The sequence below is a fragment of the Hermetia illucens genome, chromosome 5, assembly GCF_905115235.1.
Source record: "Hermetia illucens chromosome 5, iHerIll2.2.curated.20191125, whole genome shotgun sequence".
Classification (NCBI taxonomy): domain Eukaryota; kingdom Metazoa; phylum Arthropoda; class Insecta; order Diptera; family Stratiomyidae; genus Hermetia; species Hermetia illucens.
The window spans coordinates 105,356,196-105,428,284 of record NC_051853.1 but is presented as its reverse complement, the minus strand read 5'-3'; the positions used below and the strand labels follow the sequence as shown (position 1 = coordinate 105,428,284).

General features: G+C 42.9%; 1 protein-coding gene and 2 long non-coding RNA genes across 3 annotated transcripts; 1 reads left to right on the top strand and 2 right to left on the bottom strand.

Annotated features, from left to right (window-relative positions):
• Positions 1-32,115: 32,115 nt before the first annotated feature.
• Positions 32,116-33,255, top strand: LOC119657711. The gene is made up of 4 exons (XR_005250160.1): positions 32,116-32,252; positions 32,317-32,375; positions 32,451-32,911; positions 32,971-33,255. It is a non-coding gene; the product is annotated as an uncharacterized LOC119657711 (long non-coding RNA).
• An 8,911-nt stretch (positions 33,256-42,166) lies between these two features.
• LOC119658500 lies at positions 42,167-45,848 on the bottom strand. The gene is made up of 2 exons (XR_005250237.1): positions 45,541-45,848; positions 42,167-45,456 (listed from the first exon to the last, which is right to left on the bottom strand). It is a non-coding gene; the product is annotated as an uncharacterized LOC119658500 (long non-coding RNA).
• A 6,579-nt stretch (positions 45,849-52,427) lies between these two features.
• On the bottom strand, positions 52,428-68,496 carry LOC119657423 (chitinase-3-like protein 2). Its single transcript, XM_038064325.1, has 5 exons — positions 68,252-68,496; positions 68,050-68,174; positions 58,259-59,041; positions 54,365-54,512; positions 52,428-54,306 (listed from the first exon to the last, which is right to left on the bottom strand). Exons 1-5 carry the CDS (start codon positions 68,302-68,304, stop codon positions 53,916-53,918), a joined length of 1,500 nt encoding a protein of 499 aa, XP_037920253.1. The 5' UTR covers positions 68,305-68,496; the 3' UTR covers positions 52,428-53,915.
• Positions 68,497-72,089: the final 3,593 nt, after the last annotated feature.

The following is a 72,089-nucleotide window of genomic DNA, read 5'->3' as shown; positions in this document are numbered from 1 at the left end:
AATGGCATGTCAAATGAAACGGAAAATTAACGAAGTTAGGGAGCAGAGAAGACAGGTGATTTGAAAGCCCGTCGTAAAATTCGCGAGAATTAAAGCCACGGAGAAATGGCTAGACGGAAAATCTCGCAGAACATCGAGTTTAAAAAGAGAGAACAAACCAACGAAAGAGAATAAATCGTTGCAAAATTGCCCGGCAAAATATTAGAAAGGCTGTTGTAGTTAGAGCAATGGGAATGGTTATAAATCCTATATTGGTGTGAGGGCTGTGAAAAAGGCCAGGGATGCTCTTAGCAGACAGAATGCTCAAAGGGATGTTGGAGTTCGGGCAGCTGAAAGAAATCGTGATTCAGCTGGACGCCAGAATGTTAGGAAGGATCCGAAAGTGAAGAATGAAGAAAGGTAGGATAATACAGTTGCCCGTGGGAATGTTTGCAAACATACGGAATAATCTGCAGTCGAGAGAAAAAGAAAAACTTCGTGATAGTTGAGCACGCTGAAATGCACGGGAGGCTGTTAAAATCAGAGTATTGGAGAAAGAACATAATTCTATAGCACGGCGTAAAATACTAAACATAGGAACAAAGAAAGGCATCTTGATAGATATGTACGACGGAAAATTTAGTGGAAGATACAAGCGGGAGGCGAAATTAGGAGACGGAAAAGCATGAAAACACATTCGAAGGATACGGATATACAAAGCACATTCCGGACACAAGTAGGTCAACAAGCCCACAAACATTCGTTATTTAGGGATAAAGAACGATGAAGAGGCCGCGGAAAGCTGTACCACGGAAATTGGTCGGGAACGAGATTTGAAAGCGCGGCGGTGTGCCCGATTCAGGCATCAATATTTACAAAAAGAAATTTCTGCAGAAACAGTCCGCAAGCAACTGCATGCTACAGACTGGGGAATAGTAAGCCATGTGCTCGCGAAGAATGTAAGAGATGGGTTATGACCCAGCAAATCGGTTAGACGAATTTCAAAAGCATCAATAATTGCTAAAAGAGGAGGTAATTATACTCCATCGCCGAATACATAGGGAACATTTTCTCTCTACACTCTGAAGAGGATAGTGAAATAGTTTGTCGTATATGCACCAAATCATACTAACGAATGAAATATTAACATTGCCCACATTGAATGGACTAGCTTTCCCTCCTATTCCCAATATCATGGGAGAATTAATTCCACTTGAGGAGAGACTTGCTTACTAATTTCTTTTTAGATTTGGGGATAACATTGAACGAAACATGGAGCCCTGATGTTCCAATTGAAGATGTTTCTGAGGAAAATGAGGAATACACTTGCAGTGTGTCATAAATGATCGACAGGACGAAAACCTAGTCAATGTTGATGGATAACATCAACGGCGCAACAACCGGTATCCGGTCTAGGCCTGCCTTAATAAGGAATGATATCCCTAAAAGGTGTCTGGCGCCCTGACATACACCATCGCTCCATCCCAGGCAGGGTATGCCTCGTCTTCTTTTTCTACCATAGATATTGCCCTTATAGACTTTCCGGACTGGATCATCCTCATCCATACGGATTAAGTGACCCGCCCACCCTAACCTATTGAGCCGGATTTTGTCCACAACCTGACGGTCATGGTATCGCTCATAGATTTCGTCGTTATGTAGGCTACGAAATCGTCCATCCTTATGTAGAGGGCCAAAAATTCTTCGAAGGATTCTTCTCTTCAACGCAGCCAAAAGTTCGCAATTCTTTTTGCTAAAAACCCAAGTCTCCCAGGAATACATGAGGACTAGCAAAATCATTGTCTTGTACAGTAAGAGCTTTGATCCCCTTGTCGTAGACCGTTGTTGATGTCGAATGGTCTTGAGAGCTACTGCTTTTATCTAGCCTCGCACATTGATCAGCGGCAACCTAGACAGTCTTATTAATTTCGTCGGGATACCGAATTCTCTCATTGCCGTGTACAGTTTTACCCTGGCTATGCTATCATAATAATAATAATAATCGTTGGCGCAACAATCCATATTGGATCAGGGCCTTGAAGTGTGTTAGAGCACTTCATTCAAGACCGTAACGGTACACTAGGAGGCAATGTGGTCAGCATTGCGCTCGCCCGAGATTATTACCCTGATTTGACTCAGGTACTCATTCACAGCTGAGTCGACTGGTATCCGACGTCAAATCACGATGCAAATTCCACTGCCACCAATGAGATTTGAACCGCGACCTTCCGTACGACAGCCTAGTGCTCTAACCACTGAGCTATCCGGACACTGCTATCATAGGCGGCTTTAAAGTTGATGAATAGATGGTGCAATTGATGTCCATATTCCAACAGTTTTTCCAACCGCTTGCCGCACAGAGGAAATCTGATCTGCTGCTGATTTGCCTGTAATTCCATCGGCTCTTGGCGACTTATGATTCCTATACTAGGTGGTGGCAGTATTTGTCCATTGTCTTCAGTTGGCGGGACCTCTAACTCGCCGATGTTCTGGTTGTTCAGTAGTGCATCAAAGTACTCAATCGATCACTCCAATATGCCCATTCTGTCGGAAATCAGATTTCGCTCTTTGTCTCGGCAGGATGAGCATCGAGGTGTATAAGGCTTCATCCTGCTGACTTGCTGCGCGGTTGCTCCCTGTACTTTTCTAGTTCACAAGACTTGTTGGTTCCCCTAGGCATCCTTTTTCCGTCTGTGAAGGGCATTCCGACTTTTCTTACCGCTGGGGCCAAGTATCTTTGTGGCTGTATCAATGATAACGTTCTCCAGGTGGTTGTGAAGATCATTTGTTGATGTTTCATCTCCAGGACCCCTGTTGACAGCGGTTATTACGGCATCCATTTCCGTCTTATAGGTATCGGGGAGGGTTGTGTTGTGGATGGCTTCAATGTTAACTCTCACCTGATTGTCAGAGGGGATTGTAGGTGGTGTCGTAATTCGAGCTCGGAACACCATGCCAACGAGATAGTGGTCCGAGTCTATATTGGCCCTCCTATATGTTCTGACAGGTGGCGGTGTTCAATCAGCACGTGGTCAATTTGGTCGGAAGTGGTCCCGTCTGGAGAGGCCCACGTATGTTTGTGAATCGCTTTCCACGCAAACCAGCTACTTCCAATAAACATTTCGTGCAATACGGCTAACTGAATAATCCACAGTCTGTTATCATTGGTATCCCTATGTAAACTATGGGAGCCGATGTATCGCCTGAATACGGGCTCATTCCTTATTTCACTATTGAAATCTCCAAGTATGATTTTGATATCAAACTTAGGACTGCCTCTTAGAAGGTATCCTTCTCCGACTCTGCAGTCTCCTCTGTAGGGGCGTGTACGTTTATGAGGTTTATATTTCTAAACTTGCCTCGCAAACGCAAAGTGCATAGCTTTTCGCTTATATTTTCAAGGCCGATAACAGCAGGTTTTATTTTTTGGTTGACTAAGAAACCTACTCCGAGCACATGGTTTACTGGATGGTCGCTATAATATATGGTGTAGTGGCTCTTCCCCGGGAAACCGGTCCCTGTCCATCGCATCTCTTGCAACGCTGTTACATCAGCCTTATATTGGGACAGAGTATTGGCTAGCTGCTCAGCAGCAGTCGGTCTGTACAGGGAGCGCACATTCAATGAGACAATGCGCAAATCGTTAATCATTGTCATTCCCGGGTTTTTCGTTTTGAAATTCATCCTGTCCGAGGCTCTTTTCGCGGCTTCCTAACATCGGTTTTCCGTGTAGGGTTGTCAGCCCTACTCAACCCCCATCGGCGCGGGAGACTCACCTTCATCCTTCTCCGCCTTCAGTTTTCCATAAAGAAACAACTCCCAGCGATCACCACGTGGAGGTGGAGATAGGGTTTGGTAGTAGAGCTGTTGGTGTTGGCTCAGCAGGCATTTCCTAGGTTTATGCTCCGTCGTGGGTACCAATCCACGTTTCGCCCTGGGACCTACTCTTTGACCTTTATTCTTGATTCGTGATGAAAACATGGAGGAATTGGGTTTTATCAAAATACACTGCAGACAAAAGCGAATTTTTAAGGGGAAATTGTCTCACCTTGATATTAAAAAATCGAAATCATCGAGGGAAGACCGTTGCGCCGTGATGGCAGATTATTTGTTTACGGCGTTAAAAACAACAATCAATAAGTATAAAATATAAATATCCATTTGCTTGCGAGTAATGTATTAGATACTGGATTTGTAAGTTATCTTAAATACAATAAGGCCATTGGGAAGCGGAAAAGAAAAAGATTCTGACTATGATCCGACAATTTGGGGTACCTCCTTTATTCATCACTCTTTCCGCCGCTGAAACAAGATGGTCAGAATTACAAAAGATACTAAAATTTACGGATAAGAAAAATATTACAATAGAAGAAGCTGCTTAATTGAAGAAAGCACGACTCATTCAATCAGATCCGTTCATTTGTGCAACATATTTTGAAATTAGATTGCAAGAGCTGTGTAAAACTTGGGCTAGGTCTGCTTGTCCATTTGGTTCATGTAAAATAAATTATTACTACTATCGAATTGAATTTCAGCACAGAGGAGCCAAACATGCCCATAGTACTATTCAAGATAGAAGCTTCTGATTCTGAGATGAAAAGTTTCAAACAATTGGTTAACATTTGAAGAGAAAAATTGGAAAATATCCCAAGTGATGCGAATACCATTTTAGCATTTCCTGGAGTCCCCGCGAACAATATATACCAGCGATCAGAAGTGCATTAAAAAACCGAAAATATTATTCAAACGGTCGCCGAGGAATCTGTATACATATAAATCCTTACTCAAGGAAAATAATCCAATTGCATAAAGCCAATATGGATACACAATTCATTTTGGGTCTTTTTGTCTGTTATTTGTATATAGTTAATTACATAAATAAAGGCGATCGTTCCATATCTCGATTGTTGGCAGCAGCTGCTGAAGAGGCTAAAGAAAGCAATACAATTGTCCAACAATCTCTCCGCAACATTTCTAATATGTTTTTCAACGCATCTGAAATATCTGCACAAGAACCAGTAAATTCGAGCACCTCAAAACACACATTGCTAGTGACACCACTGACGCAGGAGCGTTTCAAAAAGGAAATAAACTATAATATATTGAAGACACAGCGGTGACAAATGGATATAGTAGGGAGGAAATCGATAGAATACTAGGCAAAAAAAACATATTAAAATGAATAGGGATCAACTCACAACACTGTACAAACAGCAAAAAGGGATAATCCACCTATCAGAGCGAGCATAATATTCTCATCGTTAACAAACAAAATAAGAAATACATTTTCAAAACAAAACATCGAAGTAGTAAGTACAACCGCAAACAGACAACTGAGTACTAAACTAGGTTCTACCAAAGACAAATTAAAACAAATCGGAAAACCCGATAGATACTTCAGGCATGAAAGGTTTTGTGTATTTCTTTTATAAAGCCATTTGAGTGTGCATATGTCCCATTAAAACCCAGCACGTTATATATGCATATATTATGTGAGAATATACACTTTCGCGTGATAATGACATTCAAACTCCGGACCGAACCACTTGGGGAACAACTTACTCCCTCTTTTGTAGTTCCCGGGGACGAAACCGTCAGTCAACTGTTTGTCTTTTTTTGTAAACTTGGGTTTAACTCAAAAAAAGAAGAATCCGGGAACTACAAAAGACGGAGTAAGTTGCTCCCCAAGTGGTTCGGTTCGTCACTAAGTCGGTGCGAACTAGGGCTCCCAGGATCCTCAACAAAATTATTATTTATTTACATCGTCGTGGTTTAGGTCTAGATTGATGACGGATTTCACTTAAATATAATTCGTACCTATTTCGTGTTTGCGATTATATTTAAGTGGAGCATTTTCCATTTATCGTTACTTTCGGTCACGCTGCTCCCAGGGCAGAGGTGAGACAGCGTCTGATGGGTTGCCTCTGCCCTGGATGAAACCGTCAGTCAACTTTTTGTCTTTTTTACTATTAAGAACTTTATTTGAACAGATATCAGTGTGGAGCCTTCCGATTTTTTCAGATTTTTCCATTGGGTAGTTTCTGAGAATGGGTCCGTTGACGAAATTATCACTTTCGACCTCCCGCACTACCCACGTTTCCAACTAATGTCAAAACTAGGCGCTTCGGCAAGTACTAACCAGGACCTTTCATTCGATACCCCACATGACTATATTTGATGGAAAAAGAATTATACCCTCCTTTTGCATGTGTGGGAACCCAGAATATGCTTGACTGATATGCAGAATGCTTGACAAGCTTCTCCGTAGCCAGAACCCAACGTTTCGTTTGAAGTCGCAATCGAGGCCGTTCATGGTTACCTTCGAGCCCTCTCAAGAGCTCAATGAAGCATTTAAGTATATATTCCAAAAAAATATTTCGCTTGAGAAAGTCAAGCCCATCCGGGAATTGCGGTGCTACAACTACAAAATTTCGGGCATATCGCCTCAATTGCCCCATTGCCCATAGGTACATAAAGTGTACAAAAACCCATGTGCGAGGGGAATGCCCAAGACCCGCGGTAGACAAACCAACTTGCTGCAATTGCGGCCAGACCGGACATCCCGCCAACTACCGTGGATGCCCGGCATACAACGACATGATTGCCAGAAGGGAAGCTGGCACAAGAAAAAAGAATTCTGATGCTATAAGAGCTAAACAGGCGGTGACTCAAATGCCACAAAGCTTGGGCCAACCAGGCGTATCTCACGCTCAAGCAATCAAGAATACTGTTCCTAGAGCGGCAGCTTGAGATGATCTTGCCCTATACAACCACAAGGCCTGAAAATCAATACTTGACTATTTTCTAATGTCCTCAGAAGCTACACTCACATTACAGGTGTTAACGTGCAAAAACTTACCAGGCATGTCCAATCACTTTGCAATTGACCTCAAAGGAGTACCCAACAAAATTAGATCCTTCCCTCACACTAACTGGAATAAGTTCAGGTCAGAATTAGCAACAAAGCTCAACCCGAAAAAACTCACAGTCACGCAAAATCTAACGGACGAAGAAATCGATGAGGGCCATCACTTTGGCTATTGATGCCACCAACTCTGCTACACGCAGAAACACAAATCTCCTCAAAGTCGATGAGATTCACTTTAATAAATTGTAACACGAAATAATGAAACATTTGAAAGTCAGATATATTTGGCGCAGAAATCTCAAGCACAGCTTCCATAAAAATGACAACAGAATTAACACCGAATATAAGGTCTTAATTTCTCGAATTAACTGCCTAAGCACACTAATTCGTCAAATGGTTGAACAACTTCATATCAAGGAACTCAGTCGCAAGCTGGTAGATGTAAAGCCCGGACCTAATATGTTTGGACAGTCGCTCGACGGTAGAATGTCGAAGCGACCGATTCACGAGAATACTCGTGAGGGGACACCGTCCCCGCAACCGATGGGTCTTTCTGACCCAAAACGATCGCACTCCGACGGAGTAGACAGCAACGAGATTGGCATATTAATACCCGAAATCTCTTTAATCCACAGCCGCATGGACAGCCCTGAACCACCGTCATCCGACGAAGAGAATATGATAGCAGCTCTGACAAACCAGCTTACCGAATCGAGGAAGGAAGTAGCATGGCTGAAACAGCGAACACGAAAACTGGAGGCCCTCTTTGAGATAGCCCCGGACGGGAAGATACCCTCCCCGGCTACCCACAACGCAACAATTAGCGAAGCAATCGCAACGCTTAAGAAAGACAACACCCCCCCCCCCCCCACGTTACAATGACTACGACATCGAAGAAGAATAGCGCACATCCTGACGCCCCAACGCCAGCGGAGGCATACATGCGAAGAACGCCAGCTCCAGCAACACAGCCAACCATACCGGCACCCAGAAATGCATCACCAACCACCTCACCGTCAACGCAGACGCCACACCAGTCCACGACATCTAGTCCCGCCATGAAGCCGGACAACCCTCCTGCCACGCCGCCACAGCACCACGCCACCACATCAACAAGACGCCAGCAAGTCGCGACACCTCCGGCGCGACAATCATTAAACACGGAACAGACGACAAAAGTGAGTAAACTACCTCCCCTTATAATTAGAGCCGACCCTACCAGTTCACGTAAGATTACCGGCGAGCTCATAGCCGCCAATCCAGGTAGCATCACAATAAAAAAAAAACAAGTGTCCACTCGACACATGTATTAACAACGTCTCAAGCGGATTACGACGCCGCCAAATCCCTACTTAAGGAGAAAAACCAACCGTTTTTCACCTTTACCCCGGCTCATCAGAAGCCGATTAATCTAGTCCTTCGTGGGCTAGACTTTACCTACACGCCGGAGGAGATTCTTAATGAACTCCACAGGGTCGGCGTCAAGGATGCGGTCGCTGTTCGTCCATATGAGACAGCCGTCTCGCGACGAAACAGCCAGGACCTGCACCTGTTTCTCGTAACCTTCAGTCCTAGCTTCCAGCAGGCATCCCTAACGAAAGCTCGTGCCCTTTTTCACTGCTTCAAATACACACCCGGCCATTTATAGAAACTGTCCCACGTTTGTTCAGGCCCGCGCCAGGTTGAACGAACCCCAGCCGCATGCGCCCAAGATAAATCCCCCACCAAAGTTCCCAACCTTATCCAAATCCACAACCCCCACGCACAATTCACTTCCCCATACACAAACCTACGCCGCCATCGCCAGGAACTCCACGCGAGCACAACTCACCTCGCCTATTGATAGGGAAATTTTATCCCTGTTTAACACCTCCACCGCTTCTCTGGCGAACAAAATCAGTAAGTTCTTCCCGAACTACCATGCACTTTCCTCCCCGATGGAAAAGAGACTAGCTCTCATTTCATTCCTATGCGACATCTCCCCTGTCCATGGGCAGTAGAGTAGTGCTTCTCAACGCTAACTCACTAATTAGCAGAGCTCTCCATCTTCCTATCCACACACAAACCCGACATCCTACTCCTCACCGAGACAAAGCTAAACGCTCGCAGCAAACTAGTCGTCCGGAATTATGAATCATTCCGCACCGACCGCCCCAACTCACGAGGTGATGGAACAGCCATCCTCGTCGCACATCCTTCAGCTGCAAGGCAAATTTTCCTACCTCATGACATCGCCCCATCCCTCGAAGTGACAGCAGTACAGCTTACTACCAACGCCTCAAACATTTCCTACCGAGATTTTAGAAGAACTGAAGGCGCAAGGAGCCTCCAGCCCGATGAGTGTCAAGCCTTTCGTCACAACTTGGGCGAAAACCATGAATGTACAGCTAGATCTGTAGCTGGTCACATTCGACTCCTCGTTCTCGGAGCAACAAATCTCTAGCATCAGGGCGATCCAACATACCCTGGTGCGCTTCGAGCAGATCAACAACAAGCAGGTCGTGCAATGCAAGAACTGCCAACGAGTGGGTCACGCAGCAACAAACTGCCATCTCACGTACCGCTGCGTGAAGTGTGACATAATTCATGGTCCGGCGAGTGCTCAAAAACACCTGAGCAGGCGCCAAAGTGTGTGAACTGCGGGGGCAATGATCACCCCGCAAACTACAGAAACTGCCCAATGTTCGTCCGAGTTGTGGCGAGAAGGAATGCTCAAAAACGAGCACCACCCACCCGTCCTATTCCTACTCCTAGCAAAATTGAAAACCCACTTCAGCCCTGCCCTCCCTTCATTTAATAAAGGGTACTACCATTCCTACCTTGACCACTTCCTAATCAGCAGCAACCTCACCATCAAACCCAATCCCAACACTTATCCCTTCCTAGAAACAGCCCCCGGTATCAGTGACCATGATGCCGTGGTCTTAGAGGTTTCACTCCCCGACAGAGCCACCAGGCCCTCACCCACTTTAGTCCCTGACTTCCAGAAGGCGAACTGGAAACTCATCAACTGCACCCTTAAATCCAGACTTGAACCTTTCCTCCTCCCTACCAACGAAACAGTTTCCAACGACACTATAGATTGGACAGTTCGTCAGTACACTGAAGCGATTCAGCAAGTATGTGACGAATTGATACCTTCTCGGTCCCTTAACTACCGCAACCTTATTTCTCTCCCAGACGATATAATAATAATAATCGTTGGCGCAAAAATCCATGTTAGATCAGGGCATTGAAGTGTGTTAGAGCACTTCACTCAAGACCGTAACGGTACACTAGGAGGCAATGTGGTCGGCATTGCGCTCGCCCGAGATTATTACCCTGATTTGACTCAGGTACTCATTCACAGCTGAGTCGACTGGTGTCCGACGTCAAATCACGATACAAATTCCACTCCCACCAGTGAGATTTGAACCGCGACCTTCCGTACGAGAGCCTTGCGCTCTAACCCAGACGATATCCTCATGGATATCAAATACAAGCGTACCCTAAGGCAGAGGCTACTTAGGAATAGATACTCTCCGCAATCCTCTCCTCTTCGTAACGAAATCCTTTCCCCTGACAGTTCAATCTGCAATAGGATTTTAACACTCTATACCAACCACCTCCACAAACGCCTCTCCAACATCGAGCTGAACCCTGATACCTCCAGGGAACTCAGAAAAACTTGTCCCCGTCTAGGCAAGTCCTTCCAGCAAACCACCATCCTCCCACAGAATATTTCAACTCCCGAAAAGGTGAACATCCTAGCCGACCACTTCCTTCAAGCGCACCATTGCACCCTCCACAATCGCGATCAATACTTCGAAAATGTTGTGAGCGAATCCATAGAAAAACTTCAATCCACACCAACTTTTTATCAACCCAGTCCCAACCTAAACCTATTCAGTCAACCCCTTATCCATCCCGATGAACATGATAATGTTTCTCCCATCCACTTTGTCAGCCCAAGTTCAGTGGAAGTTGCAATTGCAGCCTCCAAGAACAAAAAATCAGTGGGTCTCGACAAAATCCCTTCTATAGTTTTAAAAAAGTGTGCCCCCAACATTTCCACCACACTCTCCTTGATCATCAACCACTGTATCCTCAACGCTCACTTCCCCACCGAATGGAAAAATGCCCGCATAGTTCCCGTCCCAAAAAAGAACCTTAATCCACTCAATCCCAATAGCTACAGGCCTATCTCTATCCTTTTTTCCTCCACCAAAATCTTCGAGCGGATTATCAAATCCCTCATAGACGAGCATTGCACTTCCAACAACACACTACCAGAATTCCAAATCGCCAACCGAACTAAACACTCGGTTGAGCACGCGCTACTTGTCCTCAAGACTGATATCCTCCTGGGTATCGATCGGAGGACACCCACCATAGCCTGTCTCCTTGACCTAAGGAAAACTTTCGACTCCGTATGGCAATACGGACTCACGTACAAGCTTTCCGAAATCCTCAATTTCCATCCGCACCTCTGTAAGCTAATACTTAGCTTTCTAGATGGGCGAAAATCCTTAGTGAACATCCAGCAGCACCTTTCCTCGTCCTATACTTGCCCAGCCGGCATTCCCCAGGGTTCAGTCCTGTCTTCAACCCTTTTCTCGCTGTTCACCGCAGACATCCCCAAACCACCTCCACATCCGTGTCCCATCCAGATCCTCCAATACGCGGATGACCTAATCACCTATACGGCCACCAAAGACATCTCCCGTGGTGAAGCGTGTCTGAATGCTTATTTGGACGAACTTTACCACTATTTCAGCCGTTGGAAACTTTCCCTAAATCCCGGCAAGTATGAGACCATCGTCTTCCATGGAGACATGAGAATGACACCGAAGATGTGGAGTGACACCAGATCATTATCACTCACAATCTACGACCAGCCCATTCCCACTGTTAAAGAAGTCACCTACCTCGGGGTGACAATGAACTCCCGCCTCTCCCACGTACCTCACATAACGAAGGCACTAGGCCGTGCAACTGGTGCCTTCCGGTCCCTATATCGTATCCTTAAATACAACATCCCGACTCCAAAAAAGGTTAAGCTGTTTTGCTATAAACAGCTTATCCCCTTATTTCTGGTCAGATTGCTCCCCATCCCAAATGGAGCGACTCCGCCTCAGAGAGCGCAGGATCTTGGGCCACTGCGCCAATATCTTTAAGAACGAGGACCGCTCCAAGTACATTTCCAACCAGATCCTCTATGAATCCTGCCAAACCCCACGCATCGACGCCTTCCTTGCTCGTCTTGCCCTCAACTTCCTGGCCAAGCGCCAAACCCATCCCAATGCTCTTGTCGCTAATGCCGTGCAGATCGAGATCTTGAAGATAACCTTCTCCGTACTCATCTGTTCCGCCAGATCCTTTTATCCCTCCAGTCCCAGAACCGTCTGTTCGATCCCCTAGGTAGAGGCAATTTCTCCCACTCCCAATTTTTTAAACCTTCCCATCATTAGCACCCCTCCCAGCTTTTAATTCCCATCCCTCTCCCGCACGCCTCCCATCCTACCCCAGTCCTTTTTCCCTCCTAGTCCCATCCCGTTTTTATATATGCTCAACGAGTGGAGGTTTTTTTCGACTTTTCCTCCCAAATGAAATGTTAATATCTTTTTGTTTTCACATAACCTTTTTAGTAATAAGTTAGTTTAAGCTTCATGTTATACCTTAGATTAAGTTTAACTGTTAAGGTAGTCCCTAAGTTAGCTATAAGTTTATATTCAATATTTCTAGATAATAAAAAATTGTTGTTTTTGGCAATGACATGCGGGTCAGTTTTCATATTTACATATTTCAGTTCACGTCTTGCAACCGTGAGATGCAGACGTGTTTCAGAAGTGTCTTGAATATTTTCAAAGCCAGTACGGAGTGCCGAGAAGCCAAAGAGCTAAGTGTTTTTAAAGTGTTAAAAATTTGAAAAAATCGTGTGTTTTCCTTCTAATTGTATCGTTTCAGTGTAGTGACCACAATGGGCGAGCCGTCCAGCGGCTCCAAGCGCCGCAAAACCATCGAGGAAGTACTCGAGTCGAGGGACGCATCAGAGGATGAACTTCCGATGTCATCCGACATCGACTGCAATTCAGACGAAGCCGACGAAGTGTCGCCCCGAGACATCGCACCCAAGCATCCGGAGGAGGACGATGTAGAGAGGTTGAGGAGCGAGAATAGAATGCTCCTCACCCTCATAGCTCAACAAAAAGAGCAAATCTCTACCCTGAACTGGACGGTGAACGATCTGCGCGACACAGTCAAGTCACTTCAATTCACTATCAAAGCCGCCTTTCCGGACAAAGTGTGGGAGGACAAACAAAAGCAACAATCTACGGCAGCATCCGACTTCCCGGCATTGGGAAGCAAGAAGCGCGCGACCAACGCTCCGCCAGTGCCCACATCAAGCCAGCATCAACCGGTCAACCGACCTGCAGTTCCAGCAGTCGGCCCAGCAACGCGGAGAGCCCAGAGTTCTTCCGTGCAACGAAAACCCGGATTGCGAAAGCAATCCCGAATAACTCCTTAGTCAAAAGGACGAGAAGCAACACCCATCACATTTCAGTGACCTCCACGGAAGACTATAATAAGGCGAAAAGCTTCTTAGTAGAACACAAAAACAAGTTCTACAGTTTTACGCTACCCGCGGACAAAACGACCTCCCTAATACTTCGTGGCCTTGACCACACATATTCCCCGGAGGAAATCAAAATTGACCTCTGTGCCCAAGGGGTCAAAAACATCAAAACAATCAAGCCCTTCATAACGACAAGGGCTAAAACAGAAAGCAGCCAGAGCAGCCTCTGACTAATAACCTTCGACGCAACTTTTGATGAGAGTCAGCTCACAAAAGTGAAAGCCGTCCATCATACAATTGTTCGCTTCGAACATATTAAATCAAAACAGATTCTGCAGTGTAAAAATTGCCAACGTGTCGGCCACGCGGCACCCAACTGCCATTTAGGATATCGCTGCGTCAAGTGCGATAAGACCCATAATCCTGGCGAATGCAGTAAAACGGCGAAAGAAAAGCCACACTGCGTCAACTGCGGTAGCCCCGACCATCCGGCCAACTAGCACAACTGTCCTGCATTTACCCGTGTCATCTCCAAACTGAACGCATAGAAACAACCTCCCTCAACTCCGAGGAAAATCACTAATCCCAGCTTCACGAAACCAGCAATCTCTTTCGCTGACGCCGTCCGGACTAACACGCAGCAAACCCCGAGAAAACAACCAAGCATGCCAGTAAACGCAAAAGAATTTGTTGAGAAGTCTCAACAATTCTTGTCCCCGCGCTACCCAGTTACATTGGCCGCCACTGACAATCACACATCGACCACTTCCTGTTGACAAACGGTCTAACCACAATTCCACACCCTAATACATGTCCCTTCCTCAATACTTTTCCAGGCATCAGCGATCATGATGCGGTTGTGCTAGAAATCAACCTTTCTGATCGCACTTCTCGCCCCAGCCACCATACTGTCCCCGATTATTCAAAGGCAAACTGGAGACATATCAATCAGTCCCTGAAATCCTCCCTTTCAAATATCCCAATCAACAGCACCACATCCATCTCCAATGAGGAAATTGGCGAAGCAATCACCCAATATACGGGCATTGTCAAAGAAGTGTGCGAGAAGCAAATGCCGCAACGCTAATCTCTCTGCCTGAAGATCTCCTAAGGGATATGAAACTAAAAAGATCCCTTAGAAGAAGACTCTTTCGAAATAGATACGGCCCTCACTGTCGCGCCCTCAAAACCGAGATCCACGATCTCGATAATTCGATTCGTCTGAGAATCCAGACACTATACACAGAACACCTCCACGATCGCCTATCCAATATTGAGCTAAACCCTCACACCTATCGTGAACTGAGGCAAACTTGCCCCAGACTTGGCAAGGGTAATGTCCCAAGTACGATACTGCCCCAAAACATTTCGCCACCCGAAAAAAGCGAACTGCTGGCTAACCACTTTTTAAAGGCTCATCAGAGCACACCACACCTTGGCAGCGAAGAAGCAGAAGAGGAAGTCACCTCCTCTATCGCCTCTCTTCTTAACTCACCACTATTTCGCCCTCGTGCCACCAACCCCACTTAGCGGCTACCTAATAACCCCACCTCCCTCCAACAACATCCCGAGCATCAAGTTCATGAAGTCTAATCAAGTTGCAAAACTTATTAAGCTCTCCAAGAACATAAAATCCACCGGTCTCGACGATATCTCGAATATTGTCCTAAAGAGATGCTCCACCTCTCTCAGTCCCTTTCTCTCCTTAATTTTTAACCACTGCATTCTCAATGCACATTTCCCCACCGTCTGGAAGAGTTAAGTCCTTGAGGGTTTCACGTGAGCACCTGTCTGGACGACTTAATCCCACGGTCTTCTTAAGACACGAATTGATTTTGTGACCACAATCAGAGCCCCGCTGAGACAAGCAACAACTGTACCAGTCTATACCAAGTGCATGGCTTAGCATTCATACTGGTGGATGCAAGAATTACCTAAATCTCTACCGAACTAAGGAGTACGGCACCCGCGTTGAAACACCACGCCGAGGCTCGAAGGTCTCTTCTCGCTTGAACATAACCACAACCCCCATGAAACTCCCAGTAGGGGGCCAACCGCAAACAACGGAGCTGTTCTCACATACAACGGGAGTTCACCCGAAGTAGGAGAATCCAGGAGCTTTCCCGTTTCCCATGGTACCAGTATACCCCTGGTAAGGTTTTGTGACCAATTTGCTACTTCAGATGAGTCCCCGTGCAGACTCGGGTCTGATCGCCCTAATTAGGCCTTTGGAGCATTCGCCTACTGCATCACGGCCGGCAAGCCAAAGTGAGTACAGCGTCTCCCGGTGCCACCACTATGGAGGTTCTCCTCAGCCACTTGGTTTTAGTTTGGTCGACAAGGTTGCCGCCCCGTCTTCCTCACCACCACCTCTGAGCACCCGTCTGGAAGAGTGCCAAAATAGTGCCGATCCCAAAGAAAAACCAAAACCCTTTGTTACCAGATAGGTACAGGCCAATCTCAATCTTATCGTCAACCGCCAAAGTCTTCGAGCGGGCCATCAAGACCATGATTGACGAACACTACGAGGCCAGAGATATCAGTCCGAACTTTCAGTTTGGGAACCAACCACAACACTCAGTCGAGCATGCACTGCTTGTACTCAAAACCGACATCATACACGGATTCAACGGCAAAACGCCGACCATTGCATGCCTTCTCGACCTGAAAAAAATAATTTGACTCTGTCTGGCAACACGGACTCATTGCTAAACTTTCCAGATCATTCCATTTCCGCCCACAACTTTGTAAACTCCTCCTCAGCTATCTCCGTGAGAGAAAAGTCCGGGTTGCCGTCCAAAACCATCTCTCCAAAACTTACACTTGTCCCGCAAGTATTCCACATGGATCGGTCCTCTCAGCCACACTCTTCTCATTATGCATTACATACATCCCACCGCCTCCCGACGACCCCAACCCGAGCAAAGTCCTGCAGTATGCTGATGATCTGATACTTTATGTATCAGGATAGATAGGAGAAGTATCAGGAAGATAGGAGAAGCTCGTTTGAATTGATACTTAGACGACTTCATCATCAACGCCGCAACAACCGATATCCGGTCTAGGCCTGCCTTAATATGGAACTCCAGACATCCCGGTTCTGCACCGAGGTCCACCAATTCGATATCCCTAAAAGCTGCCTGGCGTCCTGGCCTACGTCATCGCTCCATATTAGGCAGGGTCTGCCTCGTCTTCTTTTTCTACCAGAGATATTGCCCTTATAGACTTTCCGGGTGGGATCATCCTCATCCATACGGATTAAGTAACCAGCCCACCGCAACCTATTGGGCCGGATTTTATCCACAATCGGACGGTCATGGTATCGCTCATAGATTTCATCATTGTGTAGGCTACGGAATCGTCCATCCTAATGTAGGGGGCCAAAAATTCTTCGGAGGATTCTTCTCTCGAACGCGGCCAAGAGTTAAGTGCTAAGAACCGAAGTTTCCGAGGAATACATGAGGACTGGCAAGATCATAGTTTTGTATAGTAAGAGCTTTGACCCTATGATGAGACGTTTTGAGCGGAACAGTTTTTGTAAGCTGAAATGGGCTCTGTTGGCTGACAACAACCGTGCGCAGATTTCATCATCTTCTATCTAGGGTCGAAAATCACAACCGATAACTTAGACGACTTACACCACTACTTTTCTAGGTGGAAATTGTCCCTCAATCCGCCGACACAATAGCAAAGGAGTAGTCTCAATACCAAAAGTAGAGCAAGTGACATACCTTGGGGTCACTATGAACACTTCGCTCTCAAATACTCCCCACATAGACCTCGCACTGAAACGTGCAAACAATGCTTCTGGTCACTTCTACCAATCATCCGGTACAACAAACCTGTTGCACAGAAAGTTAAACTTTTCTGCTACAAGCAACTGATACGGCCCCTTATCACCTTCGGGTTCATCTTCTGGGCAGACTGCTCACCATTCCAAATCGAGAAACTGCGTCTCTGCGAGAGAAAAATACTGCGTCATTGCGCTAATACAATGTATATTCAAAAATGAAGACCGTACGAAATACATTTCGAACCATGTCCTCTATCACACCTGCAAAGTCGCTAGGATTGATTTCGTCCTAATCAATAAAGCGCTTCACTTTCTCAACAAGTGTGAAGCACATCCTAATCCGCTGATTAGAGAGCAAATGAATATTGAATGCATTATCGCAAATTATCTCCGCAGAAACCAGTTCCCTCAAGCCCTCCGGCACCCGTCCATCCGAGGCAATATCTTTGACGAGGGTGGAAAGGTAACCCTTTACTCAGGTTCCTTCTCCAACGACCAGTTCGTACTACCACCCAAGGCCAGTCACCCTTGATTCATCAAGCTTTTTCTATCCCACTTCCCACCCTGCCCCGTTCCTTTATCCTTCCTCCTCCTCCCAAATAGCGGAATCCTCAAAGTGTTGGAGGTTTTTTGGAATTTCCTCCATTAATAACTTTTCATTTTCAGGCTATCACTAAGTTTAGTGTTATAAATATATTTCATTATGTTAAATCTTAGATTAAGTCTTAGGCTGTTAAGGTTCACTCTTTCCTAGGTTAAGTAACTCTACTTTAATTCTTTTTCATTCAATAAAAATGTGTTCCTCTGTACAAAAAAAAGAAAAAAAAATGACATGCGGATTCTCGAGAGAGAGCAGCCGAGCAAAGCAGACGTCTTTGGACAGCAGCGCAGCAAACTGGTAAACGTTTTTCGAGATTTTTAAATAACTAATTTATTTCTTTTACAGCAGCGAACAACTTTTAGCGATGAGCCTGATTAGTGATAAGTTCTTTGAAAATAAAAATGTTTCTGAAGAAATTTTCAACCGGGAAAAGAATTCGAAATGGAGAAAAGGGCCCAGAAAGCCCCAGTTCTGATTACTATCGGACCAAACCAGAGAAAGCAATTTGATCGCCAGCTTACACCGAAGTCTGGACGAAATCCCGAAGCAGCTAGTTGCTGCTAAAAAAGAAATTGAGGAACAGAGGAAGCAAACCGAGGGTCTGACATCAGAAGTTTGCAGGAGTCGCTCGACCTGCAAAACCGTGAAAAGAAAGAAAACGGCAAGAGAACTCGGATCGAGAGCCCACACGTGTCGGGCACAGACAGTAACTCTTCATCGGAAGAGGAGATGTCCACCGACAATACGGACAACACCGATAACGCCACCGAAAAGGAGGAAGTTGTGGGCTTTCCACCTCTGCCGCCACCGAAACCAGTGCCGACTCTGCCGCCCATAATCAGGAAAGCAGAAAAACCTAAGTCACCGGTAAAACAACCGAAGCCAACAGGACAGGAAAATCCTAAGGCAAAAGAGCAGGAAAAAGGTACAGTGCCCGTAATTCTACGGCAGCCGCCAAAATGGCGATAGAGAAGGAGCTAAGAAAGAGGAAGATCAATGTCCTTCAGGCTAGGAGGATACACCTTGGTGTAAGGATAACTCCAGAACAGCCGAGCGACCACCGGAACCTAACGAAGTTCTTTAGAGAACATGGAATTCAATTCCACATTTATCTTGTCCCAGAAGAGGAGAATATTAATATTTTATAATAATCCGGAGGCTCGAGGGAATAGTGCCCGAGGATGTAAAAGAAGACCTCGAGGACCAGGGCTTCCACCCAATCAAGTGCTTTTTCATTAAAATGAAAAACGGACCTTCCAGTCTACTTAAAGTTCTAATGCCGAAAAATAAAACCGGCATCTACAACGTGAAATCGATTTGCCACCTGATTATGCAAATCGAGTCACAAAAACCCAGAACATCTCAATCCCAGTGCCATAATTGCCAGCAGGTTGGGTACTCTGCGAACAACTCCTACGCCGAAATACGTTGTGTAAAATGCGAGGGATCGCATCATTACACAAAATGCCAAAGAAAACAGGAGCAGAAGGCAATCTGCACCAACTGCAAGAGGGAATATCCAGCAAGCTACGGCGGATGTCCAGAAAATCCCAAGAACATTAAAAAAACCTTCGCCCAGAAGGCAAAATCTATCCCTTCCCCACAGGTATCTCAACCAACCAGCAAGGTGACAGGAAAAACGCAACAGCACCAAAAACTCCCTCTTCCACAGCGAACCCGGAGCCCGTACAAATGGATTGAGTGCTGAGCAACATGCAAGCACAAATCCAAAATATGATGGAGTCAATGATGACAAATAATAATAATAATAATCGTTGGCGCAACAATCCATATTGGATCAGGGCCTTGAAGTGTGTTAGAGCACTTCATTCAAGACCGTAACGGTACACTAGGAGGCAATGTGGTCAGGTCAGCATTGCGCTCGCCCGAGATTATTACCCTGATTTGACTCAGGTACTCATTCACAGCTGAGTCGACTGGTATCCGACGTCAAATCACGATGCAAATTCCACTGCCACCAGTGAGATTTGAACCGCGACCTTCCGTATGACAGCCTAGTGCTCTAACCACTGAGCTATCCGGACACACACAATGATGACAAAAATAATCCAAAATCTGTTTAACTCGCAGATCCCTCTAGGCAACCCAACCAAGAATCACCATGGAAAGCATTAAGCTTAACATCCTCTCGTCGAATGCAAATTCCGTACGAGGCAGAAGTAGACATACTACTCATCCAAGAAACGTTCCTCAAACCAACAGACCCACTACAAACACCCAACTTCGATATATATAGAAACGGCCGACTTACTGGCCGTGGAGGAGGACCCGCAGTCATCATTAAGAGAAACATCGAGCATCACCGCCTGGAAAAACAATCCATCACAGGAATGGAAGCTACAGTCATCGAGGCAAGGACAGAACCAGCAGATGTAAAAATTATATCACCCTACCAACCACCATAAGCAGATAGTTTTCCAAAGGACCTTCAACTGCTACTCAACAAGGACAAACCGACTTTTCTCTCCGGGGATCTCAAGGCACGTCATCGCGAATGGGGAGCAACACGAAACACCTAATCGGGGAGAAAACTACTCACTTTCCTAAACGGAAACGGAGCAACTCTTCATGCACCAGAGGAACCAACACATTGTGGACGCAGCGCAACCGGTACCATAATCGATGTGGTTCTAACTTCAATAACCACATCACAATCAACGCGTTGGATGGCCTCTCATCGGACCACAAACCGGTGCTATTTTCAATATACAACCTATATATTGAAAATCCGCCAAAAACGATCAAAAACACAAACTGGGACACCTACCGCCACATTCTAACACAATACACCACAGCTACAAAACTGCAAACCTCGGAACAGGTAGAGACAGAAATCCAAAACCTAACCGCCCACATAGCTTTAGCCAAACTGGAGAGCACAACGGAGACAGAAATAAATGACGAACAATATTACCGGCTCCCAAAAAGTATTAAAGAGAAACTAAGAGAGAGAAAAACGGCATCAGAAAAAGAGGAAGAAACACAGGAGATCCCAATCTGAAAAGAGAAGCGAATCGGCCCACCATCGTCATCAGAGAAGAAATTGACAGATTCAGGAACGAACAATAGGAATACTTCCTCCAAATCCTAGAACTAGGAAACAACAACTTCTGGCGACTCACCCAATACTTCAAAAGAAGCTCGGAAAGACGAATGCCTACAATTCATGGCCCCAATGGCCTAGAATTCTACAGGAGGGAAAGGCCGAAGCTTTCGCGGACTGACTCGAACTCCAGTTCAGGGAAAACGCCACATCGGACGACGAATCAGAAGGCTAATACGAGTCAGAAACAGAGACACACCAACAACAGACCAACAGGAGGTCCAAACCATCATCCAAGGACTAAGCAACAAAAAATCCCCAGGCTGGGATATGATTACAAACGAGTGCATCAAGAACGCACCGAATAACACCGCAGAATTAATCACCGCAGTAATAAATGCAATACTTCGACCTAGAACATATCCAAAAGCATGGAAAAAGTCCATCATCATCCTACCAAAACCGGGGATGAATCCAAACTTCCCACAGAACTGGAGACCCATCAGCCTACTTCTAACAATAGGAAAAATAGCAGAAAGGATAATACGTAGTAGACTGCAGGACCAACTCACCGCGCTCCACGTCATCCCAGAGGAGCTACAACTGGCCAGAGTAGTCCAGCTCATTCGCAGCGGATTAAATAAGCGGAAATTGACCGGACTAATCATGTTCGACATATCGAAAGCTTTCGATAAAGTCTGGCACGCAGGCCTCATAGCCAAACTGGAGAAATTCAAAATATCACATTCACTGATAAAACTAATCGAATCTTTCATTACAGAACGGAGTTTTAGGGTGGCAGTGGAGCAGCACCAATCAACCGAAATAAGGATAGAAGCAGGAGTACCCCAAGGATCACCACTGTTATACATTCAATTCAATAGATAACAATATCTGTAGTCCTTCCTGGAATAATATCACATTGGGTAAATAAATCCCCGACCTTCCTGGAACATTATCACCATGGGTAATAAAAGTCTTAACCCATATATTATAGTAATAAAGATCGCAGGTCATAGGGAAACATGTTTTGTATAGTTTCCCTGTGTTAAAGATAAGATATACGATAAGAACCATGGGTCATAAGGAAATATGTGTTGTATATTTCCCTATCGATTCATTAGTAAATAAGACGTAGTATTTAAGGAGGTGTAGAAACGGAGATCAAGAGTTGACTTTTCAGTTCCAGTTCGGTCGTAGCAGCGGCCGCGTGCAAACGTGGCTCTCCGAATCTGAAGGTTGAATTATCACGGACTGAGCATCGAGGAACCAGAGCCGACTCCGGTCGGCAGGAAGCCGCAAGCAACATTTGGACTTCTACGGAGTCCATCATTATCAGCCGACGTTAGTCGGACAGGTAACTATTCGGTAATTATTTTTTATTTTTTTTCCCCAGGATGTCGACCTGGGTGAAGGTGAAGCGGAAGAAGCGCGCTACCACGCCGCTCGAAGACGACGCCACGGAGGACATCGACACCGTGGAGAACGAAGAACAAACAACAGCAACCTCTACGGACCGGAATGACCCAGCAGTGAGGATACAGTTCCTGATGGCGCACATTCAGCGCCTGAATATGACGATCCTAAAACTTCGGAAAAAGGTGAACGAGGAGGAGTGTGCACGGACTACTCCATCCACTTCCCAGCCCGTCTCCAACGAACCGTGAACATCGAAGGCTATGTCAGCCAGCACCGCCACGTCAAAGCCAGCAGCAGCCAGCAACAGGAAAGTGCGAATTCCGCCAATCATCCTATGCGAAGACGAGGCAGCACTGCCCACCATCATTTCGGAGCACCTCGAGTCGCTCCCTGACAACTACACTTTAAAAAAGAGTGGCGGTAAGACCAAAGTGCTCTTGAATTCACTGATTGACTTCAACGAGACACGGGATTACCTGGCGAGGAAGGAGAAGAGCTTCTTCTCCTACACCCCGAAGAGTTTAAAACCGGTTAACATGGTTATCCGGGGCTTGCATCGGTTCCATCCGAGAACCGACGTCATGACCGCCGTCGCGCAGGCCGGCTTATCTAAGGCCACAGACGTTAAGGAGTATGCGACGAGACGCTCTCTACGAGAGAATCGTTCGCTCGACCTCTGGCTCATAACTTTCTCGCCAGGGTTCAACACGGCGAAGCTCGCCGGTGTGAAAACGCTTCTTAACACGCTCGTTAAATTCGAGCCTGTTAGGAACAAAGAGGTAATGCAGTGTAAAAAATGTCAGCGGATCGGCCACGCTGCGATCAATTGCAGCATGCTCTACAGGTGTGTGAAGTGCGTCACTTCGCACGCGCCAGGCAAATGCCTTAAAGCGCAGGAGGAGAAACCCGCCTGCATCAATTGTGGTTCGACAGAACATCCGGCGAACTATAGAAAATGTTCCGCCTTCTTGAATTTCAAGAAGGGCGCTGGTCACCATCAATCCGCTAAAATAAGCCCTGGCGTCTCATACGCCCAGGTTATCCAAGGCATCCCGTTGAGGAAAACCAGCAGACACCTGCTCAGACACCAGCCTCTAATGCACATGAGGTCATTAGCAGCAAGGCGCAGGAGCTGTTTAAATGCAGCCTGCCGGAACTCAGTCGCCAACTAAAGGCCTTTTTACCAGCCCTGTCCAGTTCCAAGGACATCTGGGAACAAAGGCTCCAATTGATTGCTTTTGTGGCGTCAATCTGCAAAGATTGAAACTCCATTAGCAGTCCATTGACGGCTCCTGAAATGGAATTTTATTGCCTGGCCTTACCCTGGTAAGTCCAGCAAGTAGTTTTTAAGTACTTTTAGTCGTAAGAGGTTTATAATTATCTTTCCTCTTTTTTCTTTCCTTTTAAGTTTTAGGTAATATGTTCGCTTAATTAGTAAGTCTAGTCTGTAAACTTTTCTTCTTTAGGTTATGATTTAGATAAGAGTTAGCTCGTTAAGTCTTTTTCATGTTTTAGTTAATCACCCTCTGTGTCTGTAATTTCTGTTAGGCTAAGGTTTATATAAATAAAAAATTGTGTTTCTTTTTTTGAGATCAAAAGTTGACAGTTCAGTTCAAGACGGACACTGGAGCTAGTCGGTCACGACCAAACTTCAGTCCTCAAGATCAACGTGAAGGGAAAACTTACAATAAAAGCTCGCTAAGAGTTCCACTCTTCGCGACGGTAAGCTATTAATATTTCTACTTTTATCATTTCAGACCTCAACTTTTAGCTCTAAAAGCTAAAAAAGAATACAGGATGAGCGAAGTACCTACCGGCTCCAAACGCCGGAAAACTAGCGGAGGCGCCACCGATGACGCCCCGAACAGTGAAGTCCCGAACGGTGACATGGAGTTGGAGTCCTCCGTGCCATCCGAAGACGAATCCGAGTACGCGACGGACTCCGACAGCTCGACCTCGTCACGCGCCAGCGCCCCGGAGGTCGAAATCCAGGATTTTGTGCACGTCAAGAAGGAGAAGCGCGCTCTAGCTTCCAAGCTACGCGCTAAGGAAATGGAGGTGGAATCACTCCACGCCATCATCCGCGACCTACAGCAGCAAGTCAACGCCCTGAGAACAGCGAATCCCGGCAACCGAACCGCAGCGACAACTCCGGCACCAAGGACGACGACCATTCCGAGACCCAGCATCCCAAAACCTCAAGCAGCCCACCCGAGGCCATCGAGCAGCAACACCGCCCCATCAGTCAACCAAGCCGGCCAGCCGACATCAACCAACCGCAACACCACCTCATCCAGCAACAACGTTTCCAAAGTAAGTAGAATTCCCCCCCTAGTGGTAGTAGGCCCCCCCCCCCAGTGACTTCTCATCCACAAAGAGAACTCTTCAAAAATCGCTGCCCCATGATTTCCTTATCAAGAAACCCGGTCCCGAGTCCCACCAAATCCTCGTTAAAACCAAAGAGGAGTTTAATAACACCAAAAACTTCTGGTCGATAGCAAGACCAAGTTTTACACGTACACGCTCCCTAGCGAGAAAACAACCAGCCTCAACATCAGAGGCCTGGATCGCACCTTTTCCCCCCAAGAAATTATGGACGACCTGCGCGACCAAGGCGTCCATAACATCCTCTCGGTAAAGCCATACCAAACAACCCGTGCCAAGATCGAAAACCACACGCTCGATCTTTGGCTCATCACCTTTGATGCTACCTTCGCCGAAGAGCAGCTCAGAGCCGTCCAACGGACGATTGTCCGTTTCGAAGAAATTCGAAACAGACAGCTACTGCAGTGCAAGAACTGCCAGAGAATTGGCCATGCCGCGCCAAACTGCAACCTTGACTACCGCTGCGTGAAATGCGACCAAGTGCATCCACCAGCGGCCTGCCCCAAAACGGCTGAAGAAAAGCCGAAGTGCGTGAACTGCGGCTCAAACGAGCACCCGGCAAATTATCGAAATTGCCCCACCTTTACCCTGGTCACGTCTAAGCGCAACGCACAGAGACGTACTCGTACGCCTCAACCACCACCGAAACAGACACCTCGCCCAGTCAATACTCCCTCCTTCGTGCGTCCATCAGTGTCGTACGCAGACGCCACACGCACCCAATCGACCTCCTCGACACACACCGCCAGATCCTCTAACGCGGTACCAGCTAATGTTAACATGAAGCAGTTGTTCGACATGTTTTCCATGATGGTCAGCTCTCTAACCTCCAACAACGAATTTGAGCTATTTCTCATTGAGCACAAGCCTCAGGTTGTACTACTTTGCGAAACAAAGCTCAATTACCGCCACAAACCTTCTTTCCCCAATTTCAATCTGTTCAGCACAGATCGCTTCCAGCAGCTCCAGCCCGGCAACTCGATTGCAGGCGGAACCGCTATACTTATCTCGAATAAATTTCTAGCTACACAGCACTTCCCCCCGGTGGACTACTTCAAATCAATTGAAGTCACCCTGATCTCGATCAATACCGAATCTACCACGGTATATATCGCAGCAATCTACTGCCCACACCAATTCCTTGATTCAGCAGATCTACCCAATCTGCTATCATATTGCTCTAGCCAGCCACGCGAAGTCGCCAAAGCCTGGGCCCTTGTCATAGGCGGACACTTCAACGCGAAACACCCTTCATGGCTAGACCGAAACCCGAATTTCAATGGTCACGAACTCCACAGGTGGCTCACTAAGCCATCATCTTCACGTAATATTTCCCACCTTAGTCCCGCACTACCAACCTTCTTCCGTTCCAACTACTAATCCTACACCTACCGTCCCAAATCCAAACACCTTTCCTTTCCTAGAGACCGCGTCTGGACTCAGTGACCATGACGCAATTATCCTCGACTGCAAACTGCCAGGAAGGATCAAAAACCCCCCTCCTCGCTCAGTACCTGACTTCAGTAGAGCGAATTGGAGCCATATAAACCAGCACATTTGGAGAGAATTCAGCAACATTGCCCCAAACCTCCCACCAAATCTCTAATTCCGCAATCGACCAAGCTGTCGACCGACTCACCCAGCTCATGCAAAATTCATGCGATGAGCTTATCCCACAACGCACCCTGGGGTATAATAACCTAATTTCTCTTCCCAATGATATACTGGCAGATATCAAATATAAGATCGGCGCAGACTCTTCAGAAACAGATTCTCGCCAAACTTTGACACCATGAAGGCCGAGTTATACAACCTCGACCTATCAATTCGAAACAGAATTCGCTCTCTGTACCTCGAAAACGCCAATTCTCGCCTTGCGAACACTATCCTAAATTGGGAAACTTTCCACGAATTAAGGAATTCCTGCCCTGGGCTCAGAAAATGTCGCTGAGCGCAGATGCCATTACTGACCTTATAACCCGAATCACTACGGAGATTGTATCTAAAATGCAACTCGAAGTGCAAGGGCAAATCAATGCATTAGCCTTTGAAAGTCAAAAGATTTCAGCGGAAGCAGACGCCGCTTTAGAAACGCGATTTCAGTATGCACTCCAATCGCAAAAAAATGAATTGTCTTCCCAATTTCATTCTGCTATTCCTTCTGAAGAAGTAAAAAAGTACGAAGATGTACAAATTAATGACGCTATTTCATGTGAAATTTCGCTGGACGTTGTAAAAACCGTGCCAGAATTTTCAGGAATAAGTGAGAAATACCTCTCTTGGCGACAATCGACCAAACCAACAATAACATGATTTGTCCAGTTTAGACATTAACTTAACAATCCATTGGGCCAAATTAGAAGTAATAAATTCATTAATATTTTAGAAACAAGAGATCAAATTCCCGACAAAGAAGAAAGAAGAACGAAAAAGTAATAGAAATAAATGGAAAATGTAAAGATTTTAATTTTCTAAGTATTTGCTTACCCTGACCAATGTGCAAGGCAAATAAAGCAGCAGGATCACTCTCAAGACCATTCGACATCAACAACGGTGTACGACCAGGGGGTGCCCTATCATGCGTCCTCTTTAACCTGGCCCTCGAAAAAGTGATCGTTGATGCTGAGGTAAATGCAAGATGTACGATCCTCTTTAAGTCCACCCAACTACTGGCCTTTACTGACGATGTCGACATCATGGGAAGAACCACCCGAGACGTACAAACTGCCTTCATCCAGATCGAGCAGGCGGTAATAAAAATGGTGACGACGTCAGCACCAAAAACCAAACAACCGACAACATCAAACCGTACTGGTCAAACGGGAAGAATAACTGAGACCGTTGGTAATTTCTCCTATCTAGGGTCGAAAATCACAACCGATAACAGCTATGATGATGAAAGCCGCGCACGGTTGTTGTCAACCAACAGAGCCTATTTCAGCTTACAAAATTTGTTCCGCTCGAGACGTCTCACCATAGGGTCAAAGCTCTTACTGTACAAGACAATGATCTTGCCAGTCCTCATGTATTCCTCGGAGACTTGGATTCTTAGCAAGAAGAATTGCGAACTCTTGGCCGCGTTCGAGAATCCTGGGAAGAATTTTTGGTCCCCTACATGAGGATGGACGATTCCGTAGCCTACATAACGACGAAATCTATGAGCGATAAAATAACCGTCCGGTTGTGGGTAAAATCCGGCTCAATAGGTTACGGTGGGCGGGTCACTTAATCCGTTTGGATGAGGATGATCCAGCCCGGAAAGTCTATAAGGGCAATATCTATGGTAGAAAAAGAAGACGAGGCAGACCCTGCCTAAGATGGAGCGATGGCGTAGGCCAGGACGCCAGACAGCTTTTAGGGATATCTAATTGGTGGATCTCTGCACAAGACCGGGATATCTGGAGTTCCTTATTAATGCAGGCCTAGACCGGATACCGGTGTAGCGCCGTTGATGATGATGATGATGAACTATTTGCAAATTAGAAAATGTGCTAGATGTTAGCAACATCAGTTGTTAAGGAGCCGAAACGCCACCTGTAATAAAGTCAGCAGTCAACAAACCCCCGTGATTGGTGGGATTTCTCCCGAACTATTGATAATGTGCCAATTCGTTGGGATACTTAATATGGAGGAAAGCAACCACAAGTTGAATGGAACATTCTTAGTAAAGTTCCAGAACACAAGTATTTTTTTAAGGGTAGGTGAATGCGTTACACACAGAGTGTTGGACTCCCGTAGCAGTACGCTGTCGGACTACCAACTAAACACTTCCCTGTCATCAGAGAACTAGCCTGGGACCGTGTGACACATTACTTTGGGCTTGCTCTCCCGCTCTCCCAGCGTCGGGAGTCTTCAAGTCAGGGAATCCCTTTCACCAGCGAGAGGGAAGGGGAAAAAGGGAGTTGTTAGTTCAGGGAACCCCATACCATCCGGTCCCTCCGCCGGTCAATAAGAAGAGCCCGAACATAATGCGCAACATGATTCCAGCTGCCAGCGCTCTTCAGCATCTCTCTCACAATGTTGTCTGTAGAGAGCTCCCCTGTGTCTGCACAAAGCTGCTGACGAAAGCCGTCCTACATCTCGCAAGAGAAAAATGTGTGTTCAGCGCCCTTACAGCGGAAGCTAGCTTTGGACTCCTTGGAAAGATCACTCCACGATCACCATCACACCAGTTCAGAGACTGTGTGATAAGCAGACGTCACTCGCAAAGCTCCCCGCCTCTGCACTTGAGTAAGGCACTTACGATGCACCTCCTTGTCAAAGGCATCAGCCCATACCTCTGCGCCATAGAGCAGAACCGACTGCGTTGCTCCCATAAGGAGACGTCTCGTAGTAGATATAGGGCCCCCAACATTCGCCACTAGCCGACTTAAAGCCGCGATTCCAGCTACAGCCCTGTCCGCTGCTGCTTTGATTTGCTCGAAGAAGCTCAGAGTCGAGCATTAAACCAAGGTACTTAACCCCTGGTTTTGACTATATAGTCAACTCGTCGATCTATATCGGACGCAGGATTGGGATTCTCCTTCTGGTCAAGATGACTACTTCGGTTTTTACCAACGCAAGGCTGAAACCGCATCCTGTTCAACAGTGCGTACGACAACAAGTGCCGCAACGTCGTCTATATAACCGACCAGGCACGACTATTGGGGCATATCGAGTGGCAGCAGACTATCATAGGAAGCGATCCCGAGGTCAGGCCCTAGGATGGATCCCGCCGTCGGTATCAGGTTCATCCTGAATTTACGACGGTGTCAGCTGCGACGCTACCGCCCCGTGGACCGCCCTCCAGCGCCGCTCTGCCTGCTCTAAGAGCTCGACGAGCTTCCCGATGTTCACCCTCGCGACATTCCACTGGGAGGGAGAGCGTCGCGTTGGTGCTCGCCGGCAAGTAGTGTCAACCACTTCGAACGCGATATACTGGTGATCACTTCTTCTAGGACTCCCCACCCGTCCGCCGATGATGCCAGAAATTTCGACGCAAAAGTGATGTCAGGAATGCTTCCTTCATAGCCTGGGCGCCAAAACGTTGGCGTGGATCCGGTGTTTAAAACTACGAGCCCGGTTCTCGCCGCCATTCCCAGAATCCGTTTCCCTCTGGAGTTTGACTGAGGCATGCCCCATTCAAGGGCCCTGGCATTAAAATCACCACCTGCCAGGATTCGCCCCTCAGTACTCGTAACGGCGTCCTCCAGAACATCAAGCCGGCGCCGAAAGTCCGGCATGGTCTCGTTCGGCACTGGTGCATGTTAATTTGTAAAATGCGGATCATGCCATTCGCACCCTAGCCCTTTCCAATTCCACCCTGAAGATTGGACACCGTGCCGAGTCCGCAGTATGTGCGACGCTCTCACCAGACCCGCGACGATCCCTGCAGAAAACGCAACTCTCGCTTTCATTACATTGATGACCTACTTGGCCGCATCTCCGGCATGCTGTCCTCCTGTCCGGTCCCTTGCAAGCTGCTGACGTATGTCCATAGTCCAGACACGTGTAGTACTTGCTGGGGACTATCCGCATTCGTACCCTGCATACTACCCATCCAATTTTGATTCTCCCGCTGGTAAGGAATTTCCTCGCATATTGCTCGGGGATTTCCACCACGCGAGCTTTTGGCCTCTAGGATTTATAAATCGTCTTCCGCTGCTCTCCAAGTGCGCCTATAGAAGGAGATGCGGTCCAATAGTTCCTTCAGTTCCATCAGCCCGTTTTTCACGCCTTTGATGACGTTCCTCTGGAGGAACGTTGCTGACTGCATACGCTTCACCAAAGCTGCGCATTTCCTGATGAGCCTTTCCTCTTCGGCTCTAGCTAGGACCCGAATCCATCTGCTCAGGATTAACGATTCGACGATTGACTGGGCTTTCTTTCGGAACATCGGCACTACAAGGTATTGGAGTTGTCATCTCCGCACGGTCAATCGCGCCACTTGATAAAGCTTCCTCTTCATTTGGGCGCCACGATGTTACATCGGGTATGTCAACCGTCGTTGCCTCTTTCGCTGATCACTGCGGTGAACGACGCATTTTTGTGCTCCGCCCAAACGCACTCAGCTCTTCCTCCTTCCCTGTGGTTTCGACGATTTTTTTTATTAATTTATATATATTCTCCATGGAAAACTCACCAGTGCATCGTATGTAAAGGAGCGGGCCGCAATAGTCAGGAATGGGTGAACCCTCGGGAACACAGCCCCTACCCCAGTTCCCTGAAGCCTGACCAACGCTCAGCTGATTCCGGAGATTACGGACGAATCAGCGCTCGCTCGAGGCAACGCGGTCTACTAACACCGGTTCAATGCACACTACCCGATTAGGGTTCCGAAGGCGCTGGCTCCTGATACACGTCACAACTACCACCTTGGCTGAGTTGCGCTCACATCACCGGCAATCGACGCCAGAGAGCTGTCGACGGCTCGCTCGCAGTTCGCTCTTCATCGAGAAGCTTTCTCGGTGCTCTAGGACGCAGGTATACTGCCAACTAGGGGGTCAGAACTACTTACTCGGGCACTTCGGGGACTTCACACCCCGTATTGTAAGCGACACGTTAAAGATCGCTGACGACCCCTAAGAGGGGGAATACAAGCATTGTAAATAGAAGGACCTTAATCAACAGAAAAGTAACAAGACTACAAGTACTACCTGCTATGATACATCTTCCTTCAGAAGGAAAATCGTACCAGGAAATACGTTCACTAAAGACAATAAACGAAATAAACACAAATAAAATTGAACCTTTATAAAATGAGAAAGGCATTCTCATATATTCAAAGCATACGGACTATTTGGAGCCATATCAATAATTTTTAGTATTTAAACCATCTCATCATGTGAATAGGAAGGACAAACCATCATCTACACCGAACATCATGGCGCAATTTAAAAACCATTCCTCAGAATCGATCTCGTCCTTACATTACTTTACCTGCAGCCTTGGAATCTTCATCAAGCCCGCATGCAAAAATCAAGTTCAACCAGCCACAATACTTCTAGGGATCGATCACACGCAACACAATACCCGCATATCAAACACTTTTTTGCTGATCTATGGTCTGGCTCAATTTCCCGATCGATATTCAGCCTCAACATAATTAATCTAGGTGGAATTAACGTTTTTTGTTCGTCTTCAGCCAGTTGCATTTGTAAACTCAATTTAGAAAGGAGCCCTTGCGGCCAATAAAGTTTTTAAAAACCGTAACAGGCATATTTTATTTAACTATATACTGGTTGAGCCCCATATTTCCTAGAATTTCATCGAGAAAGATTTCGGTTTTTCAGTTAGCAGTGAACGCGTGAATATCCTCTTTAGGGGTTTCCTAGGTGTAAGCTTAAATGTGATCCTTACGAATTCATCGTTCTAAAATATGGATCATCCTTAAGGTATGCATTTATTGATAATTTGTAATTGTACTAAGCTTTGAACGTCCCCATTTATTTCGAATTCGAACATGATCATAGCGCCATCTCCATTTCTATTAGTCGTACTGTCAAACTTTGCCCGTTAAATTTGGGAAGGTGGAATTTGGGACTTTACTATTATCTGTTAGAAGGAAAGTATTGGGCACATTACAATTCAAGCAATAACACTGGCAAGGTAAATTAGATAGAATATTAGAATTGTAAATTAACTTTGCAGGTGGAATTGAAATTGCTTTCAGTATATATACGTGCATATGACTTTAAACCGAGTGCACCGTTTTCAAATCTACTCCATCCCGTAAGTTTTTTTAAAATGTCATTTTCAATTCTGATTTTAATTTCTTTCCAATTCTAATAATTAAACCCATTTTAGGCGCTAGCAGCTTGAGCCTTTAAATGAAGATATTTGCTTCGATCAAATCACTGCCAGCAGTTTTTAAAACAATTAATTCGGAACATCAGCTCAGGAAATTCGGTCATGGGCAACTTTGACTATTAATTTATGTGGAAATAAGCAAAGGTCAAGAAGCAAAGCGAAGTTTATAGAGCGAAAAGACCACATCCCGCTGTCTAAAAACTGATTGTTAACAATTCGAGAAGCAACATAGACCCCCATGATCAACCTATTTCTGGCTGAGACCCCAATACGAACGTTCATATTTAAAACAGAAAAAAAAACTAAAGATTGTTATAGGATAGGATAGGAGAAAGTGCGTATATACACAAATATGGAAGTTGGGCAAATTACAAATGGTTAAATAAGAAACAATAGCAGCTAGAGAATACCTCATAAAAAGTTTTTAAAAAAATGCATGGCTCCAGGATCGAACCCAGGTAACTCACATTGACGGCTATTTCGAATTTTATATTTCAATAATAATTTTTCATTGAAGAAATAATTTAGAGGATTATATGAGTGGATTGCAAGCGTGAGGATGCCAGAGAGTAAAATGCGATCAATCACAGTCATTCCATTCGTTTAATAAAAGCTGTGAGCAGAATGACGCACGGTAGTGCATGTGAACCGACATTTTGGGTCTCAATAGAAGTTGCAAACAGAAACCAAAAAATAATACCAAGCAAATTACACTTTTTAATTTTATGACAGATTACTAAAATTTAATATTGTAAGATCCATTCGTGAATAAAAATCAATCTTATTAGATGTTTGTAACAGATTTCTGGACTTATTTGAATTTTCCCTCTCCATTCCGCATTCATATTCACTATGTCGTGGCGGACGATCGAGGTGTATATTCCAATATTTGATCAGTTTTTACGTGGGATTCGGCTCAATGTTACTTATTTATTTACATTCGTTAACATTTAAAAAAAAAACTTCATTGTTGAGTTCATTTTGAAGTCCGCCAATAACTTCAAATATATACACGATGTCCGAAAAGTGAACGATAATAAAAAAGAATTACTTAGCTAACTTGGCTACTGACTCGAAAAGTTTACCCATTTAACATAGTTTTCAAAACTATACAAGGTATTCATCAACGAAAGACGTAGTAGTGCCTCTTTTCTCTCTCCAAAGAGGAATTGCTATTTATATTCGTAGTGATGTGTCCTTCTCCATTGTCCCTAATTTACATTCCGCTAATACGGAGTTCACCTACGCCTGGATTAGAATTAATCTCTCGAAGCACATCATATTCCTCTGTTTCTTATATCGCAGCCCTAATTCATCTGATGCCGATGCTGTACGTTTCTTTGACGCACTTTCTTCTAACATTGATAACTGAACAATTCCCTTGTATGAAATCGTCATTGCGGGCGACTTCATCTTGAATAATGTTCAGTTCCTCAGATTTTCAGCTACCACAAGCCTGATGGGAAGACATGTCGAGCTTCTGTATGAGTCTCATAACTTACGGCAACTAGTGGATCGTCCAACAAGAGCCCCAATAAACCAGGTGAAAATGCCCATCTCCTGGATCTTTTCATGTCGTCACACCCTGAGAAGTGCACAGTCTCCGTAGCAGCGCCCTTAGGGAGTTCGGACCACTGCATTATTTCCACAAAATTTAGTATCACCTCTCTACACAGAAACCAGCCTTATTCCACCAAGCGCTTTGTGTGGCATTACGCCAGAGCCGAATGGGTCGCGTTTAATAAATACATAGAAATTGTAAACTGGTCTGTGACGTCCGTCGTAAAGAATGTAGACTTCTTATGCGACTGCATGAATAATATAATTCAAAATGGTATGCGTTCATTCATCCCACATGGTTTCAAAAACCCTAAAACTTCCACCTCGACTTGGTTGACAAGCAATTGCAAAATAGCTATTTGATGAGAAAGAAGCGGCATACCGGGCATAAAAATCTGCATATATATCTGCAAGTCCACTATTTAAAAGTCAAATTGCAGTTTGATCAAAGTATAAAACAGAAAATGTTCACTAGCCAAAAGGGTAGCAAAAGTTTTTGGTCCCTTGTAAAAACAGTGAAAAATAATGGTTTAAATTAGGAGGTAGCGCATACAACTTTATGGTTCACAGGATGGTCACAACACCGCTCAATGAGAAGAGAAGAATTAAAGAAATGAACTACATCCTGGAAACAGCGAAGAAAAACGGATACAACAGGAACCTCACGAAAATCGGTTCAAAGAGAAACTACGCTAGGCCTCAAGACAGCAACTTTCAACACCCTTCCAGGAAGTGAACACGGATACCGGGCCACCTCGATCAACAGACATTACCTACTTAGGATTCGGTTACAATCAGTCAAGGACAAAAAAGAGTGTACGGAAAAAAGCGGAATTTATAAGATTTCCTGCCCAGACTGCGACAAGATTTACGTAGGGCAAACCCCAACATGCAAAGTTGCGATTCTCATCAAGGACTCTTATACTTTCACACAAGGGAAGTCTTTAAATTACTAGCCAAGCTCGATGTGTCCAAATCTGCCGGTCCTGATGATATCTCGCCCATGGTCCTAAAAACTGTGCCTCTTCTCTAGCTAAGCCCCTGCGCAAACTTTTCATCTGTCTTACGCTCAGGGTATCTTACCATCGGCTTGGAAAATTGCTCATGCCCTGCCCATACCTAAACAAGTCGGAATACCGGAAGCTCGCGCTTCGGGTATAAAGGTTTTGTGTTCATCTTATGTGAGAAACTTCAAAGCACATTTTTCTGTCCGTATATAGCTACAAATCCAACATAATCCTTCATATTTTTCCAAACTACGAGACATACGTACATATTACAGCCATACGCTCACCCTAAACAAACAAACTGCCTATTACCGAATACTGTACACATATATGCACGTATATAAATTGATCGTACCCATATTTCCGATTTACTTCTTATATCTATTTGAATTGGGCACTACCCGCAAAGTTCATTAGCACGCATCTATTATATACCTACATACACACATGTCTGGCTGACAAATAACTAAAAAACTAAAACAAAATAATTCTCTGCGACCCAATTCATAAGAACTCATTTCGTTGTGGTATTGACGAATTGATATGTGATGATGACGTCATGTAGGTTGTAGAGTGCACGAAATTCACAAAAAAATGGAAAGTTTCACCCCCTATAACTTTGTTAGTAATAATTGGATTTTCTTCAAGCTTGACCAAATTGTGCATTATATTCTTCATGCCAAATTTTCTACTTCTGGGATGAACATAAGGGGGGTGCCGGGTAAATTTCTAAAATGTGGAAATATACTATTATTAACTTTATTTGTGAAGATATCGGAACCGGATATATTTTGAGGCCTAGATTTCGTGGAGATGCACCACTGTGATTTTTTTCAGATTTTTCGGTTGGATAGGTTCTGAGAACGAGACCTGTTACACTTTTTGTGGGTCATATTTTGAACCCTCACTCCCCTATGTTTCATCTAATATCAAATATTGAACCAGTTTCGAAAAGTACTAATTGAGACCTTTCATTTGATATCCTACATGGCTACATTCTGTGAAAAAAAAATTTGCACCCTCCATTCACATGTATGGGGAGCCCCCCCTTAAACTTAACACAAGATGGCGCCACTTACTGCATGTAAAGGGATCACCAGATTACATACTCTCACCAATTTTCGTGACAATCGGTCTAGTCGTTTGCGAATAAATCGGGTGTGACAGACAGACAGACAGACAGACAGACAGACAGACAGACAGACGGACAGACGGACAGACAGACACCGTCTCGATTCTAATAAGGTTTTGTTTCACACAAAACCTTAAAAAGGAGAGATTTTTAATCCCTCTAACTACCGACCAACAGCATTAACTACAATCCTGTCAAAAGTTTTTGAAAAACTTATCAAACTCTAAATTAATGGCCTAACTTGACTCATACCATCTTATCAACGACAAGCAATACGGATTTCGTTCTATGCGCTCGACCGGCGAGTTAATAACACTTCTCATAGAAAAATGGAATCATTGTCTTCATAATCTCGGCGAGACCGAAGCCTTATTGCCATTGATATTTCGAAAGCCGCTGGCAGAGTATGGCATCCCGGCCTCCTAGCCAAAATTCGCGAATTTGGTCTTGATGACAAGCTCGATTGAAAACTGGATTGAAGGCTTTCTCAATGGCCCTCTCATTCGAGTTGTATTAGACTAGGTAGCACTTTCAATCCAATACACAGTTTGCTGATGACAGTACACTTGACTTCGCGTATTCGTTTGATTCGCCGCCTGACACTCGTCATAGTACATTGCGTGCCAACCGGGAACGCATGTTTGAGTCATTAAATGAGGTCATATCGTTTATTATTGCTTGATGCCAAGCAAATCATGTTCACTTCAATGCTTCTAAAACCCAATACTGTCTCTTTCCGAATAAACTATGTGCTCCCTCCTTCTGAAAATCTATTAGATGGTAGGAGTATTCCCGACTCACCTTCACTTAACATACTGGGTATTAAAATCTCTAGTAAGTGCGGCTGGACCGACCACATCTTCGCGATGAAATGTTGTTTCTGATCTAGCGCAGATCTGCAAGACTGACGTTAGACCTGGACTCGACTACAACTTCCACATCTGAGCCGGTGCAGGGATAACTGCACTGTCTGCTCTTGATAAAGTTCACCGAAAAGCTTTTAAACTCATCGATGATGCGCCCATTATATCACAAATTGAGCCCTTCGAGCACAGACGAAATATAGGATGTCCGTCTCTCCTCTATCGTTATCATAATGGCCACTGATTCCAGGAAATATCAGGTCTTATCCCTTGTAGTGCCTCTCCCAAACGCAACACCTGGCTAAGTAGCTCCCATCCCCATACTCTAAGGGTCAGTGCTAGTCGCACCATGAAATACCACGAATCCTTCTTATTTCGAACTGTGCGAATATGGAACAGAATACCACCTTCTGTCTTCCCTACAACATACATGTTTAGGCAAAGAGTGCATCGCTACTTTTTCATGCTCAACCCTTTCCCGATTCCAAACCCTAACCCTAACTTCCTTCCTCCTTGCCAAAGCTGTGCAATTTAGTAGTAATGACTTACAGTAAAGAATAAACGTATTCTACTTTATGAGATCATTTTAAAAAATTAAACAAATTGGATCATGCCTAAAGTACAGTTTTTATTTAACCTAACAAAAATTAAATAACATCTTCGAATCGTCTGCCACCAACGCAAATGCAGGCAGGTCTTAAAAACGACCTCTTTATCCATCTTGCATTTCTTGCGACATTCAGCTCTTGGGCACGCACATTAATTCGCAGACTTAATAGATCGATATTATTATATTTATAGGTTTTGCCTTTTCTTTCATGTAACCCCAGTGAAAAAAATCTAGCGGGTCTAAGTCTGGAGACCGAAAGGGTCACAAAATTGAACCAGCTCGGCCAATCCAGTTCTGGGAGTACTTTTGGTCTAAATAATGGGGAAGTTTACGAGCATAATGGGCTGGGTGGCCATTATTTTGGAACGACATGCATTAAAGTGTAACCAAAGGAATATCTTCTAAAAGATCTGGTAAGTCATTTTGTAAATCAATGTCAGTAAGCAATTCCGTTCAAGATAGCGGTCCACATGTTAACTTTGAATCGGTATTAGAACCTTTCTTCTCAGACGGAGTGGCGATTTTACAATGAATAACTCTGCGAGTTGCGCATCTTCTTAAAGCCTTTTAAAATCTACTTTCCTCGAACCATAGTACCTTGTCCAAAAGGTTCGGGCAATATTTTTTTGCAACATTCTGCAACAAAATTGTACCCGTAGTCCGTAGTTTCGTGGCAGCAAGACTTAACCCCGCTGCATGTGATATAGGTGATATTAAAATCGCCTATTGATTATACTATATTTACAGCCGATTTCGATATCCCTGTTCGCCTTAAAATTGCTCGTGCTGAAATAGTCCGGTTATATTCCAATTTCTCTTAAAACTTGGTAATCATAATCCATAGGCGGTCTTCCTTCTCGAATGAAAGCGGGTGGCAGCCTGCCTTGGGAATCGGAGCGGTGAACATTAATCTTTTCTTCAGCCTTTGTCCCGTTCACAAGCGAGGTCGGCTCATCGTGATCCGTGAACATTAATAAACGCACGATAATCAGCGCACTAATAAACAACTAGACAGCAGATTCATCATCATCATCATCAACGGCGCAACAACCTGTATCCGGTCTAGGCCTGCCTTAATAAGGAACTCCAGACATCCCGGTTTTGTGCCGAGGTCCACCAATTCGATATCCCTAAAAGCTGTCTGACGTCCTGGCCTACGCCATTACTCCATCTTAGGTAGGGTCTGCCTCGTCTTCTTCCCTTATAGACTTTCCGGGTGGGATCATCCTCATCCATACGGATTAAGTGAGCCGTCCACCGTAACCTATTGAGCCGGATTTTATCCACAACCGGACGGTCATGGTATTTTTCTTGCTAAGAACCCAAGTTTCCGAGGAATACATGAGGGCTGGCAAGATCATAGTCTTGTGCAGTAAGAGCTTTGACCCTATGGTGAGACGTTTCGAGCGGAACAGTTTTTGTAAGTTGAAATAAGCTCTGTTGGCTGACAACAACCGTGCGCGGATTTCATCATCGTAGCTGTTATCGGTTGTGATTTTCGACCCTAGATAAGAGAAATTATCAACGGTATCAAAGTTGTATTCTCCTATCCTTATTCTTCCTGTTTGACCAGTATGGTTTGATTTTGTTGGTTGGTTTGTCTTCGGTGCTGACGTTGCCACCATATATTTTGTCTTGCCTTCATTGATGTGCAGCCCAAGATCTCGCGCCGATTACCGCCTGCTCGATCTGGATGAAGGCAGTTTGTACGTCTCGGGTCGTTCTTCCCATGATGTCGATATCGTCAGCATAGACCAGTAGTTGGGTGAAGTTAAAAAGGATCGTACCTCTTGCATTTACCTCAACATTACAGTGCCAGGTTAAAGAGGACGCATGATAGGGCATCCCCTTGTCGTAGACCATTGTTGAAGTCGAGTGGTCTTGAGAGTGATCCTGGTGCTTTTATCTGGCCTCGCACATTGGTCAGGGTCAGCCTAGTCAGTCTTATTAATTTCGTCGGGATATCGAATTCTCTCATAGCCGTGTACAGTTTTAACCTGGCTATGCTATCATAGGCGCCTTTAAAGTCGATGAAAAGATGGTGCAACTGTTGTCCCTATTCCAACAGTTTTTCCATCGCTTGCCGCAGAGAGAAAATCTGATCTGTTGCTGATTTGCCTGGAGTGAAGCCTCTTTGGTATGGGTCAATGATGTTCTGGGCGTATGGGGCTATCCGGCCTAGCAAGATAGCGGAGAATATCTTATAGATGGTACTCAGCAACGTGATACATCTATAATTGCTGCACTGTGTGATATCTCCCTTTTTATGTATGACACAGATAATGCCTCAGGCAGCAGATTGTTTACTATAAAGTGCTCGCGCTACGCTCACAATGATTTGTTATATTACTTTATAAATGGGCTCTTTGTCCAGTAAAATAGTGGGCGAACTCTTCTAATTACTGGCCAAGTTAGTTCGGTAATTTTTTTTTTTACAAGATGAGGGTTCAAACTTTCGGGATGGAAAATAAAAAAATGTCATATCTCAGTTTAAAACAGATTTTTTATTAAAAGTTTTGAATTTTTAATCACATGTTGCCATTTGATTAATGAAATGGCTAATCAGTATCGAAAATCTGAAATCAGAATCTAAGAATATGATTTTTTTAAGCGTGGCACTCGAAAATTTGATTGATTGATATGATTTTGATGGATGGATTTTGAGCTTAAAATATATAACCAAATTTTTTTTCTTAATACCTGTATTTCCAAGTGCAAATACGATTTTTGTTTGTATTGAAATGTTAATATTCGGTTGGATAGTGAATATTAGTGCGTTAATGATCTGATCATATTGTAGTTAGATATTTTCAAGGCTGAGAAATTGTATTGTGAAAAAGCCATAGACATAGCATATTCTTCTGGTTCTGTGCTTTTATCAGGTAAAAGTCAGTGCCTGTATCAGACATCAGAAAGGCAAATATCTGAGTCAGTCTCCTTGTGTCTTTTTCAGAAAAAAATTTCAGACGAAGTCTGCTTCTGTATTAGACAAATGTTTGGGCATACCTCAGGCAATTGTCCAAATCTGTCCAACAGTCTATATCAGACAACAGGCAGGCAGATGTCTACCTACATCTGGGACTCACTTCCTGCTTGAAAAAGATATCGATATAATGCTCATATCCGAGACGTATGTCAATCATAAAAACAATTTCCAGAATGATAGGTGTTGCTTCTACGGCACTAACCATCAGAAAGGAAAAGCACATCGCGATTTCGGAATACTTATCAAATCCCGCATGAAGCATTATATTCTAGGAGATTATTGCAAAGAATACCTGCAAGCAGGTATTGCTGAGATACTAAGACCTGACATCATCTCATCTGAACAACCTAATTATTGGTCAGCAGATCGACGAAAAATTCCGGATCTGATAGACTTGGTTGTTATTAAAAATTTGAAGCGAGAGTTGATAATGAATGAGCCATGCTATGAGCTGTTTTCAGACCACTCACCCGTCATTATAACATTTGCGAGCGTACCTTTTATAACAAGCGATGCACGTACGAAATTAACACCCAAATCAACGAACTGGTTGAATTTCCGTAAGTTCATAAGCGCTCACCTACAAATCAATACTCCCTTGAAAACCAGAGGTGAAATAGATAAACACCCTGGTGAAATTCAACGAAATAACAATCGTGCCCGCAAGCTCTCTATCCCACGCCCATGTATCGCCAATCTCCCAAAAAATGGTACACCACATACTAAAGCTGGTCCAAGGAAAGCGGAAGCTCGGAAGAAAATGACAGGCTCACAGACCTCCAGAGCTAAAAAAACAATTGGTCAGAAAGTGTCCATCGCTCCATAAAGCCATCAAGGATCAACGAGAACAGGAGTTACAAAGCTATTGATGAGGTTTATCACCTACTGCATCAACTGATTTCTCTCTGTGGAAAGCTAGAAGAGAGTTGAAGAGACCTGCTCAATACGCATCGCCTTTGAGATCAGCAGACGGCAGCTAGGCAAGAAGTGATGCCGAAAAAGGGGCGGCATATGCAAAACACCTGAAAAAGGTATGCTTCCCCCTTCTCCCCAGGACCTATCATCGCAAATAGGTTCGAAAAGTTACTACTTTCAAAAATATCACGTATTTGCCACTAGTAGTATTAATTCCTCAGCACCAGTGTGGCTTTCAAGAGAAGCATGGTACAATTGAACAATTTCGCAGGATCGTCCCTGAGATAAGGAGTGTACTGCAGAATAGAACGTATTGCTCAGCCTTTTTGGATATGGCGCAAGCCTTCGAAAAAGTGTGGCACAAATAACTGATTTTTAAAATAAAGAAGCTGCTTCCAGTACAGTCTCATGCAATTTTGGAATTTTTTCTTTTAGAGCGCAAATTCAGGATGAAATACGAAAGCTTCACGTCCCGTGAGTACAACACACAAGTTGAAGTCCCTCAAGGCAATGTCCTTGGACCGACACTCTACCTCATCTATACCTCGAATCCACCAACTGACCCTAATCTCATAACTTCAACGTTTGCAGAGAAGTATCCACAACAATCCTCAAATTGCATCAAAAAAACTTACAAATCCACCTAAATTGAATTGAAAGTGGTTTATAAAATGGAAAATTCCTATAAGCGAAATGAAGTGGTCAGGTCACTTTCACAACTGCGCTAAGGTCTCAATCAATGGTGTAACGATCCCTCAACAGAATGAGGTAAAGTATCTCGGTTTGCACCTGGATAAACGACTGACGTGGGAAAAAATATATTGAGACGAAGACAATGCAAATGACGCAGAGAACAAAACATATGTATTGGCTTCTGAACAACCCACAATCCACTTGCTAGAGAGAGCCCAGTGCAGGATACTACGGATGATTACCAGTGCGCCTTGGCATATGAAAAACGAAAATATCCACAGGGACCTTCAAATTGCGACAGTGAGAGAGGAGATCTCTTTCCAGGTGATAAAGTAAGGATATCTATTCGAATAAATAACCGCAACACCTAGTAATGGGTTTGTAAGGACCAAAATTAACGGTGTTCATGACTATAGTTGCTATGTGCATGATCTATAGTTGCTACGTGCATCATCTCCGGAGAATTTAACACATGTTCTAGCAAGTGGGGAAGCAAAGCACCTATACCTTTTGTAAAGGGAAGATAGGAACAGTAATAGACGTTACCCTCGGAAGCAGTGCGCTGATAAAAAAAAAATGCCTGGCGAGTTAGTAAACCCTATACACATAGCGACCATCAAGCTATACTGTCTAGTATAATGGAACGCAGGAGAATAGGGTATCCGAGAAACCCAAAAAGTCAAGACAATCGAGTTCAAAGATGTCTACGCGAAAATGTTCGCTAAGCTTTTTAACGCAATCAGTGAAAGTAAACAGAGCATCCCTCCGAAAAGTTAGGAGCTAAAAAAGCACCCGGGCTGCACGGAATATCGAACATGGCATTTAAACATACAACAGTACTGTTTTCGCGGTGGCGATCAACGGTGGATAATATCCGCGCAGTGGTCAATCTGGCAGAGGAAGCAGTTGCATGTATTGAGTGTAGGAAGCTCAAAAATATTGTGTTCATACCACTCTCGAGGTGAGGACTAATTACGCAATGACAGCATGCAAAATGTTCATTTATAATATATTTAGCTAATCATCAGGGAATATTTCGTGGATAGAAAGCTCCTCTAGGGAACAGACGCAGACCCAGTCGAATATTTAGTCCGGTGGAGTGTCTCAAGTATCGATGCTGCGCCCCTTACTCTGGGACGTGATAATGAGCTACGCATCAACCTCCCGCGACAAGCTACCCTTATTAAATATGCTGACGACATCACAATTTTTATAGTAGACAAACATCTTGAGGATGTTGTCTGGGCATGTGAAACATCTATCAGATTTATCAAGAAATGGCTGGTATCGCGTGGGTTATAATTTCCGGAACACAAGACTGAAGCTGAGGCTATTGAGCAGTTGCAAGTTGAAAAAAATTCGAAGGTTTTGTGCGGGACAGTAACAGAGTCCAAATTGCTTATCAAATATCTCGATGTTATGCTGAATCATCGATTAACCTCCAAAAACCAATTGACCAACACTACCGAGAAAGCGGCGAACCTGGAGAGTGGAGATGCCCACTATCACTTGACCAAGTTTCTGACTGGGCATAGCGGATACGCCGGTATCTATATTGTCTTGGACATGATAATTTCGTCTTCTGTCATGAATGTACAAGTGAATATGGGATCTGGATTCTTTTCGTGTAACCGAAATTTGTAAGTGAGAAAGAATAGAATAGGGGGGGGAGGGGGGGGGGGAACAACTCTCACCGTAGAGTAAACCGGTAGCGTTTTAAAACGTCCCTCGATGTAATCTCTATAAATAGTTCCGCGGGGCAAAGCGGGTGTGGAGAGAAGCGGTTTTAGTAAGTTAAAATCCCACACTGTGGCTTTAGATGCTTTATACCTTTATACAAGAAAAACAGACAGACGGCTCGGCGATGTGGAGGGATTCAACAGATCATGATATTTTTCTTCAAACACTTCGACTATTCTGGCGAAAACTTTTCGCCCTCTCTGGTACTCGTTTTAGAGATAGAGGTGAGCAGAGTCGGACGGAAGATAAACTCTGGCAAAACCAAGGTTTTCAGTCTATCTGCATTAAGAGAAAAATATCGAAAGCGTCGATCAATTTACCTGATAATGTTATGAACCAGACGCATTAGCAAAGCCAGATTCGGATTTGTTACTTGCTGGAATATATGAAAATGTAGATACCCCAACGCTAACATCAAATTAAGGGTGCTCCGTGCCATGATTTTCTCTTTGCCACTATAAGTTAACACCTCCACGCGCATTCAATACCTGTACACGTACGTAATAATTGCCGACGCCATGGCTGCGCTAATTTACAAACCATCGATTCAGCATTGCAGTTTCCTCACTTCAACAAATTGCTGCGATATCAATTGTTATCATAGGTGTTAAGAAAATACTGTCTTTAGGAATTAATTTAATCTTTGTGTGGATTCGAAAAAATAAAGATCAGGCTCAGTGTCGATGTACGACCGGGTACCAGTAGATGTTACATTATAAAAAAGGACTCTATTGCTGGCTATGCTATGGAGTGGACTACGCTATGCCAGAGTCACTTACAAGTGCCTTAAGAACATGTGGCGCAGAACAGTAAAGGAGAAATGTAGTCTCCTCGAAAAAAAGAATGCTGACGTACATTCCGGCAAACCGACAGCAATGATACTTGGCAATGGAGACGCCATGTTCACATCAGAAATGAAGACATCTACGATCGATATAGGATTGCACCGACCATTGAAAAATTGCCAGATGGTATGGACATCGTTATTTGGGAGCCTCTCGACAAAGATGAGGCCTAAAGGCAAGAAAAATGGCGCAGTTGATCAACAAGAGTGTCACCCCGCTTCTGAACGAGAAAAGGGACGAAGAAGAAAAAGATAAACTCTATAGTGTACCGCACAAACGCTATCGGTACATTTACGGAAAACCTGAAATCCTAGGGTAAATAAGGACCAGAAGGCATTAAAGACTTGATTGGTTTTGTATAAGTAGCTGTATAAGTGATAGGAAAATGATATAATAAAACGATCTGCTAGAAAAAAAACAGAACATATGATGCTTTTTGAAATGTAAAAGAACTCAAAAATATTCACCAATAAATGACTTACGTATATTAATTTATAAATAAAAATTTTGTTGCAATAATATATCATTTCTAGAAACGTACTCTCAGTGAAAATAATTTATATTCCTGCAGATTTGTAATTAACAAATTACTTACATAATCCAATATCTGGAGCGATGTTCTCAGGGCCATAGCACACACCATATGAAATTTCTATAAAATAATAGAAAAAAATATTTTTAAGTTTTTCTAATTCTATTCCGCCACACAGCGCAAAAATTAATTTCGTATACATACAGTGCACTATATTTCCTTTCTGATAAAGATATGGAGAAGAATTTAAAGAAAAACCGTAGCTAAAGTAACCAACAAATGCACGAATTGGAAATGCCGGAACGTTAGCAATTTGCTGAATTCCACGAGAAATGACTGTGATAAAGACGGCGAAATTTTGAAATGCAAATTCACTCGAGTTTTTAAAATAATGATTTAATTGAAATATTGAAATATATGGGAAAAAGTAAATCACTACAAATTGGTTCAATTCACTGTTATCACTGCTTTTTCTGATCCACTAGTTCTATCAAAATAGTATTCACTTGATATTTTAGAAGAAAAGACCGTTTAGAAAAGAAACCGTTTTAGAATTTAAAATGAAGTGGTGTGGATAGGCAAAGGCTAATCTCACAGCCTCAATAGCATGATTTTTGTGCAAGACTTAGAAGGTGTGCAATGCACTTTTTTTTCGATTTAATCAGCGTTCCTAATATATCAAAATGGTAGTGGTTTTTTATATGGTTTGTTAATTGATTGAAAATGCCAATTTGAAGAGGTTAGTAATATATAGAACAACGATTGTTGTCTTTTTTTAAGTAGAGTTTCTCGTATCATCATCAAAATTTTTGGTTGGGAAATTGGTTTCTAAGCTGAGGCCAAAGGATATTTTTTAAAAATTAAATGATATTTTTATGACGGACTATACCAAACTGCAATACACCTCAAGACTTATTATGTCACCACCGTTCACTCTTCATCTTGCCTAAAACTTAAACTAAACTCAATATTTTGACCAATCTTAGCAACCAAATTGACTGTTTTCCGGCGATACTTTGGCTTCCATAGCTTACATATAAATACAAATGATAACGGACTGCGGATTATTCAATTAGCAGTGTCACACGAAATGGTTGTTGGAAGTATCTGGTTTGCGCGGAAAGTGGTCCACAAACATACTTTCAACCAAATTGACCACGTTTTGATCGAACGCCGCCACCTTTCAGTCTTGATGAATGTCAGAACATATAGGCGGGCCAATATAGACTCGAATAACAACACCACCTAGAATCCCCTGTGACAATCAGGTAAGCCATCCACAGCCCAACCCTCCGCACGCCTATAATGGGGAAATGAATGACGCAACAACCGCAGCTAACAGATGTTGTGGAGATGAGTATCAACAAATTATCTTCACAACCACTTGACGAACGTTATCATTGATACGGCCACAAACATACTTTGCCCCCGCCGCGAGAAAAGTCGGAACGGCTGGTTCGACGATGAATGTAACCTAGTAACGGAACGGAAGAATGCTGCATACCGAGTAATGTAGCATTATCAAAGCACGCGGCCACGCCAGGATACTTATCACGAACTTCGGCGAGAGGAGAAGCGACTTCACAGACGGAAATAGCCTGTGAGAACCAACAGGTCCGTGAAATCGAAAAGCATTAGGACCAACCATACCAGGCGCGAAAGTTTTACCAACAAGTCAGCAGAGTGAAGCCTTACACACCTCGATGCTCGACCTGCGGAGACAAAGAGGGAAATCTGATTTTCGGCAGAATGGGCATATTGGAACGATGGGTTGAGTATTTTGATGAACTGCTCAACAACCACTGGGCGAGTTGGATGTGCCGCGTATTGAAGGCGACCTACAAATACTACCACCACCAAGTATAGAAGAAAGAGTCCGCCTATCCAGCGACTTAAAAGCCACAAGTCGCCAGGAACCGATGAAATTACAGCAGAATCAGTTAAATATGAAGGCGACTAATTACAGCAAACCATTCATCAATTGATGCTCAAGGTGTGGGACAGCGAATCAATGCTGATTACTGGCAACAAGACATTATCTGCCCCATACATAAAAAGGGGGATATCAGGCAATGCAGCAATTATAGAGGCATCACGTTACTGAGTACCATCTATAAGATATTCTCTGCTAACTTGCTAGGTCGGATAGCCTCATACGCCCAGAACATCATTGCCCCATACCAAAGAGACTTCACTCCAGGCAAATAAGATAAGATTTTCTCTCTGCGGCAAGTGATGGAAAAACTGTTGGAATATCAGTTGCACCATCTTTTCATCGACTTTAAGGTCGCCTATAATAGCATAGCCAGGGTAAAACTGTACACAGCCATGAGGGAATTCGGTATCCCGACGAAATTGATAAGGCTGACCCTGACCAATTCTACGAGGCCATATGAAAACAACAGGATCACTCTCTTGGGACCATTCGACGTCGATAACGGTCTAAGACAAGGCGATGCCCTATCTTGCGTCCTCTTTAACCTGGCCTTAGAAAAAGTGGTCCATGACGCTGAGGTAAATGCGAGATGCACCGTCCTCTTTAAATTCACCCAACTACTGTCCTATGCTGACGATATTGACATCATTGACCCGAGACGTACAAATTGTCTTCATCCAGATCGAGCAGGCGGCGCGATACCTTGGCCTGCACATCAATGAAGGCAAGACAGGTTTCGGTGGGCAGGCCACCTAATCCGTATGGATAAGGATCATCCGGTCTAGAAAATCTATAAGGGTAATATCTATGATAGAAAAAAAAGACGAGGCAGACCGAGATGGAGCGATGGCGTAGGTCAGGATCCAAAACAGCGACAGGGATATCGAATTGATGGACCTCGGCGCAAATTCAGGGTGTCTGGAGTTCTTTACTAAAGCAGACCTCGTCCGGTTACCGGTTGTTGCGTCGTTGATGATGAAAGACTGCATTAACTACAAAGACAATTTCGCTTCTGTTTAGAGGAGCAGCACATTTCTCCATGTTATGATGGCTATATTAAACGTCTATTTGCAAGCGCGTTCGTGATACAGTATTGAAACCGATGCCCTCACAAACGCAGTGGTGAAGTTCCATTTCTGACGTCGTACGCTACACTGTACTTCTCGGGCTTTACTGTGATAATAACATTCTACTACATCGTGCTCATTTTCGTTCTCAGCAATTCGTATAATTCCTTCATTCCACTTTACGGTTAACTCAACTTCAAATTCGAGAACACCAAACCTCTAGTGAATGAGCAAGAAAGCCCCGACACGAAACATCTCCATCCGCTTAGTTGAAATTATCCATTGCGGCAAAAGCATTGAACAAATGATTCACAATACAAAATGAATAATGGATGAACCTTGCAAACCAATGAAACTTTCTAAATACTCATTGTAGAAGGCCAATAAAAAATTCGGTTGCAGATTGGGCACGAAGTGATGAAAACAAAACCCTTACCTTCATGAAGTGCCTCTCAGCCATATACGGTTTCCCATTCACAAGAATTATCGTGACAAGTAACAGGCAAGGCGCTTAAATTTGAAACCAAACCTTAGAAAAGTCTTTGGGCGTGAAAAAATCACTGCCATAACGATTCTGGTTTCTCGAGCCGCTGTAATGCATGTAACGTTGCGAGATATTTCGAGTAAGTTACTTTCCTAATTTTTTGAAAATATCGAGGACAACATAGGAAACCAGCATGCCCAAAACCGAGAAAGACGTTAAGGTGGTTTGCAAAATTTTTAGATAAGCAAACCTTCATAGAGATGTGTCTAAACTAACCTACCAAGGCAGGTGCCTCCATGAAAAGACCTCATCACATGACACAATGTATCGGCAAAATAAATCTGTATCTGAAAATCCTGCGGAGCAAAAGGGAAGACTTTAAACAAATCTGCTCTGAGGCAGACGTAAAGCCGTGGAAAACCTATAGCAACGTGATGAGCAAGTTCTCCGTCGTTTTGTTTAAAATTACCCAGGTGCTACTCCCCTCGCAATTGGAGGGCACTGACACCTTCCAACGATCTCTTGTGATGGCAATTCATCATGTCGATAATTATGTCGAGTGAAATCTTGGCAGATCATTATCTCGAACATATTCAATGGCTTTAGTAAGTAAAAATCCCATACACTGGTACGTCTAGGCCGGTGTCTTTTGAAGTTTTCAACAGGCAGGGTGTGCTTCACCTTCTTTTTCTACCATAGATATTGCCCTTATAGACTTTCTGGGCTGGATCATTCTCATACATACGTCCACCGTAACCTATTGAGCCGAATTCTATCCACAACCTGACGGTCATGGTATCGCTCATAGATTTCGTCGTTATGTAGACTACGGAATCGTCCATCCTTATGTAGGGAGCCAAAAATTCTTCGGAGGATTCTTCTCTCGAACGCGAACAAGAGTTCGCAATTTTTCTTGCTAAGAACCCAAGCCTCCGAGATATACATGAAGACTGGCAACATCATTGTCTTGTACAGTAAGAGCTTTGACCCTATGGTGAGTCGTTTCGAGTGGAACAGCTTTTGTAAGCTGGAATAGGCTCTGTTGGCTGACAACAACCGTGCGCGGATTTCATCATCGTAGCTGTTAAACTTTGTGATTTTCGACTCTAGATAGGAGAAATTATCAACGGTCTCAAAGTTGTATTCTCCTATCTTTATTCTTGCCATTTAACCAGTACGGTTTGATGTTATTGCTATCATAGGCGGCTTTAGTGTCGATGAAGAGATGGTGCAACTGATGTCCATATTCCAACAGTTTTTCCATCGCTTGCCGCAGACAGAAAATCTTATCTCTTGCTGATTTGCCTGGAGTGATTCCTCTTTGGTATGGGCCAATGATATTCTGGGCATATGGGCCTATCCGGCCTAGCAAAATAGCGGAGAATATCTTATAGATGGTACTCAGCAAAATGATACCTCTATAATTGCTGCACTGTGTGATATCTCCCTTTTTATGCATGAGACAGATAATGCCTCTTTCGCTGTCCCACACCTTGATCACAAGTTGATGAACCACTTGGTATAATTGGTCACCTCCATATTTCGCGTCGCCTGCTCGATCTGAATGAAGGCAGTTTGTACGTCTCGGGTCGTTCTTCCCACGATGTCGATATCGTCAGTATACGCCGATAGTTGGGTGGACTTAAAGAGGATCGTACCTCTTGCATTTACCTCAGCATCACGGATCACTTTCTCGAGGGCCAGGTTAAAGAGGACGCATGATAGAGCATCACCTTGTCGTAGACCGTTGTCGATGTCGAATGGTCTTGAGAGTGATCCTGATGCTTTTATCTAGTCTCGCACATTGGTCAGGGTCAGCCTAGTCAGTCTTACCAATTTCGCCAGTCGTCAGGCATTGTTTCGCTGTCTCATACCTTGATCACCAGTTGATGAACCACTTGGTGTTACTGGTCGCCTCCATATTTAACTAATTCGGCTGTAATTCCATCGGCTCCTGGCGGCTTATGATTTTTAAGCCGATAAATTGTATGACCTTTTTCTTCTACACTTGGTGGTGGCAGTATTTGTCCGTCGTCTTCAGTTGGTAGGACCTCCAACTCGCCGATGTTCTGGTTGTTCACTAGTTCATCAAAGTACTCAACCCATCGCTCCAATATGCCCATTCTGTCAGAAATCAGACTTCGCTTTTTGTCTCGGCAGGATGAACATCGAGGTGTGTAAGGCTTTGGAGAATACTAAAAAAAAATTGCCAGTGGAGGGTCTAATCAAGCTGCTACAAATAATAGATGCAATGCATCATGCAAATTAAAATACGTTCCTAGATCATGAAAATTATCCTCCGCGAAGCATATAGAAAATACCTTCTAGCTTCTAGATGAACAAGCGTCTGCAAACCTAACCTCAGCCCAGAAAAATAGACCATCAACAAATTAGATAAGCTGAGTACAGATTAGCTGCTAACTATGAACTCATTACAAGGAGAATATTGAAAGGATTGCCGGACAAGGACCTAAAGTGGTTACTAGAAAAAATCAACGCAACGTTCGCACTGTAATGATGAGAGGTTTGTGGATTTTTGCAGCTTCCATTGCATCGTCATTGGTGACACATTTTTCGAGCACAGAGCCTGCAGATCTGTTGGGTTTCAATTGACTGGCGCCATACGATTGACCCCTCAGTAGTAGATTTAGGAGTTGTCTCCTGGATGTGCGTAACAGGAGGGGCGCTGACATCGCCCTCGACTAGTATCACCATCTGATTATCGCTTACGTTCACTTGCGTGTTGCCTCCGTCATTTCTCGCAGGATTGGAGCGCTGTGACCTCCTAAATTCAACATCGACCGCTTGTATGATGCAGCTATCGCTCGAAAGTGGGAGAGCTATCTCGCTGATCGGACGGCAGATGCACTAAGTAACCCACCGCATTGGGCCACAATAACAAATTTTCTTTTCTTGAGTGCTTCGCATGAAAGGACCTCATAAGAATTGGCTCTATTGACCGCTGCGTGTGATCGCATGCGTAACGCTCTCCAACTCCGATACCGAGCGAAATTCCAGGAAGTTCAACGTAGTGTGCGTCGTCGCAAAAGAGAATTTCATATTGTGCTGGTGAGGCAAGTGGAAAATGTCGCAGAACGAAATGATTTCAGAAGTGTTTATCAAATTACGAATGGATTTGCATGTGGTCACAAATCTTTCGGTGTACGCCTTGTACACGAAATGGTTAATCACCGCAACATTTTGATAAATCTGTCCACCTTAACATCAAGTAACCTTTTTTGTCATCGGTGACCGGTGTCATCCAGCAGTTGTACGCTGCTCCTGTAGGAAGAAAAAAGAGAGGCTTTCACTTCCTGAGTCGGTAAGTTCTATTATTCCTCAAAAGACAATTGTCATCACCATGTCGGCGAATTTCGACTCGAATGACGAGGCGAACACTACATGTTGGAATCTGAAAATCTCAAAATTGTACGTAACAATAACCATTGGGAATATAGATGTGCCGGGTTCCATCTGCTGTTTTTTTTTCCACCTTTGACTTGAACTTGGCATGCTAGCTAGCATACATATATAAAAACCACGAAAGATTCGAATAAAAATTTGATCTAGAGAAAGGTAATATTTTATGAATAGAAACACTTGCTTACTGCTGGTTTCATTTTTTTTAAAGACTCACTTTATTTTTATTGTACAATGAGATTTATCAAATTCTTCAAATAATATCTTTTATATAAATCACAACACAATTGTTCTCATTTTAGAATATCTCATACTGAATAGATGAACAAAAGCTAATATCATTTCATTATTACGGATAAAATAAAACAAGTATATTGAATAAAACAATAAATAACGATACATTTGGCACCCAGGAATATTTTTCATATATGTTAATGCTTAACCAGTGGAAAATAAAATAACTAAAACAATCTATTCAACTATATGTATTTTTCGCATTCGCATATTTTTGTACCTTCTTGCACCGGTTATGATATTAAAACCCACTTTATTCAGTACACCAAAAAACAATTCGAATTATAGTGACAATACTTAGAAGAGGAAAAAGGCGTTCCTATTTTTTTTTTGCGAATATAAACGATGCACTTATATTGCGAAAAATAATCACTCGTTAATTAAAATGCATCTAAATTCACTTGATATCACAATTTAAAGCAATAACTTAGCTAGAATTCTTGTACGAATCAGTAAAAAAAGAATCCTTGGAAGATAAGACATGCCAATAGTCTGAATAAAACAAATTTACCCATGAAAATTTGCCCGCAACTTGCTTTAGGGCGGAGATTTTCGTGCCAATAAAATTAAACTAGTAAAGAAATTTAGTCATAAAGTAATGTAGTATACTGTAATTGTACGATATTTCCCCCAAAGCCCAATTCTGATAAATATACACACAAGCGGATTGAACATTGGAAAAGAAAATGCTGGTACATATGATAAGCTAAAATCTCAAAATCTCTCAAGGAATTTTTGATATTTTTGTTGTACAACTAAAACTAAGACGAACCTTGACTAATCAATTTTAATACTTCCACTTTAATATTTTTGATTGAACTCTACCAGCCCATGCTAAAAAAACGTGGAAGTGAGCGCAAAAAGATTTTTCAACGCTAGGTCCACTTATCTATTACATTATTTTGCAAAGAAAAAATCTTCTTGTAGAGAATAAAATACCGCCCATCAATTATATTCCGCAAACGTAGAGATATATTGATGCGTAGAACGCTTGTGTGACCAGTTAAGATATAAAACTAAATTGATTAACAATAATTATACATACTCATAGCATTTATAATAAATATAAAATCTAATTGATAACAATATACGACTGTAGTTCTCCACTCTGACCCTCATCCGTCGACTTCTAATACAATCTAATTAAAGCTAGTACAACGTTCTAATTGATGTTTAGGAATAAGCTCGGCCTGAATTACTTATATGCTTGCGTTTTGATGTTTTCAATTTACATTTTTCATAAAACGAGGCAATAAGCGGTTTAGATATTTTCATTTTTTAACAAGTTACAAAAGTGGTGACTTGCTCATAAGATCAATTATAGCATGAAATCTACTATTCGGAATGCTTTCTGTAATACTATTCAATTTTCAGATGATCACTTAATATTTTCAAATAGAATCGAATGTATTTTTCTTAACAATGGAAATGTTGAATTGGTGCTTTTCAAGTTTCCGTTGCCTTCCTCTTTCACTTCGCAATGTGATGCGTAATCATCCGTATTTAGGGAAAATATCATCGCTCCTCCATAGCCATTCTCCTTAATAAATTGGGTTTTGCACTCGAGACTACGTTCGTCCTCATACGAAATCCACTCCAAACCTGAATAAACATACGGCGAGCACGTATCTACGTCATATACTGTCTGCACGTAGATATTATTCTGCTTGAACCAACAGATTTCCGAATATGAAGCAAAGCCCATGGTTCCAACGCGACCTATACTCTCAGCTGGACTACCGATCTTGTTGTTATATGGATTCACAAGCCTACAAGTTTCAAATATATTGAACGTGTTGCTTGCTAGATACTATATAACCATTTTACCTGAACGAGTGGCCGTATGTTGGGAGTCCGATAACAATTTTGCTTTTATTCAGGCCATGAGATTCCCAGTAATTAACAGTGTAATTGATATTCAATGTGCCTAATAAAGAATATTCATTCTGACGTGCGTACAAAGGTGCATTTAGACCTGAAAGATATCGACAGAAAAAATCATTAGAAATTCTATTCAAAATTCGTACTCCGTTCTGAATATCAAAAAATTATATTTTCGTATCTGGTACATTAAAATAGGAATAACCCATAGATGAATTAAAAATTACTTATAATTGCTATAAGCGAAAAAGGAAAGGAATACAAATCAGAGACCGGAAGCTCGGCGTTTCAGTATGAAAGGTTTTGTTGATATTATGTAAGTATATTTGGCTACACGCTGGTTCCACTTATATATAGCTCGTAGTGTATATAAATTAAACATACCCGATATTCAATTCAACGTGATACTGACATTTTCTCTTTTTGTGAGTAATTATTTGGCGTAAGAGAAGCAACTTTGACCTATTATAACTAATAAAGTCGGATTTCCACCAAACTATGGGTTGTTTGCCTAAGGGAACAGATCTCTTTAAAGACGTATTTCATATTTGGACATTTCGCGAAGACATGCACTAGCGGCATCAATCGGTCCGTTGTCAAAGGTGTGGCTTGAAAGCGCATATTGCCAAGGAATACAATAGGGACCCCAAACGAAATTTGTACGAACGAATAGAGGATCGGGATAATCTGCATATTTCCGGAAGTGGTAAATGCCCAAAATTTAGGAAGACGTTAACTGCAATGAAAAAATAAAATTAATACAAATTAATCTCAATAATTGCAGGGTTGTCCGGATAGCTGGGTGGTTAAAGCACAAGGCTGTCATACGGAAAATCACGGTTCAAATCCCACTGGTGACAGTGGAATTTGTATCGTGATTTGACGTCGACTCAACTATGAATGACTACCTGAGTCAAATTAGGGTAATAATCTCGGGCGAGCGCAATGCTGACCATTGCCTCTTATAGGGTCCTGTAATCCTGTAGTGGACCGTTACGGTCTTGTTGCGCCAACGATTATTAGTATTATTATTAATTGTAGATTCACACAGGATTTGTTCGCGCAGGCCATTTACGAATCCACGATGAAGATTGCCATAATGAGTGAACCGTACAGAAACCTTGACGTTGTGTCTGGGCCACAAATTTGACTGGTAGAGCGGCGATATGGGCGCGGGGTCGTTGAGGCATACAATAGCATGGGTCAGGCGGCTAGTGACTTTGTGTGGGCAAAGGTAAGCGGTATATTCGTATGCAGCTGCTACGCCCCATCGGGCCTGTTAGACGATTTTGTTCTCGAAACAAGGAGACGAAGTCCACAGGTGATAGCCGATGACTTTAATGCGTGGGGCAGCAAAGAGACTGAATCAAGGAGGCGATGCTTATTGGAAGCTTTCGCCCAGTTGGCTACACTTCTGGCCAACGAAGGTGATGTAAACACCTATCAGAAAGGGGCGTCCGGTTCAATTATAGATCTGACTTTTGTCAGTCCTGCGCTGGCACGTAATATATCCAGGCAATCACCTTTGAACTAAGGACGGAACAACAGGGCAGGAGACATATACCCCGAAAGAAATCCAAAAGAACGCCAGATCAATCTGCAAAAGCAATAAATGAACAAACATTTATGTAGGTGTGGCTAGATCAGGCTAGCAAGGCAGGCACCTCCACGGATAGAGCTCTTCATGCCCCACAATGCATCACTAAAACATGTGATGCATCAATGCTTTGGAGATGCTCATTCCCTACTAGAAGACCCAACTGGCCAGTTTTCGATCGATTTGCCACCGAGCCTTCTGGCGACTCATAGGGCAATAAATATGATCAATCAATGGTAAAAGATACTGAAACCTTCCAGCAGCCTTTGAAAGTGATGCCGATTCCGGCAGTCGCCAGAGGCGGGCTGCTGGAGATCTGCGATTGAATAAGTGACAACAAAGCTCCGGGTCTGGATGGTATACGGAATACGGCTAGCCAATAAATATAGACCGGATATGTTCGCGCAGTTGTTCGAAGCGTGCATGCCCGAGGGTATCATTGCTGCATCATGGAAGCGGCAGAAGCTGGTGTTGCCATCTAACACTGGCAAGCCTCCAGGGGAACCGTCCTCCTATAGACCAATACGTCTTCTAAACACTATGAGAAAAATGATGAAGCGGGTAATTCATAATAGATTACTCCCGGTCGTTGAGAGCCAAGGGGGCCTTTCAGATCGACAGTATCGGTTCCGTAAAGCCAGATCAGCCATTGATGTCATCAATATGGTCAGTGGCTTGCCCAAAAATGCAATTCACGGAAGGAGTTGGTGACCCTACACGTGAGGAATTCATTCAACTCGGCCAATTGGAACTTTATACGAAAATCTCTGGCGATGATTGGTGTTTCCACCTATCTCGCTGCTATTGCCGATAGCTACTTGCGAGAGCGGGCGCTTTGGTATGATACCGATGATGAACTCAAAAAGTACGTTGTCTTCGCGGGTGTCCCGCAGGGCATCGTATTGGGCACATTACATCACGTAAAATGATGTACTTAACTTTTCGGTCCCAAAGGAGGCCACGGTGGTAGATTATGCCCACGAAATAGCACTGGTTGTGGTCGCAAAGCATCTTGAAGATGCTGAGCTGATTTAGAGAGTGCTGGACTGGCACTCGCGGATGAAAAAACGGAGGCGGTCCTCATGAAACTACGTCTGTATTAGAATTGGGAATCATATCATCACTTCCAAGCCGGCCATCCAATACTTCGGAGGGACGGTAGAAAACTCAATTTTAAGCAGCACATAAAGCATACTTGCCAAAAAGCATCCCGCACGAGTATGGCCCTGGCAAGCGCTTAAAGAGGGCCGTGGCATATTTGCAGGCTGCTCATCGCAAAGGTGATGAGTTGTATCTTGCTGTATGCAATCCCCCCATATTCGAATGTTCTGCCTTCAGAACCGTCTCAGATGATGCAGCGTTCATCATCTTGGGAATGATGCTGATTGATATCCTGACAGACGAGATGATGAACATATGTCATCTCTCCTTTATTATAGGTGAAAAAAGCGAAAGGAAGAGATACGTAACCAGATGGTAGCAGCGACCAATCAGAAAAGGGTCTTTGAACTTACAGATTGATCCATTCCATCGGCGAGTGGCCGGAGAGAAAGCATGGAGAAATCAATTATAATCTCACCCAGTTTCTCACAGGCTATGGAGGATATCGTCAATACCTGCATGGATTTAAATTGGATAACCTCATTTGATTGTCCAAACTGCGCTGGATCCTCTAGGACCCCAATGTCCCAGGTTTGTGGAAGAAAGGAGGAACTTAAAAGAAACTCTAGAAGAAGTGCTATCAGGGGAAAAATTTGTCCGGAGGATTGAAGCTTGCGATCAATTCCATGATTGTAGCAGTCCAGGATAAACTAGGAAATCGGAAGAAGTTGGAAAGGCGCTTGAGAGCTAACTCCGCCCCGTGATAAAACACTTAATGGTGCTTCCATGGGGCACACAATCCCACACTCTTTTGAAGATTTCCACTTCCTTTAAAAAACAACAACAAAAGGCGGACAGACAGACAGTGAACTAGTCAAAACTAAACTATATCACTATATTTACTATGCTTCAATTTCAAATTTCCAGCAATAATACCGTAGAGAGGTTAGCTTTGTTAACTGTTTTCTTGCAAGTTATTAACCGATGCATATTAACCCCCAAATCCCGATGTATTTCTGTATATTTACAAAATAATACAATTTTTCACAAACGGAATACATATATTGTTTTTCGACGTATCTTCCAAGAAAATTAATGAAAAAACAGAAATGGGTTACGTATAAAACAATAAAGACACTTACCTGTAAATGGTGTACTAGGTGTATAGAAGTGATAATCGTATGTCATAATGTTAACATAATCAGCATAATTATTTATTTCACCAATATCATAAGCAAAATACACAATTCCTTCGGGTGCAGCGGCTGCAACACTCAGTAGATACGTTCGATGTTCTCGCTGATATTCCCGTCGAATTTCGTGTAGCAATTGCGAGAAATGCTGTCGCTCACGTCTGTAGGCACTCGGAAATTCCCAGTCAAGATCAATACCATCTAATCGATATGTTTCTAGAGCTTCTTTCAGAGATTGAATAAATAACTTTCGATTTGCATGATTCGCCACCATTTCGGAAAATCCTTTCGATTCGGCGCCTCCCACCCATAATAGTATTTTCAAATTTTTATTCTTAATTTTCAATTCTTTCGTTTGATTAAATAAATCTATCAGGCGGTCATCTATTACTAAGCGATTATTCTCTATTTCTATAAGGCCAACGTTAATATGAGTGCATAAGTGAGGATCAATATTTTGCGGATAAAGTTGATTCGATTTTGCGGTTGATGGCGGTGCTGCATAGTAGCATACTAGTTTCAAATCTGACTCTTGCGTCGGCGATTTATATATGAAATTTCCCAGTTTTGATGGGTAAATTCTTTCATTGCCAATTTGTTTGACGCCATCAATATGGCTGTCTTGTGTGGAAAAGTCATCTAAGTTTGTTGTTTTATTGTAACTAACTCTGTCGGCATTCGTAAAATAAAATGAGTACACCTGCGCACGTTTTATCCAAAATTCCGGAATATCTGTAATAGTTTTAAAAGCAATAATTAGAAATGAACTGCCAATAAAATTCATGAAGTCAAGTCAGTTCAAGTGTTGGAAGCTGTGTTCAGTATTTTGAAATAACATTTTAGATGTTGCTTCATATTTTTGAAATTGCTTGATAAATGGAAATAAACTTTTGACGAAGAAAAGGTTCTCATCTTTGTCCTCGTCTCTCCATTTCGAAGAATATGCATTTTCAATAACTTTAGTTTTTAACGAATCTAAACAAATCATCTTCCCAGTATCATTATCTCTGATACTGCTCAGTATCCCCCAGTATCATTATAGTTGGTGTTGCTTCCGAACCTTCGATTTCCTTTTCTAGTATCATTAACACTAAATTGAATTCAAGTCTGAATTTCAGGGTCAACAGCTGGGTGGTGAAATATCATTCGGCGTTTTTAATCGTAGGTTAGGCGTGAGAAAAATCGACAACTTCAAACTGATGTCCATTTTCTGAGCTCATCTCTTGCTGACAAAAGAGTTGTCAGCCGAAAAAATGTTCTCCGGAGATATTTCCTTCTATTTCTGAATCTGAAGTAAGACGAGTATGTATCTTACTTGAATCTGAATACAATCGATGACGTTGATGCAGCAAAATCAGAAATACCAGGAAAAAATGCTTTCTTACCGCACTGCATACAGTAAAGACTCACAAAAGTTAAGACTGGAAAAATTTAACTAGACTTCCGCCACCACCTATATATGGTTGCCCTTCACCTCTTGGCGGGGTATAGCGCATCAACCACACCTTAATGTTTAATCCACGGCCACTTCCGTCTTTCTATCACATCGCATACAAGTACCAAGCCTGTGCAGCGACCAAGTTCTTCGCTTAAGATAGTATCAGGTCAGCGGTCGGGTACTACGATGATACGACGCAGACAGGTATTGACGAAAGCTTGGAGCTTTTAAGTAATAGTGGAGTTCACTTTGCATGTGCTACTCTCATATAGCAACACAGAAAGAACAGTAGCATATAACAGTCTCGATTTGATCTTAGTGTTGAGGTAACTGCATTTCCAGATTTTAGACAAGGCAAAAACGGATCTAGCGCTGTTAATGCGCTTCCTAGATATACAAATTGATCGACGCCTTCCATGTTCTGCCCATTAATACAGGTAGGGGTGATGATGACCCGTCAGGCAGAAAACCTTGGTTTTGTTACTATTTATCTTCAGTCTAACTGATCATCGATGGCTTCGATGCTCTGCCCATTAATGCAGGTAGGGAGAGTGCGATGACCCGTCAGACAGAGAACCTTGGTTTTGTTAGTATTTATTTTCAGTCTACTTGTCATCGGCTTTACTTAGTTTTAGTACATTAATGGCAGAAATGATTTATCTTCTGCTTGGAGGAACAGTCCGTATCCGCATGTTACGGTGACTAGCCATTTCATCTACACCGGAGGAACCATGCCGGAACCATAGTGAAGTGTTCTTTTCACCTCTCGAGTGGTTCATCATCGTAGATGAGGAGTCGATCGTTGACGCGCTTCATAGGATCATCGAAAGATTTGCGACCACATGCAAGCTTCTTCGTGATGCGGTATACGGTTCTGAAATCATTGTCATCTGTAGCATCTTCCGCTTCCCTGACCACCTCAATAGCAAATTCTCTCTTGTCACAGCGTACACTACGCTGAACTCCTCGAAATTTCGCTCGATATCGAAGTTCGGGCGGGTCAAGCCCCCCATCACACGCAGCATTCAACACCTTCTGTTCATCGATGTGCTTCCACGACTCCGCAGTCAACTTGATCTTATGGCGCCCCTTCGGAACGTGGCCGACGATCTGTGTAGCACCCGAGGAAAGAGCATTTTCGATGACGGCCCAATTCTTATCAATATTCTGAGGCGCATTACTCAATAGATCTGCCGCTCAATCGGCAAAACAGCACTCCCACTGTCGAGCGGTAGCCGGATTGTACAAGTGGTCAATATTGAACAGCTCCCCAATCCCGCGAGAAGTGACCGACGCAACACGCAAGCGACTGTAAGCGACCATCAGATGGTGATCCCTTTTGACGCCGATGTCAGCGCCTCTCTTGTTACGCACATATTCGTACAATATCGGCCAGTTGAAGCCCAACTGACCTTATGACAGGCTCTATGTTCGAACAATGTGCCACCATTGATGAGACCATGGAAGTTTCAGAAATCCACGAACCTCCCACCATTACTGTTACGATCGCCAAGACCGTGTTTCCCCATCATATGTCCGAGCAAGGTGTTGTCAGATCCCACCTTGGCTATTAGATCACCCATGCGAACCACAATGTCGCATTTAGGAAGTATCCCCTGAACCGCGTTTAATTGCTTGTAAAAAGACCCTTTACCACTACATCGGAAGTCTCCGTGGGTGCGTGGCATTGTAAACTTGTGATGCTCCTTAACCTGCACCGAAATCTTGCGATTAGAAGTTTATCAGAAACCTGTTCCTAGGGTAAGAGTGTGAATCTTAAAGTAATGGCTAGGAAAATTCACCCAACGTATCAAAAAACGCGACATTGTAGAAGACCTAATGGAAAAGGGTTTTAAGACTCTAGACCCTGTGAATATATTGAAAAAAGAAAAAAAAAATTTATGAAAAAGAAGAAACAATAATCAGTAGGCGAGGACTTCCACTGTTCATCCTTACGTTCCACAATAGGGAAGACCCAAAAAAAATTCACAACTTAAGAGTTGGCCTTAATCATAAAATAAATCCACTGAGAAAAGTCAACGACCTAACACCCCAGTGTAAAAGATGCCAAGGTTTCAATTGCACACAAAAGTGTTGTAATCGAAATTCAAGCTGTGTGAAATGTGCTGGTGAATCTTCAAAATTTCCAAATAACAGAGCTTCCTCGCCAAAATGTGTAAATTATAAGGGCCAACACCCAATCAAATAGAGAAACTGTGAAGTAGCGAAATAATTACAGAAGTTAAGATGTAAAGAACTGAGAAAATAGAATACTCTCAGGTTCTAAGGCAAGGTGCACTAACAAAAAAAAAATTACGACGGTAATCAAATACTGAAAACTATTTAAGATAGAGTTGACATTTTAGATAGAAGACTTGCCGGACAACAAATAGTAAACAAACAGATTTTTGACAAACTTAAGCAACATAACGTAAGGGAAAATAAAACTAGGTAGCTTTCTCCTAGTAGTAGTAGGAGAAAGCTGATAGCTTATATATTGTAGTAGGAGAAAGCTACCCAGTTTTATTTTTATTTAGAAGAACTACAAGCATCGGAACGATAACTATTTATAACGTAAGGAGACCAAAATATAACAAGAAAACCAAATGACAAATGTCCTGAAAATGTTAACATGGAATGGAAATGGACTACAACAGTACCTACAAGGTTTGGAAGTCTTTCTTAATACTGAGAAGATAGATTATCTCAGAAAGTCACCTCACGTGGCTTTTGCTCATATCGTGCAAAACATCCGAATCGGCAAGAGAGAGGAAGAACCACAATCTTCGTTTAAGAGGATATCAGACACAACGAAAAACAGAAAATTGAAGATGAAAAAATGTAGCTTGTGACTATTGGTGTACAACTATTTAACAAAATTGTGAAGATCTCTTCAAAATACTGTCCAGTCCGATCCGGTGTTAAAAAAGATTTTGCTCGACTCTTCCAGCTCATCAGAAGCTCTTTCATTTTAGGAGGTGACTTTAAGGCAAAAAATGGATTCTGGGGATCTGAGTTAACAACATCCAGAGACAGAGCGTTATTTGAAGCAGGAAGAACACAAACGTGCAATTTCCAATCCAGCGGTAAACTTACATACTGGCCGACTAACATAACAAAAACACCCGACGTCATTTATTCCTTCGTAACTAAGGGGATTGAAGACGAATACATCCATGTTTTCAATAATGACAATATAATGTCCGATTATTCGCCTGTTATGATGCTGGTCATCGAAAAAGTGAGGAGAAAAGACTATCCTCCCAGGCTTACTAATAGACAAAGTGGACAGTATTCAAAAAGCACATACAAAAAAACGTTTGCATAAATGACCAAATCAAGACTGTTTATCCAGTCGAGAAGGATCGATCTGCAAACGATGAAGATATAAAAGGCGGCTTGGAAAAACACTCCTGCTCGTTATGGAGTCAATAAAAAATATACTGACTGTCCTGCAGAGGTTAGCGAACTAGAACGTAGACCTCGGCAAAGAAACCGCACAACGGAAAGGAAAAAACTCTAAACTTCCGGACAAACAAGTTAAAGACCTTAATTAACAAATATAGAAGCTAGTCCTACAGCAGATATGTCTCAAATCTTACAGTTCAAAAAGCCACAGGCTACTCTCTGTGGAAGGCTGCGAAAGATCTAAAAAGACCCAGACAACGAATTCCAACTATTAAACAGGAAAACGGGAAATAAGTTCGTTCTGCACAGGGTAAAGCAGATTTGTTCGCGAAGCATCTAGAAAATCCCTTCCAGCCTCCAGATACACAAGCGTCTACATGCTTAATGCCAGTCAGAAAAGTGGCCAAAAACCAAAACCATAATCGAACAAATACACAGAATCACGAATCCGATAGAAAATGCAATGGAAAAAAGCGAGTATGATCAGTCATTTTTTCGATGTCGCCCAGGCATTTGATAAGATGTGGCGTCAAGGTATGTTGTATAAATTGCATAGGGACCTCCCAGAAGAATTTTTCGCTATCTTAAAATCATATGTATCAGAGCGCAGAGTGAAATACGAAGGAAAGTACTCTGAGCTGACAAAAATTGCAGCTTGTATACGGAAACAACACTGTTTTTCCTGTATACCAATGATATACCTTGCTGCGAAGAAGCCAAAATGGCGATATTTGCAAACGACACTGCTAACCTTATCACAAGTAAAACTACGGAGAAGCAAAAATAAAGTTACAAACAGCTATTGACAACATTGCAGAATGGACCAAGAAATTGAAAATAAAATGAAACGAAAGTAAATCAACGTACATTAACTTCACCAACCAAAAAGAGAATCCAACTAAAGTCATCATAAACGGACAAGATTGAAACAGGCGAGTGAACTTAAATATTTAGGTGTGATACTCGATGCTAAGCCCAACTGGAAAAGATACATCCTAAGAAAGAAAGACCAATTAAATGCCAGACATAGACAGATATACTGGCTATTGGGGAGGAATTCCCCGCTGACCATCGACATCAAACTGCTAATTTATAAACAGATCCTAAGACCTATACAGACGTAAGACATCCACAGAATCAAACCCGAAGGTGATACAAACGTTCCAAAATAAAGTGCTTAGAAGGATAGTAGACGCCCCTTGGTTCATTCGTAATGAGGGTCTGCATAGGGATCTGAAAGTATAGCTGGTTAATGCCAGAAAAGGGCCAGAAAAGCATAGTCACCGACTACGATCACATGAGAATAACGAAGTCCGAAAATTGACCAATATCGCTAATATAATGAGACGATGGTAAACGACCAAAAGGCAGGCCGAAACAACGGTGGCTTGATACGCTGGATTGAAAAGCCTCGAAATTGCACCCAGATCAGGCATTCGAGACAGCCAAATGGCGAAACCGATCACGACGAGGCGACCCCGCTTGTGAACGGGACAAAGGCTGAAGAAAAAAGAAGAAGAATTAGATAACTGAAGAGTAAAACCAAACGAATTAAAGGACATAAAGGATACCTAACGATATTAGCTACTGAGGAACAGCCAATTCCTCAGCGAAGCCAACGAAAGTGCTGGGGTGGACCACAGGGTCTTCTCCGAATTAAAACGAAACATTGGTATAGTCAGTCAAAAGTTGATGAGAGGTTTTAGTGGATAAAAATCCCGCAGTTTCAAAGACGGTACAGCCTGAGGTTAGTCTTTTGAAGTTTTTAATCCCTTAAGAAAATTCTACGAAAACAGACTGTAAAAGTAAAGAGAGGCCGAAAAAACAACGACGGCTTCGTCGAAGAAATTCGATTTGTCAAAAAAAGGAGCGCAGCAAGAAGAGGAGCGAGAGAATGCCAACTCGGGAGTACTTTGTATTGTCCAGAGATAGCAGATTGACCAATTATAAATGTTTATTTTTTTTTAAATATTGCCTAAATAAATAGGTAAAATAGTTTAAATGCGATTTCCTCGGATTTACATTTTTTCAAACTGCGGACAGTTATTCTCAGATTTCACTCGACCAATTTTAATAAATCTTTTTGAGTTTTCTTTATTAAGGTATCCCACGTGACAATTTAGCAGCATATCGACAAAAAATAGAAAATAATTTTTTTATCGAGGGATAAAGTATACAAAAGTACCGATTTTTTCGAAATTTTTTTCAATCCATCCATTTTAATATTTTATGGATTTGTTAAAAAAAAAGCTGGTAAATTATCATTTAAGAAGCCTTCCTTATTGTTTCTGACGTGCCATTTCTGAGATTAATTGTGCGCAAAAGAACGGGGACATTTTGGAGTACCTAATTTGCAGCGACCTCTGTAATTTTTTTAAAAATAATAAAACAAGAAAAAATTTTTTGGTAATCCCGAAGACTAAAATGACGTTTCCCCCAAAAATTTTATTGTCATATGTAATCAAATAACTGAGAAAAAACATTTAACTTCGTGTAACTTTTACTACTTTTCACGATACTAGTACTTAAGCGACCTACAACCCATTATATCTTCTCTTGCGGCTGAAACTGCAAACAATATATACGGTGATGAAGGTTCGAAAGCCTATGCACAATTACTCTGGAGTACCAGGTTGTGCTGTTCGATAAGAGAGAGCATTGCTACTAGCCCACTTGTTTTTGTGATGTTAGTACACTCTTCAATGAACGTATGTGAAGTTTCATTTCAATCTGTCAATCCATTCTTTATTTGCAAGCTATTTAGTATCGAAGTGTCAAAGAATTTTTTTTACAATGGAAAAAATCAAGTATCGTGCAGTAATTGAATTTTTATTTTTAGAAGGTTTAAAAGCAATGGAAATTTATGAACGGATGTTGAAAGTGCACAAGGACTCTTCGTCTTCAATTAGTACAGTAGAAAGATGGATTGCTAGACTCAAACATCGTCGTAAACGCCTTGAGATCATCCCCGTCAAAGACCTCCAAAAACAGCAACAACACCAGAAATCGTAGAAAAAATAAAGAATATGGTATTGGAAAACCGTCAAGGGACTGAAAAAGATTTAGTAGAAGCCCTAGGCATTTCATTGGAAAGTGTAAGCAATATTTTGGCTGAAGTATTGGGTTTCAGAAAACTGTATGCACAATGGGTGCCGCATTTAGCGATTGCTAAAAAAAACACAGTTGAATGCGACTTTCTCAATAAGATTTAGAGCGTTTTTGAAAGGACAAAGTGAATTTTGTGCATTGATTCATCACTATGGATGAGACTTGGGTCTATCACCATGATCCTGAATAAAAACAAAAGGCTAAAGAGTGGAGTGAACCTGGCTCTTCAGCCCCGAAACGAGTCCGGGTCCAGAAATCGACCAAGATGGTGTTGGTATCAGTTTTTTGAAATGAAAAAGACATTTTTTTTGTGAATATTTGTGAATGCTGAATATTCTTGTAATCTTTTAGACCAGCTGAAGGAACAAAATTCGTGAAAAAAGGCCCGGCCACTAGAAGAAAAATTTTTTTTTTCATCAGGACAATTTACCGTCTCACAAGAGCATTTTAACAATTGCTAAATTCCATGAATTCAAGTTCGAATTTTTTAAACATCCACCGTATTCACCAAATTTAGCTCCTAGTGACTTCCATTTGTTTCCAGACCTAAAAAAGTCATGAGTGGAAAGTGTTTTTCACCAAATGATGTCATAACAGCTTTGGAAGCGTATTCTCAATTCAGGGATGGAATTCATCAATTGAAATCACGTTGGAGAAAGTGTATTAACGTTCGCTGAGACTATACTGAATAATAAAGTGTATTTCAAACCATAAAATTGTCTTTTTCTTAGCGAACCGCAAAACCTATTGAACAACCCAGTAGTGAGGTAATGCGTTATAAATAACTTTAACTTTAAACCTAATGCTCCGATCATTATGAAATTCGGTGAAAATATTCATGAGATAATGAGTTTAAAGAATATGCAATACAACAATTTTTTCCCGGTCATCACAACTGTATACAATTCTAAGCGACCGAAAGCAGATCAAAACAACGATAGCTTGATACGCTGGATGATGATTCGGGAACCTCTGACATCCTATTGAACAAGACAAAGAAGAAGGAAAGTCGCTGCAATAATAATGTACCGGTGCAATATCATGGACAGAGAAACAATGCCGTCCTGTTTAGTGGTACCGGATATATCTAACCTGTGCTCAGTCACCTATCGAACTCCTGATACATAGACTGTTAAGTGTTGGGTTTAATATTTTCACGAAATAAACTATTCATGCGATATCAAATCAAGGGACAAAAAAAATTGCATAAACTTTCCCACTTATGTTTGGAAAAAGTATATGTCGACTTGTCGGTAATTTGAGGAGTCTTTTACTTCCAAAGGACGAAATGCAGGCAGCTGTTGTTATCGCAGATGTTACATCATAAAGTTTTTAGATTATTTAATGCTTTGCTTTTACACATAACAAAAACAAATTTTTCTTTCTTCAATGAGAGTGTTCTTGGGGAGAAAGTTTCACACTCGTTTTCACTGGGTTTAGTATATCTAAATTAACAAACTGCCTCCAGCAAAGGAAGTGCGACTTTACCCATGACCGTACTGATATTCGGCTCCAATAATGACATAGGCGGAAAAGAGGAAACGCATTTAGTATCCCACGAACAAAGAAAAGTGGACCTCCAAAAGGCATCTACGTAAAATCAATAGAAACAAATGGGTGGGTCCCACTTTGTTTGTAAACAACCACAAATAGACCCGTATTAAAAGTAATAAAAAAATTGTTATCAGCGATAACACGTTTGCATGGTGTTGACACCATTAAACACCATCAATTGCAACCAGGTCCGGTTGATCTGCCCCTTATAAAGATGAATGAAACGACTTACTGACAAGCTGCGGTGGAATATTCAGTGACTGCTTGTAGATGAAATTCCAAGTAGTGAACACTGCAATTGTGGAGGCCGTACACAGCAGAACTAAAGCGCAGGCACGCAAACAGGTGTAATTATTCCTGGAATCAAATTACCACATTAACATGGAATAACGACATCATTGTTTACTGGCATATGTAGTCCCTTCGCTACGCACCTGTCACTATTGTGCTCCTTCAGCAACTCATATTTTGCTTGTTGCGTTGTCATCCTTTCATTGAAATTCGATGCAAGTAGCCACCGGCATCTATTTCACGTCGAGAACGGATGCATAAACAGCGCGTAGGCGTTTGAAACTGCGTCCACGAGGCCAAGGAAAACAACCTTCGACTTGTCGACAGTCTTACGACCAATATCTTGCGAAAACGTCTCTACTCAACTGACGGAATTTGACACTTCGAAATCGTCTGGTCGTCTGCAACCTGCAACTAATCTGATTAGACAATCAGCTGATCATGTGAATTCTTAAGATAGCAGGAAAGAACGAATATTGTGAACTAAAACTGATGTCAAGATTGGAGAGATATGTAAATGGTACTTGATGAACTTTTAAAATCCAAATTTGGGAAATTTTGAATTATGTCCTAAAATAATTTTCATTATAGAACTCAAAACAACAACTCAAAATCTATCCGTAAATATGTCAAAGTGTTCAGGCATTTTTCAACTATTATTATATGAGCTTCATGTGAAAGAAAAGTTAGTAGACAATTTTCTTCCTCAAGGATATAAAGCAGTTGTGATATAGCAGTTGTGGAATCCAATTTTATTGTTTTTTGTTTTTAAATTTTAGAAAAGCATTACATTACTCTACATTTGAATACCAATCAGAGAAAACGTCACATTGGGCGATTTCAAGTTGGAGAAAGTAGACAGTTTCATATATTCAGAAGCGACACCGGCAAGAGATTAGATTTTTGTCTGGTATTTGTAGTCTAGTCTAAAATTGATAGACAAGGGTAGCTTCCTCCAAACATCAATTTTTAGTTTTCAATGTAAATATAAATTTCGGGAACAATTTACCCCCTTCATCAGTACAAAGCTACTAAAAATAATTGCGATTATATGGTTCTTTTTTATTTTTTCACTAATTACTTAAATTACTTTTTTACTGGGGTGTTCGGAAACAATGCCTTCACGTCGAATGACACCATCACCTTGTCCTCACCCATCCTCTCAATGCGTTTCAGCTTCTGTATTAGTTCATGGGAGTTATCCACTGAATACTTACTATTCGTCGCCCCAAGGGCCTCATTGATCATCCACTTGGCGATATTGTACGTCGGCGAGTTCGGGTCCGCAATAATCTCTCGCATCTCGCCCCCTCCTTGTGTATTTTTAGTTGCCATCTGATTCTTGAAAGCACAAAATTAGGCATTCGGAGTCGCCTAATATTCGGGAATACCGCACTAGCCTCCTTCAATGCTCGATCGACCTTTTTCATAAAATCGAGAAGCGGGTTGTTCCGCAATTCCAAGAATTTTCCACTTTCCTGTTCCCGGAAAACAGCCAAGTCATACTTATCTTTGCCCATAACGACAACGTTGTTCCAATTGTCCGCCTTGGCAAAGTATAGCGGGTTTATCACGAAATTCGGTTTCTAGCGACGCGTTATTCCGAGTGATTTTACTCATACCCAAGCGAATTTCATCCTTAGTTTCGTTATCCAAGACAACGGCGAAGTCAGAAGGCGAATCACGCTTACTTCTTTTTTCTTCAGCCTTTGTCCCATTCACAAGCGGGGTCGACTCGTCATAATCGGTTTCGACATTTGGCTCTATCGAATGCCTGATCTGGGTGCAATTTCGAGGCTTTTAAATCCTCAAACAGCGTATCAAGCCACCGTTGTTTGGCCTGCCTGCCCTTCGATGTTCAAACCAATCTTGACAAGTGAATTCTCGTTCACACGAATTGCGTCCCCATACCATCGAAGACGCCTCTCTCGCAATTTTTCCACGGTCGATACAACCCCATAACGGTCGCTGATATCCTCATTTCGGATGTAGTCAAAACGTGGCACGCCACTAGTCCAACTCAACATCTTCGTCCCCATTACCGCAAGACGCCGTTCATTGTCTTTTATAGTCGGCCAACACTCAGAACCATAGAGAGCAACAGGACGGACAACATTGCGGTAAATTTTAGATTTGAAACGTTCGTTGATACATCTGAGCATGCTTACTCATAAAACGAATTACCTCTTGATGCCAATACTAAAAAAAGATACATAGGATGACAAGGAATCGATTCGACCAATCATGTTTTATGAAAGTGAAATTTTGACGATAGTTGCTACTATCATCCATTCGTAGATGTTGGGAATCTGAGATCCCTAAGAAATGCACCCGTCAAGAATCTGACAACTGGAGGGGCTTCGTGATAATAACAAATCGTCAAAGGATGTCGCACTGCGTACTAAAAGAACTATTGTGTCTCTTATAGAATACCTATAAACTATAGTATATCGTTTAAATCTGTAACTGAAAGAAACTTTATTATGTTCCCTATTTCATGTGTCTCAACCTGACATCTATACCAGATGTATATACATGACATCTATACCAGATGTATATAAGTATGTAAGTATGTTAGTGTCGGATATTGTACCAGAACATATGTGGAGATTTCATCACTCTCCTCACAGAATGTACAGACAGTGTCCATAGATATTCCTATTTCTTCAAACCCAATGTGGCCTGGAAACCAGAGTATCCAAACCTTATTGAATGAGCCGAGCATGTTTAGTTTGTTAAGGCATTCCCATACCAGGTTGGAATTTACCTGGTATGATGTCGATTAGATATGTCGACTAGAATAGCAATGTTTTGCCCCTATAGTTCCTTTCGAGTTGAAAGAGGCACATCTGTCTGTGACGTATATTTCCGCCTGAAATATGCTGATGTACTTATCAATTGGTACAGAGTGCGTTTTCCTTGGATCAGTGTACTAAATAATAAGTTGCTGTTTTAAGCACGCTCTTCCAGTTTGCCCTGTTGCTCAAACTTCTTACAAAATTGAAACCTCGTTGTCAAGTTATCAATTTTCCTTCGATTTAGGCAGTACCCCGCAGTCCGGTTTGATTTCCGTCACATATAGTACCCTCATATTTGCCCCTACAGATTAAATCAATATCATCAGCATAAGACTGAACCTGTTTTCCCGTGTTTCTTAGTTCTCCTAGGAGGTCATCAACTACCACACTCCTCATTAACAGTGATAAAACCCCATTTTGGGGACAACCTTGACTAGCGTTCAAGACAATAGAATTTGCACCTTTCGTATATTCGCTAACAATCTACCCATCCAGAAGGTCAGTGTTTTTCCTAACCTTTTGCAGATTAGTGCATCTTATACCTCTGTGTGCGATATGTTATCGAACGTGTATCCAAAAACGCACACATTGCTATTGCCTTCGTTTCTATGGCGCTTCGTGATAAGCACTGCCTCTGTTTTGCCGGCGAGCTCAAGACCTGCCACTTCCAGTCACTTTTTTATAGCATTGATTGCTGCGGATGAGTAAAATTCCATATAATCAAAATGTTTCGCAGCAATAATGACCGCTATGTCATCGGCGTAATTATTATGGCCTCGCTGGCAGTTCGAATGTTGAGGACATCACTATACACTATATTCCATAATAGTGGTTACAGCACAGAGCAATGTACTCCCTGGGTTCAAGGTCTTTGGCGTGCCAGAGCTTTCTACTTGTTAAATAGCTGGCAACAAGTGCAGTTGAGTAACTGGGAAACCAATCGCCACCAATGACCTCCTTATAAGGTTCCAACGACTGAGTTGAATGCATTTTGCACATCAAAGGTCATCACTGTGCAATACTTGCTAATGTCACCTTTTCCTTGCATCCCATTTTAAGTTAATGCAGGGCCAGTTTGATGGTCTGTAGATCTCTTAAGGTTCCCAAACTTTCTACAACCAGGAGCAATATATTGTAGATTATTCGCTTCTGCATTTTCACCATAGTGTCCTAATAAGTCTGC

Excerpts from the sequence above, each read along its gene's own strand:
- LOC119657423 (XM_038064325.1), bottom strand. The coding sequence starts at position 68,304 with ATGACAACGCAACAAGCAAAATATGAGTTGCTGAAGGAGCACAATAGT. Across the intron at positions 54,513-58,258 it reads ACCTAGTACACCATTTACAG|GTCTAAATGCACCTTTGTAC; the intron begins GTAAGTGTCTTT and ends GATATCTTTCAG. Across the intron at positions 54,307-54,364 it reads ACATACGGCCACTCGTTCAG|GCTTGTGAATCCATATAACA; the intron begins GTAAAATGGTTA and ends TGAAACTTGTAG.